This window comes from Bos indicus x Bos taurus, chromosome 28 (assembly GCF_003369695.1).
Source record: "Bos indicus x Bos taurus breed Angus x Brahman F1 hybrid chromosome 28, Bos_hybrid_MaternalHap_v2.0, whole genome shotgun sequence".
NCBI lineage: Eukaryota > Metazoa > Chordata > Mammalia > Artiodactyla > Bovidae > Bos > Bos indicus x Bos taurus.
Window position 1 is genome coordinate 11,799,280 of NC_040103.1, and position 72,089 is coordinate 11,871,368.

Below are 72,089 nucleotides of genomic sequence, written 5' to 3' on the forward strand. Positions count from 1 at the left end.
TTTGTGTTTAACCACTCAGTCATGTCTGACTCTTTGCAACACCGTGGACTGTAGCCTGCCAGGCTCCTCTGTCCATGGCATTCTCCAGGTAAGAATACTGGAGTGGGTAGCTATTCCCTCCTTGAGGGGATCTTCTTGATTCAGAGATCAAACATGGATCTCCTGCATTGCAAGAGGATTCTTTACCATCTGAACCACTAGGGAAGCCCCAAATGTTGCCATAACAGTCATTAATTTAGTCACTGTAGTCTTCCTACCGGAGAAGGCAATGGCACCCCACTCCAGTACTCTTGCCTGGAAAATCCCATGGACAGAGGAGCCTGGTAGGCTGCAGTCCATGACTGAAGTGACTTAGCAGCAGTAGCAGCAGCAGTCTTCCTACCGATCTCTCTGTGTGGTATATGTTTTCCATATATTTACTTTCGTCCTACTTTTTAATCTGGGAAGTGTTACTCTTGTAAACACTTTACATTTGCGTCTAGTTTTTAAATCCATTCTGACAAGCTCTCTCTTTTAGTTGTTGCCCAGTACATAATATAATTTTTCGTATGTTTGATTTTAGACCTATCACTTTCTTATTTCTTGTCTACATATACATTAAAAAATTTTTAATTCCTTATATCTCATTTACTGACTTATTTACTCTCTAAATTTTCATCTTAAAATTATTACATGTATCATATCCACATAGACTCAGTCAGTCAGTCATTTCAGTCACTCAGTGGTACCCAACTCTTTGTGACCCCATGGACATGGACTGCAACACTCCAGGCTTCCCTGTCCTTCACCAACTCATGGAGTTTACTCAAACTCATGTCCATTGAGTCAGTGATGCCATTCAGCCACCTCATCCTCTGTCGTCCCCTTCTCTTCCTGCCTTCAATCTTTCCCAGCATCAGGGTCTTTACCAATGAGTCAGTTTTTCTCATCAGGAAGCCAAAGTATTGGAGCTTCAGCTTCAAAATCAGTCCTTTCAATGAATATTCAGGACTGATTTCCTTCAGAATGGACTGGTTGGATCTTGCAGTGCAAGGGACTGTCAAGAATCTTCTCCAACACCACAGTTCAAAAGCATCAGTTCTTCGGTGCTCAGCTTTCTTTATAGTCCAACTCTCATATCCATAAATGACTAGTGGAAAACCACAGCTTTGACTAGATGGAACTTTGTTGGCAAAATAATGTCTCTTGTTTTTACTACGCTTTCTAGGTTGGTCATAGCTTTTCTTCCAAGGAGCAAGTGTCTATTAATTTCATGGCTGCAATCACCATCTGCAGTGATTTTGGAGCCCCCCAAAATATAGTCTGTCACTGTTTCCTCTGTTTCCCCATCTATTTACCATGAAGTGATGGGACCAGGAGCCATGATCTTAAGTTTTCTGAATATTGAGCTTTAAGCCAACTTTTTCACTCTCTTTCATTTTCATCAAGAGGCTCTTTAGTACTTCTTGGCTTTCTACCATAACGGTGGTGTCATCTGCATATCTGAGGTTATTGATATTTTTCCCGGCAATCTTGATTCCATCTTGTGCCTCCTCCAGCCCAGCTCTACATATAATTTAAATAAACAGGGTGACAATATACAGCCTTGATGTGTTCCTTTTCCTATATAGAACCAGTCTGTTGTTCCATGTCCAGTTCTAACTGCTGCTTCCTGAGTTGCATACAAATTTCTCAACAGGCAGGTTAGATGGTCTGGTATTTCCATCTCTTTCAGAATTTTCCATAGTTTGTTGTGATTCACACAGTCAAAGGCTTTAGTATAGCCAATAAAACAGAAGTAGATGTTTTCTGAAACTCTCTTGCTTTTTTGATGATCCAACAAATGTTGGCAGTTTGATCTCTGGTTCCCCATAGACTATGAACCCTATAAGAAAATGTTATAATATTAGCTTGAAATATAATAGTTATATCATTTATATAGAAATGAAGAAGGATAAAAAGCCAAAAAAATAATTTTTTTTTGCCTTGGACACTTACCAATTTTAGTATTGTACATTCTATTCTGTGGAAGTGAGTTTCTGTCTGACACTATTTCCATTCATCCTCAAGAACCTCCTTTATAGTATCGTATAAAGCAGATCTGCTGGCAAAGAATTATGTCAGTTTTCTTTTATATGAAAATGGCTTCATTTTGCCTAGTTTTTGAAGAATATTTTCACTAATCTATAGAGTCTTGGATGGATTCTTTTTCTTTTAATCTGTTCTAACCTCCATGACTTCTTATGAGAAATAAGCGATTAATTTGCTCACTGCTCTATTTGTAATATTTCATTTTTTTCCCTTGAGATTCTCAGGATTTTCCCTTTATTTTAGCTTTCAAGGGGTGAATAATAAGAAAATCTGAGAAGCGAAGCAGGTGTAGCCACTGCAGAGAGGACTGTGGGAACTGCTGCCTCTGTGAAGCTACTCCCTCTGTGGGAACACATCTAGGGGTACAGGGAAGGACCTGGGGCTGCTCTTAGTCAGTGGGATAGTAGCTGCAAAGGTGAACTGTACATGGGGCACAGAAGAGAGGCCTGATAAACACAGAAGAGCACACCTGAGGCCCGACGGACACTTTTATTTTTGTTTGTAATCATATCTGACCCACTATGACTTTGTTGAGAGCAATGAAGTCTATCCTTCAAATCGCACTCAAGATTAAGGAGAAACAATGAAGGTTTTCAAGCACATTTAAAGACATTTTTTTTTCATAGCTATTGCTCTGGCTTAATTGTGGAGAGTGCCAAAGAAGGGAGCAAGAGTGCTCTATTACAGCTCTGTAAGCAAAAGGAAATAATCACTAGGATATGAAACGCAATAATAGCATAGGTGGTATGGAGAAAATGTAGTTGAAGTATATGTTGGAGGTAGATCCAAAAGAACTTGGTGGTAGATTATACGTGAAAGAAAAATAGGAGAATTGTGTCAAAGGTGATTCAAGAATAAATAAATAGATGATGAGGGTGGAAGCATTGGAAAAAAGCTGGTTGGGAGACAGGGTAGAGGGGAAAATTGACTTGGGAGCATAAAAATGTAAGATTCTTGTGTCCCATTTACATGGAAATGTTCACTAAGCAGTGAGATGTTTGATCCAGGATCTCAGGGCACTGAACTGAGGTGAAGTTCTGCACTTGAGAGTCAACATCAAAGTGATGGAAATTGAAATGCTATAGATATGATGATATCCCAGAAGAATGAGAACAAAACTGGGAAAGAAACTATGGGATGGATAGAAGATCCCACTAATGGCCTAAGATGAAGGGTTATATTTCATTTAACAATATATGTTTATTGTTTGTCATGATAATGATTTGGAAATCAAATTTTGTTTATTGATGTGATTTAAAACATAATGCAATATTGAGGATCATCTTTCCTTGGGTTTATGCTATCTGTTCCACTTTTTATTTTGCTCTGATAAAAAGTGTGTAAAGCATCTTATTAATAAGCTATACACTGTACGTTTCACTACTCCAAATGACCCAGACAGATAACCTATCAGGATTTCTCTCTGGGCATTTCTAATTAAATATTTTCTATTACAATACAAATTGAACTTGACAGCTTTCCCCCAACTGCAATATTACTTTAAATTGCTATTATTTTATCAGTGGAAAATTGAGACAGCATAAAAAATAATACAAATGACTAACTGCTTAGACAGCTAGGGTTTTTGACTTCCACTCTCTGGTAAATTGGGTGGTAAACAGTATTAACCACCATGTCCAGTTAAATATCTACTAGACATAAATAATCTTACTTGAACATTTAAAGACTAAGTTGTTTAAATTTATACTTCATTAAAACAAAGGTGATGTCAGACTTAATGAATGTAACTGCCAGTGACCATCACTTCTCCAGTTGCTTAAGGAGATGCTCATCTGTATCTTGTAAATCGTAATTACAGTTCAAACTTTAAAGATAAGCAATTATCAGGATTCACTAAACTAAATATCAGTTGTCTCCCTACAGAATTACCCTTCAGAGACTTTCATTATACTGTGACACTCTATCTTTTCCCTTTTTAAAAGTTATTTTATTATGGAAAAAGCCTCAATTACAACCATCCAATGGTTCTGTCTTCTTAATATTCAGAGAAACAGTTTGATTCAGATACTATGTAGAATAACTACCTTTAAGTAACGCATTGTCACTGGCAAACTCATTAAAGATTTAACTGTGAACTCAGCATTTATTACAATTCAGTATGCTACTGTCATTAAAATTTGCATAAAATATACAAATCTATGTCATCTCTAGTCTCCTGTAGGAAAGACAGCAGTCTTTATGTTCTCATGAATGTTGTACCCTGAACATGCTCTTTATTTTGTTGTTTAAACCTTCTTAAGTAACATAAGTATAGAAAACAAACTGCTTTTGTTTGGCATGTTTTCCTTGATTTACATATCATTCTACTTTTTAAAAATATGTATGCTATGGGAGTTCCCTGCTGGTCTCGTGGTTGGAATTCAGTGCTTTCCCTGCTGGAACCTGGCTTCAGTCCCTGCTTCTGGCCAGGGAACTTGCCAGAGATCCCGCAAGCCAGGAGGCACAGCCAAAATAAGTAAAATAAAATTTAAAAATTAAAGATTTTTAATAATATGCTTTTAGATACACATTAGAGCACCTCTCCCAAATTTACTAGGGACCCCTCCAAAACATTCTGAATTTCTCATTTAACTGACTGGTCTTCATCCCTCTTCAGTTTTTGGATTTATAATTTTTATAATTATTTACGTATGTGGGATCTACTCAGTGGCTGCTTTAAATACAATCTTATCTTTCAAATTAGTTATTATTGTTATTATTAAGATGTCAACACACACATCCCATTAGTAGGACCTCTTTCTGAATGAATTGGTTAATATGGGGTATCCTATGCTAATGTCATGTGTGGCAAATTAGACAGGAAGAGGTTTGGCCAATTTCACATTCTTTAAGAGAAGTGTTTATTTGTTCTGCACTCTCCCAGCATAACAATTTTTATCAAAATTGTCATTTGGGTTAACCTCAACCCAATCACTTCAATCATTGTCATAAATAATTGTTATAAATAAAAGAATTCAATATTGAAAATGCCATACATGTAGATGCTGACATTGGAATGAGAAATAGATAAAGTTGATTTTATTGCCAAATATAATTTTGTACAAGTTTATAAATAATATAGAGATAGGCCTGTCTTAACAGAAAGTTTTCTGATAGTAATTGGTTGCCTGTGGCTAAAGAGGTCCTCTGCAATAATTGTACTTTATTTTGACATGAGTGCTGCTTATCCTCTTTGGGGTGCATTGTGTTGTTTGCTGCCCTCATCAGATTTGTCATTGTTCTTTCTTTATTTACTGGTTGTTTCTACTTGCTAGAAACACCTTTCTTAACTACCTACCCATCTGCAAGGGGGAATTATTCAAAGTTAAGGTGTTTCAATGTTGCTTTTTCTTGAATGATGTAATCTCAAAGCTGTGGCATTCATAAAATCCCCAAAACTATTTTCTCAGTTCCTAGAAGTGTTTCTCTGTGTGGCCTTCACCTTCTTGCCTTCAACTTCATCCACTTCACCCCTTCCTGCTGATGCTGACAGGTCTTGGCAAGGGACGAAATTTATATTTTCTCTGCTGGTAGGAAACATAAATTCAAGACTGAATTAAAAATGAAAAACCCCCTCATTGAGGAGGAATGTAGAGTCTACAGTATGTTCAAATATTCATTTGGCTATAAATATTTAGGTTTATTCATGTCTGAAAAGATGCAGAAGTCAGTTATTGTATTCAAAATACAATATTGTATTAGAACAAAGCTAGTGAAGGTATTGTATTCCAGCTAAGCTATTTCTAATTTTAAAGGATGCTGCTGCTAAAGTGCTGCATTCAATATGCCAGCAAATTTGGAAAATTCAGCAGTGGCCAGAGGACTGGAAAAGATGAGTTTTCATTCCAACCTCAAAGAAGGGCAATGCAAAAGAATGTTCAAACTACCACACAATTGCACTCATTTCACATGCTAACATAGTGATGTTCAAAAGTCTCTAATGCAGGCTTCAAAAGAATATGACCAAAAAATTCCAGATATTCAAGCTGGATTTAGAAAGGCAGAGGAATCAGAGATCAAATTGCAACATTTGTTGGATCATAGAATAAGCTAGACAATTCCAGAAAAACCTATACTTTGGCTTCATTGACTACACTAAAGCCTTTGACGCTGGAGACCAAATAAACTGTGGAAAATTCTTCAAGAGATGGAAAAAAAACAAAAAAAGAGAGAGATGGAAATACCAGACCACCTTACCTGCCTCCTGAGAAATCTGTAAGCAGGTTAAGAAGCCACAGTTAGAACCAGACCTAGAACAGTGAACTGTTCAAAATTGGCAGAAGAGTTCATCAAGGTTGTATATTGTCACCCTGCTTATTTAACTTATATGCTGAGTATATTATGCAAAATACTGGGCTGGATAAAGCACAAACTGGAATCAAGAACTCCAGGAGAAATATCAATAACCTAAGATATGCAGATGATACCAACCTGATGGCAGAAAGTGAAGAGGAACTAAAGAACCTCTTGATGGAGATGAACGAGAAGAGTGAAAAAGCTGGCTTAAAACCCAACATTCAAAAAACTAAGATCATGGCATCCAGTCCAATCAGTTCAGTTCAGTTCAGTTCAGTTGCTCAGCCGTGTCCGACTCTTCATGACCCCACAAATCACAGCATGCCAGGCATCCCTGTCCATCACCAACTCCCGAGTTCACTCAAACTCATGTCCATCAAGTCGGTGATGCCATCCAGCCATCTCATCCTCTGTCATCCCCTTCTCCTCCTGCCCCTAATCCCTTCCAGCATCAGGGTCTTTTCCAATGAGTCAACTCTTCGCATGAGGTGGCCAAAGTATTGGAGTTTCAGCTTCAGCATCTGTCCTCCAATGAACACCCAGGACTGATCTCCTTTAGGATGGACTGGTTGGATCTCCTTGCAGTCCAAGGGACTCTCAAGAGTCATCTCCAACACCACAGTTCAAAAGCATCAATTCTTTGACGCTCAGCTTTCTTCACAGTCCAGCTCTTACATCCATACATGACCACTGGAAAAACCATAGCCTTGACTAGATGGACCTTTGTTGGCAAAGTAATGTCTCTGATTTTCAATATGCTATTTAGCTTGGTCATAACTTTTCTTCCAAGGAGTGTATTTTAATTTCATGGTTGTAATCACCATCTGCGGTGATTTTGGAGACCAAAAAAATAAAGTCTGACACTGTTTCCACTGTTTCCCCATCTATCTGCTATGAAGTGATGGTACCAGATGCCATGATCTTAGTTTTATTAATGTTGAGTTTTAAGCCAACTTTTTCACTCTCCACTTTCACTCTCATCAAGAGGCTTTTGAGTTCCTCTTCACTTTCTGCCATAAGGGTGGTGTCATCTGCATATCTGAGGTTCTTGATATTTCTCCTGGCAATCTTGATTCCAGCTTGTGCTTTTTCCAGCCCAGCATTTCTCATGATGTACTCTGCATATAAGTTAAATAAGCAGGGTGACAATATACAGCCTTGACGTACTCCTTTTCCTATTTGGAACCAGTCTATTGTTCCATTCCAGTTCTAACTATTGCTTCCTGACCTGCATACAGATTTCTCAAGAGGCAGGTCAGGTGGTCTGGTATGCCCATCTCTTTCAGAATTTTCCACAGTTGATTGTGATCCACACAGTCAAAGGCTTTGGCATAGTCAATAAAGCAGAAATTGATGTTTTTTTCTGGAACTCTCTTGCTTTTTTGATAATCCAGCAGATGTTGACAATTTGATCTCTGGTTCCCCTGCCTTTTCTAAAACCAGCTTGAACATCTGGAAGTTCAAGGTTCATGTACGGCTGAGGCCTGACTTGAAGAATTTTGAGCATCACTTTACTAGCATGTGAGATGAGTGCAATTGTGCAGTAGTTTGAGCATTCTTTGGCATTGCCTTTCTTTGGGATTGGAATGAAAACTGACTTTTTCCAGTCCTGTGGCCACTGCTGAGTTTTCCAAATTTGCTGGCATATTGAGTGCAGCACTTTCACAGCATCATCTTTCAGGATTTGGAATAGCTCAACTGGAATTCCATCACCTCCACTAGCTTTGTTCATAGTGATGCTTTCTAAGGCCCACTTGACTTCACATTCCAGGATGTCTGGCTCTAGGTGAGTGATCACACCATTGTGATTATCTTGGTCGTGAAGATCTTTTTTGTACAGTTCTGTGTCTTCTTGCCACCTCTTCTTAATATCTTCTGCTTCTGTTAGATTCATACCATTTCTGCCCTTTATTGACCTATCTTTGTATGAAGTGTTCCCTTGGTAACTCAAATTTTCTTGAAGAGATCTCTAGTCTTTCCCATTCTGTTGTTTTCCTCTATTTCTTTTCATTGACCACTGAGGAAGGCTTTCTTATCTCTCCTTGCTATTCTTTGGAACTCTGCATTCAGATGCTTATATCTTTCCTTTCCTCCTTTGCTTTTGGCTTCTCTTCTTTTCACAGCTATTTGTAAGGCCTCCTCAGACAGCCATTTTGCTTTTTTGCATTTCTTTTCCATGGGGATCCTCTTGATCCCTGTCTCCTGTACAATGTCACGAACCTCCATCCATAGTTCATTAGGCACTCTGTCTATCAGATCTAGTCCCTTAAATCTTTATCTCACTTCCACTGTATAATCATAAGGGATTTGATTTAGGTCATACCTGAATAGTGGTTTGCCCCACTTTCTTCAATTTCAGTCTGAATTTGGCAATAAGGAGTTCATGATCTGAGACACAATCAGCTCCTTGTCTTGTTTTTACTGACTGTATAGAGCTTCTCCATCTTTGGCTGCAAAGAAAATAATCAATCTGATTTCAGTGTTGACCATCTGGTGATGTCCATGTGTAGAGTCTTCTCTTGTGTTGTTGGAAGAGGTTATTTGCTACGACCAGTGTGTTCCCTTGGCAAAACTCTATTAGCCTTTGCCCTGCTTCATTCTGTACTCCAAGGCCAAATTTGCCTGTTACTCCAGGGGTTTCTTGACTTCCTACTTTTGCATTCCAGTCCCCTATAATGAAAAGGACATCTTTTTTGGGTGTTAGTTCTAAAAGGTCATGTAGGTCTTCATAGAACCGTTCAACTTCAGCCTCTTCAGTGTTACTGGTTAGGGCAAAGGCTTAGATTACCGTGATGTTGGATGTTTTGCCTTGGAAATGAACAGAGATCATTCTGTCGTTTTTGAGATTGCATCCAAGTACTGCATTTCGGACTCTTTTGCCAACCATGATGGCTACTCCATTCTTCTAAGGGATCCCTGCCCACAGTAGTAGATATAATGGTCATCTGAGTTAAATTCACCCATTTCAGTCCATTTTAGTTCGCTGATTCCTAGACTGTCAACATTCACTTGTGCCATTTCCTGTTTGACCAATTCCAATTTGCCTTGATTCATGGACCTCACATTCCAAGTTCCTATGCAATATTGCTCTTTACAGCATCGGACCTTGCTTCTATCACCAGTCACATCCACAACTGGGTATTGTTTTTGCTTTGGCTCCATCCCTTCATTCTTTCTGAAGTTATTTCTCCACTGATCTCCAGTAGCATATCGGGCACCTACCGACCTGGGGAGTTTCCCTTTCAGTATCCTATCACTTTGCCTTTACATACTGTTCATGGGGTTCTCAAGGCAAGAAAACTGACATTGTTTGCCATTCCCTTCTCCAGTGGACCACATTCTGTCAGACCTCTCCACCATGACCCTCCCATCTTGGGTGGCCCCACATGGCATGGCTTAGTTTCATTGAGTTAGACAAGGCTGTGGTCCATGCGATCAGATTGGCTAGTTTTCTGTGATTATGGTTTCAGTGCATCTACCCTCTGATGCCCTCTCACAATACCTACCATCTTACTTGGTTACTTCATGGCAAATAGATGGGGAAACAATGGAAACAGTGACAGATTTTCTTTTCTTGGGCTCCAAAATCACTACAGATGGTGATGGCAGTCATAAAATTAAGACACTTGCTCCTTGGAAGAAAAGCTATGACCAACCTAGGCAATGTATTAAAAACCAGAGACATTATTTTGCTGATAAAGGTCTGTATAGTCAAAGCTATGGGTTTTCCAGTAGTCATGTACAGATGTGAGAGTTGAACCATAAAGATGACTGAGTGCTGAAGAACTGATGCTTTTGAACTATGGTGTTGGAGAAGACTCTTGCAAGGGACTGCAAGATCAAACCAGTCAACTCTAAAGGAAATCAGTCCTGAATATTCGTTGGAAGGACTGATGCTAAAGTTGAAGCTCCAATATTTTGGCCACCTGATTGGAAGAGCTGACTCATAAAATACCCTGATGCTGGGAAAGATTGAAAGCGGCAGGAGAAGGGGATGACAGAGAATGAGACAGTTGGATGGCACCACCGACTCACTGGACATGAGTTTGAGCAAGCTCTGGGAGATGGTGAAGGACAGGGAAGGCTGGCATGCTGCAATCCATGGGGTCACAAAGAGGCAGACATGACTGTGCGACTGAACATCAACAACAATTTGAGGTAACTTTAAACAAGTCTCTACAGGACTTCCCTGGTGGTCCAGTGGTTAGGATTCTGCCTACCAATGCATGGTGTGTGGTTTCCATCGCTGGTCTGAGAGCCAAGATCCCAGGGCTAATAAAAATCCCAAGGCTAATATATATGTATATATATATGTGTGTGTGTGTGTGTGTGTGAAACAATACTGTAACAAATTCAATAAAGACAAAAACAGATGGTCCACATCAAAAAATCTCTTTAAAAAATGTTAAGAAAAACTCTTGTTATATATTAATTAACAATTTCATTTAAAATGGCAGTCATTCACTCCATCAAGTAGGACTTATTTAGTGATAAAAAGCAATCTTTACACTCAAACAAATATAACTCACTTAGATATAACACATAGTAGGTCTGAAAGGCAAGTGATACAGATTAAATTGAATTTGGCAAGCCACACTTAATTATCAAGTTGAGTTCAGATTTGACAAGCCAGGGTAGGTCAGTGAGTTCCTGGGTGAATGAGACAGAAGAGTCACGCGTAGTCTCAAAGGAGGAAGGTGTCCAGTTGCCATCTGGCTGTCAGTTGCTGCCTTTGAAGCTTGTAGTTTCACATTTCCCAAAATAACCACAAACACACCTGACTTGAAAAGAGAACTATCTGATTTTCCCAGATTCTTGATCACATTTTCATTCATCAGGTGTTCTCATGAGAGTCTCCCCAGGTTCTCCTTTCATGGATGGGTAGAGGGGGAGTCTGCTGGCACAGAGTTGTGGTTAAGGTAGCTTTGGGGCATGAGAAGTTCTGTAGCAAATGTACACTTACTCTTTTTGAACAGCCAACTAGTTAGTTACCTTAGTAACTATGTAATACAACAAATTACATTACAAAAATAACAAAACTGTGGAGTCAGACATGGAAATTCAAACGGTGTTTCTTCCACACACTGCTGTCTGACTTAAGGCAGGTTAACTATTTTAAGTCTTAAAATTATTTTCTATGGGAGAATTTTCCATATCATCTAACCCAGATTAGGTGATCTTTTTAAAAAATATTTATTCATTTATTTGTTTGTTTGTTTTTGGCTGTATTGGGTCTTAGTTGCAGCATACAGGATCTTACTTGAGGTGCAAGGGCTCCAGAGCATCTGGGCTCTGTAGTTTGGGGCACACAAGCTCTCCAATTGCAGTATACAGGCTCAGTTGTTGCACCATGGGTTTACTGGCTCTGTGACATGTGGGATCTTAGTTCCCTGAAGGGGGATCGAACCCATATCCTCTGCATTGGAAGGTAGATTCTTAACCACTGGATGATGAAGGAAATTGCAAACCCAATTAGGTGGTCTTTATGTCTGCTTTTGTAGTATTGCTTAACTATCTCTTCTGGACATTTTCAAAACATACAAAGCTTGTAAAAACAATGAACAAATGTAAAACAATACTAATTTGTACAAAATATTTATTCACTGACATTTGTAAACTCCATGAGGCCAAGAGACTGCTTTCATGTTATTTACAATAGGATGTTAGAAATTAGCACCATACCAGTACACAGAACTTATCTTCCTGACAGATTGAATAAATAATGACAATTTCCTTATCTTTGAATTGGAGAGAGTATAAAATACTGAAAAGGTTTGTGAAGAGAATCAAGTAACAGATATGTGAAGCACCTAACATAGTTCAGGGTTCTCAATAAGATGTTCAATATAAGCTCATCATCTTCCTTTCTCTGAACAAAATGTACATATAAGAGGAAAACAGCTTTTACTGCATTTATAAAATTTCTGAAATGCAGTTATTTGTCCTATAGAAGTATTTAGAGATGTGTTTTCTAAAATATCTAGTTTCATTCTTTTACAAGTGGTTGACCAGTTTTCCCAGCACCACTTGTTAAAGAGATTGTCTTTAATCCATTGTATATTCTTGCCTCTTTTGTCAAAGATAAGGTGTCCATATGTGCGTGGAAAGATGCTCAACATCACTCATTATCAGAGAAATGCAAATCAAAACCACTATGAGGTACCATTTCACGCCAGTCAGAATGGCTGCTATTCAAAAGTCTACAAGCAATAAATGCTGGAGAGGGTGTGGAGAAAAGGGAACCCTCTTACACCGTTGGTGGGAATGCAAACTAGTACAGCCACTATGGAGAAGAGTGTGGAGATTCCTTAAAAAACTGGAAATAGAACTGCCTTATTATCCAGCAATCCCACTGCTGGGCATACACACTGAGGAAACCAGAATTGAAAGAGACACGTGTACCCCAATGTTCATCGCAGCACTGTTTATAATAGCCAGGACATGGAAGCAAGCTAGATGTCCATCAGCAGATGAATGGATAAGAAAGCAGTGGTACATATACACAATGGAGTATTACTCAGCCATTAAAAAGAATACATTTGAATCAGTTCTAATGAGGTGGATGAAACTGGAGCCTAGTATACAGAGTGAAGTAAGCCAGAAAGAAAAACACCAATACAGTATACTGATGCATATATATGGAATTTAGAAAGATGGTAATAATAACCGTGTATACAAGACAGCAAAAGAGACACTGATGTATAGAACAGTCTTTTGGACTCTGTGGGAGAGGAAGAGGGTGGGATGATTTGGGAGAATGGCATTGAAATATGTATAATATCATATATGGAATGAGTCTCCAGTCCAGGTTCGATGTACTGGATGCTTGGGGCTGGTGCACTGGGACGACCCAGAGGGATGGTATGGGGAGGGAGGAGGGAGGAGGATTCAGGATGGGGAACACATGTATACCTGTGGTGGATTCATTTCGATATTTGGCAAAACCAATACAATATTGTAAAGTCTAAAAATAAAAAAAAAATACAAAGAAATCCAAGCAACTCTTAAGAGTCTTCTCCAACACCACAGTTCAAAAGTATCAAAACTTCTGGGCTCAGATTTCTTTATAGTCCAACTCTCGCATCCATACACTACTGCCGGAAAAACCATAACTTTAACTAGATGAACCTTTGTCAATAAAGTAATGTCTCTGAATTTTAATGTGCTGTCTAGTTTGGTCATAGCTTTTCTTCCAAGGAGCAAGTGTATTTTAATTTCATGACTGCAGTCACCATCTACAGGAATTTTGGAGCCCAAGAAAAGAAAATCTGTCACCATTTCCATTGTTTCCCCATCTATTTGCCATGAAGTGATGGGACTGAATACCATGATCTTAGGTGTTTGAATGTTGAGTTCTAGGCCAGCTTTTTCACGTTCCTCTTCCACTTTCATCAACAGGCTCTTTAGTTCTTCACTATCTACCATCAGGGTTGTGTCATCTGCATATCTTAGGTTATTGATATTTCTCCTGGAAATCTTGATTCTAGCTTGTGCTTGATCCAGCCCAGCATTTTGCATGATGTACTCTGCATACAAGTTAAATAAGCAGGGTGACAATATGCAGCCTTGACGTACTCCTTTCCCAATTTTGAAGCAGTCTGTTGTTTCATGTCTGGTTCTTACTGTTGCTTCTTCTTGACCTGCTTACAGGATTCTCAGGAAGCTGGTGAGATGGTCTAGTATTCCAATCTCTTTAAGAAATTTCCACAGTTTGTTGTGATCCACACAAAGTATTTAGCATAGGCAATGAAGCAGAAATAGATATTTTTTCTGGAATTCTCTAGCTTTTTCTATGATCCAACAACTGTTGACAATTTGATCTCTGGTTGCTCTGTCTTTTCTAAGTCCAGTTTGAACATTTGGAAATTCTCAGTTCACTGTCTGTTGAAGCTTCACTTGGAGAATTTTGATCATTACTCTGCTGGAATGAGATGAGTGCAATTGGGCAGTAGTTTAAACTTTCATTGGCATTGCCTTTCTTTAGGATTGGAATGAAAACTGACCTTTTTCAGCCCTGTGGCCACTGCTAAGTTTTCCAAATTTGCTGGCATATTGAGTGCAGCACTTTCACAGCATCATCTTTTAGGATTTGAAATAGCTCAGCTAGAATTCCATCACCTCCACTAGCTTTGTTTGTAGTGATGCTTCCACTTGACTTCACATTCCAGGATGTCTGGCTCTAGGTGAGTGATCACACACTCATGGTTATCTGGGTCATTAAGATCTTTTTTGTATAGTTCTTCTGTGTATTCTTGCCATGTCTTCTTAATATCTGTGCCTTCTGTTAAGTCTGCACTATTTCTGTCCTTTCTTGTGCCTGTCTTTGCATTAAATGTTTCCTTGGTATCTCTAATTTTCTTGCAGAGACCTCTAGTATTTCCTATTCTATTGTTTTCCTCTACTTCTTTGCAATGACCACTTAGGAAAGCTTTCTTATCTCTCCTTGCTATTCTTTGGAACTCTGAATTCATGGATATATCTTTCTTTTTCTCCTTTGCCTTTTGCTTCTCTTCTTTTCTCAAATATTTGTAAGGCCTCCTCAGACAACCATTTTGACTTTTTGCAATGCTTTTTCTTGGGGATGGTTTTGATCACAGCTTCCTATACAATGTTACATACCTCTTTCCATTGCTCTTAAGGCATTGTGTCTATTAAAGCTAATCCCTTGAATCTCTTTGTCACTTCCACTGTATATTCAAAGGGATTTGATTTAGGTTATACCTGAATGGTCTAGTAGTTTTCCGTACTTTCTTCCATTTAAGTCTGAATTTTGCAGTAAGGAATTCATGGTCAGAGCCACAGTCAGCTCCCGGTTGTGTTTTTGCTGACTGTATAGAGCTTCTCCATTTTTGGCTGCAAAGAATATAATCAATCTGATTTTGGTCCTGAGCATCTGGTGCTGTCTATGTGTAGAGTCGTCTCTTGTGTTGTTGGAAGAGGGTGTTTGCTATGACAAGTGTGTTCTGTTGGCGAAACTCTGTTAGTCTTTGCCCTGCTTCATACTGTACTCCAAGACCAAACTTGCCTGTTACTCCAAGTATATCTTGACTTTCTGCTCTTTCATTCTAGTCTCCTATGATGGAAATGACATCTTTTCTTTTGGTGTTAGTTCTAGAAGTTCTTGTAAGTCTTCACAGAACTGTTCAACTTCAGCTTCTATGGCATTAGTGATTAGGTCATAGACTTGGATTACTGTGATATGGAATGGTTTGCCTTGGAAACAAACGGAGATCATTCTGCCATTTTTGAGATTGCACTCAAGAACTGCATTTTGGACTCTTTTGTTGACCACAAGGGCTGCTCCATTTCTTCTAAGGGGTTCTTGCCCACAGTATTAGATGTAATGGTCATTTGAATTCAGTTCACCCATTCTGGTCCATTTTAGTTCATTGATTACTAAAATGTCAATGTTCACTCTTGCCATCTCCTGCTTGACCACTTCCAATTTACCTTGATTCATGGACCTAACATTCCAGGTTCCTATGCAATATTGTTCTTTACAGCATCAGACTTTACTTCCATCACCAGTCACATTCACAACTGGGTGTTGTTTTTGCATTGGCTCAGCCTCTTTATTTTTTCCTGAACTATTTCTCCACTCCAGTAGTATATTCAGCACCTACCAAGTGGAGGAGTTCATCTTTCAATGTCATAACTTTTTGCCTTTTCATACTGTTCATGGGGTTCTCAAGGCAATAATACTGAAGTGGTTTGCCATTCCCTTCTCCAGTGGACCACATTTTGTCAGAACTCTCCACCATGACCCGTCCATCTTAGGTGGCCCTGCATGGTGTAACTCATAGCTTCATTGAGTTAGACAAGGCAGTGATCCATGTGATCAATTTGGTTAGTTTTCTTTGATTGTGGTTTTCATCTGTCTGCCTTCTGATGGATAAGAATAAGAGACTGTGGAAGTTTCCTGATTGGAGGGTCTGGTTATGGCAGGGAGGAGGGAATCTGTGTGTCTTGCTCTGATGGGTGGGGCCATGCTCAGTAAATATTTAATCCAACTTTCTGTTGATGTAGCAGACTCTATTCTCTCCCTTTGGTTTTGCTTGAGGCAACCTCCTTCAAAAAGATTTATGCCAGCACCACCCTGCAGCCCCCAGGACTTTTGCATTCAGTGCCCTAACCTCAAAGCAGGTCACTGTCGACCCATACCCACACCAGAGACTCCTGGACACTCACAGGCAAGTCTGGCTCAGTCTCTAGTGCAGTCACTGCTCCTTTCTTCTGGGTCCTAGTGTGCGCAAAGTTTTGTTTATGCCCTCCAAGAGTCTGTTTCCCCAATCTTGTGGAAGTTCTGGAATCAAATCTCACTGGCCTTCAAAGTCAAATTCCTTGGGGGTTCTCAGTCTCTTTGCTGGATCCCCAGGTTTGGGAATCTATTGTGGACCATAGAACTTTTGCAACAGTGCAAGAACTTCTTTGATGCAATTGTTCTCCAGTTTGTGAGTCATTTGCTCGGGGGCTCTAGGGTGGGCGTAATGGTGACATCCTCCAAGAGGATTTAGGACAGGCGCAGCACCTCCCAGGTCTATTGCAGCCAGAGCCCCTGTCCCCATGGTGGCCACTGCTGATCCGTAACTCCTGAGCAGACACTCAAACACTCCAAGGCAGGTCTGACTCAGTCTTTTGTGGGGTATCTGGATCCTGGTGCACACGAGGTTTTGTTTGAACCTTCCTTCCAGGCATCTCTGCCTGGTATGGGGCTTGCAATAAACACAGTTTCGTTCCTCCTACCATCTTGTTGGCTCTTCTCCTTTGCCTTTGGATGTGGGGTATCTTTTTGGTGAGATCCAACATTCTCCTGTCGATGGTTGTTCAGCAGCAAGTTGCAATTTTGGAGTTCTCAGAGTGGAAGATGAGCTCAGGTCCTACTCTGCCATCTTCTAGTTGAATTTAACAACAAATTATTTGTTTCCTACTAATACTGTGTTCACTGAACTAGTTTAGATGTTTGCAATATACACTTGGAAAATGTATATTCTCTTTATAACAGAATCTAGGTTTTATCTGTCAGCTTCTATCCCCCTGATATATTTTCCTATCACAGAAGCAGAATGGCTTCCCTGGTGGCTCAGACTGGGAATCTGCCTGCAGAGCAGAAGACCTGGGTTTGATCTCTGGGTTGGGAAAATCCCCTGGAGGAGGGCATGTCAACCCATTCCAGTATTCTTGCCTGGAGAATTCCCATGGACAAAAGAGCCTGGGGGATCGCAAAGATTCAGACATGACTGAATGACTAAGCGCATCAGGCAGAATACCCTTCAGTGCAAGGCTAGTTCACATCCTGAACAGGCACAAGCCATGAAAGGACAAACACACTCCTTTCCTCCCTCATTTAAATGCAGTGCTTAATCCATGACACCATTTTTCATTTTAACAGAAAAGTGTTAATAGTTTATAGAAATGATTGTGCCATATGGGCAAAAGTCCACCAAAGAAATGGTATTATGAACAGTGTTTACAATGCCAAAGAAATATAGAGATGTTTAGATATTTGGGGACTATTTTGAATCATGAGATGATCCAGGTAAACTGTATGTAAAAGGTCTGGAATATTATATATATATATATATATATATTTTTTTTTTCCCCCCTCAAGGTCAGCCAGAATTAAGTGATCACAAAATGAGAGAGAATGAGAGAGCAAGTGTTGGTTTTGATTTTAGTAAGCATGATGGACTTAATATTTCAGCTATGTAAAATGCTGGAAAGAGAAAGACTCCCACTCTCCAGACAAGATAAAAGCTGGGTAAATGGCAAATATAAGTGGCTTTTCTTGAGCTCTTCAGAGAACAGAGGTTGCAAAGCAAACAATCTGGGGAGAGAGAGATGCTTAAGGGGACGTACAGGATCCTAGCATTTATGTACCTAGAATGGATAAGCATTGTCAAATACAGTTAAAGCTTCTAAAAAGTTTTATCTAGAACCATTTAATACAGTGCTAAAGGCAAGATGTAGATGACAGTGTGAAACTCTTTGGGAAGCAGACATAAAAGCGTTCCCACCTGCTTGCAGACTTTTCCTCCAGTATTTCCACCATTTACTCACAGGGAGGATCCAGAGAAAACTTCCAGATACTGGTTGGCTGAGGAGCAACCAGTATCAGTACCAAAATCTACCCAAACTCATGTCTTCCATCTCCCCTATGAAACTGATCTCAGGGAGACAGCAATGAGTGGTGGCTTGAAGTGGGATCTTGGTTCCCTGCCCAGGAATTGGACTTGGGTAGCCTGGATGAAAATCAGGAATCCTAGCCACTTGTCCACTAGAGGCTAGAGGCTAGGAGAAAAGTTGCTCTGGTTTTTACCCCTATCACAAAGTGAATTTCTCAAAGTAACAAAACCTGTAAAAACAGTTACAAAATTTATTATTACAGAGACAGCACAACAAGTGGCAGAGCACACAGAGGAACATTTTGTTTAAGACAGAAGCAAGACAGATACACACCTAGAGAGAAAGGGTGTGGGAATCCTCCCTAATGATGTGGTGCTCACCAGAGAGGTGACTCAAATCACTTATTTAGGGCAGTTCCCCTGAGTCTTGTTTACCTTTGGCCAATTACTTCATTTATTTTCCACACCTGACCTGTCCTAGAGTCCTACCCAACATGTATGTACATTTTTTGCCAAGATGGCTTCCAGTGCAGAGGCTTATGGGAAGGCTGACACCACCTATTATGGGATGGTGTCCCCTCCCTTTGTGACCCCCATGAATAGTCAGGGAGATCTTGACCTCAAGTATGAGAAATATGTGGTCCTTTTATCTTTTATCCAACAGGGCCTTGCTCCTCCTTGCCCCTGCCATTGTCTTTATCTTGAAGCATCTGTCCACAGGGGACAGGTTCCAGCTGAGATAAATGGGGGCCATTTATCTCCTGCCTCAGAATAAAAGCTTATTTAGACTCAAGCTCCTCTTCTGTATAGAACAAAAACCTTAAACTCTGTGCTTTGGCCTGGAAACTTGATCCAGAAAGTAAACTAAGGCAATCAGAGGGCTCACCTTATTTGTTTCTTTTATCTCAGGGATCACTGTCATTCATTGCCTGATGTTCTATGTCTTAAAAACTATTGACATATATAATTTCTAGTTGTTTAGCGAGGAGGGTCAATCAGTCTCTGAGCAACTGAACTGAACTGAACTGACTGATTCCATCTTGGAACACAAATTCCCAACCAAAGGAGTTTAGTGCCTTATTTATGAAAGCATTTCTCCAGAGCTTTTTGTATTTTGTGCTGTCCTCAGTCACATCTGACTCTTTGTGACCCCATGGACTATAGCCCTTCAGGCTCCTCTGTCCATAGGGATTCTCCAGGTAAGAATACTGAAATGGGTTGCCATGCCATCCTCCAGGGCACCTTATCAACCCAATGATCAAATCCAGGTCTCCTACATTGCAGGTGGATTCTTTACCATCTGAGCCACCAGGGAATCTCAAGAATACTGGAGTGGGTAGCCTATCCCTTCTCCAGGGAATCTTTGAACTGGGTCTCCAGCATTGGTATGGAGGAACCAGTTGGTAAAAATTGGTATCAGTTGAGCTACCAGAGAAGCCCTTTTGTATTTTGGGATTGTGAATAAAGTATTAGGGATCCCTATAGTATTCTTTTGAGCTAAGACACAGACTACAAGTTCCTGAGATGCACAATCAATTCTCATGCTAAAGAATAAATATGTTCTGATATGTTTATTTCTTATAATCACAAGTTCATAAGATCACTACAAATTATGTTTATTATTATTTCTACTCTAAGAAAATATTCTATTTATTTTATTAAATATATATACTTCTTTCACTGATCGTGTTCATAAAAGTTGACATTTTCACAAACATCTTCCAATCCTATTTTATAATCCTATTATATATTTTAATAAAAGATATATTTTAAATTGTTTTTAAATCTGCTTTTGATAATGTAGGGAATCTTTTAAGATTCTTCGAGTCAGTTCTTATGAGGTGGATAAGTCTATTACATAAAGTGAAGCAATTCAGAAAGGGAAAACCAAATATTGTATAATTACACATATATATGGAATCCAGATAGGAAAAGGAGTACGTCAAGGCTGTATATTGTCACCCTGCTTATTTAACTTATATGCAGAGTACATCATGAGAAATGCTGGGCTGGAAGAAGCACAAGCTGAAATCAAGATTGCTGGGAGAAATATCAATCACCTCAGATATGGAGATGACACCACCCTTATGGCAGAAAGTGAAGAGGAACTAAAAAGCCTGTTGATGAAAGTGAAAGTGGAGAGTGAAAAAGTTGGCGTAAAGCTCAACATTCAGAAAACTAACATTATGGCATCTGGTTCCATCACTTCATGGGAAATAGATGGGGAAACAGTGGAAACAGTGTCAGACTTTATTTTGGGGGCTCCAAAATCAGTACAGATGGTGATTGCAGCCATGAAATTAATAGACGCTTACTCCTTGGAAGGAAAGTTATGACCAACCTAGATAGCATATTAAAAGGCAGAGATATTACTTTTCCAACAAAGTTCCGTCTAGTCAAGGCTATGGTTTTTCCAGTGGTCATGTATGGATGTGAGAGTTGGACTGTGAAGAAAGCTGAGCACTGAAGAATAGATGCTTTTGAATTGTGGTGTTGGAGATGACTTGTGAGTCCCTTGGACTGCAAGGAGATCCATCCAGTCCATCCTAAAGGAGATCAGTCCTGGGTGTTCTTTGGAAGGACTGATGCTAAAGCTGAAACTCCAGTACTTTGGCCAGCTGATGCAAAGAGTTGACTCATTGGAAAAGACCCTGATGCTGGGGGGGATTGGGGACAGGAGGAGAAGGGGATGACAGAGGATGAGATGGCTGGATGGCATCACCGACTCGATACACGTGAGTCTGGGTGAACTCCAGGAGTTGGTGATGAACAGGGAGGCCTGGTGTGCTGCGATTCATGGGGTCGCAAAGAGTCAGACACGACTGAGTGACTGAACTGCACTGAACTGATGGAATCTAGAAAGATGGTACTGATTAACTTATTTTCAGTTATTTTTATTATTTTATTTTCATTGATAAAATGACAACCTGTATGACAGAATGCCGTGGGGCATCGTTGCAAACTCACATTGTACCATGAAATATTTTTACGTTATTAACAAATACATTGACATTATGCTGAACACAGTTATGTTAGATTCAGATTCATTAACAATGTGAAGATTTGAGCATATTTTTTGTATAATAGGGCTATTTATTATAAGCATTATTTCTAAAGCATACTGTAAAACTGTAATGTTAAAATCATTTCAAGATTGAGAAAACTGAGGTTCCCTTTCTCTTAACCACATACTTATTAAATGACACACAATTGTAAGTTTTAAATGTAACAGTGTCCAGAAAAGATGAAGATATTTTACTCTGCTTTTCTGGTTAAAAAAACACCTTAATAATAACATGTGATATTATCACTTAGAGTCATTACTCAATCTCATTATTTAGAGATATCTAGATCTGATTTTAAGTTTAGTTTCTTTCTTCTTCTTCTTCTACTTTTTTTTTTAAAGAAACTTTATGTCCAATTTAAAAGTGAAAAGAATATGGAAAGGAAAGTATTTTCAAGGACTTGGGATCTATAGTTCATAGGTCCCTCTTCATTTCACTTCAAATTCCAACATCTTCTGTCTTCTTAAATTTGATATAGCCTCTACTTTTTATTCAACCTCATAATTTGTATCAGATTTTATAAGAAACAGCATATGAAAAAGCATTATTTTTAATACCAGTGCCTACTTATTTATATCTATGTCTGAAAAAAAAAGTTTAAGGCAGTGATACACAGTAGAAATTAAAAAGTATTCATTATGCCAATAGAAAAACACTATCTTGATAATTTAAACCATGGAATTTATGCAATAATCTGAATTAAAGGAGAACAGAAATACAGATTTAATTTAAGGAAATTTACTTTAATTACATTTAAATACATTGATCAGCTTATAATAAACTATTATAACGTTAGCAAGCAAAGATGCTTTGTTTCCTAAGTTGAACTGATGATTTTGTGAAACATATTAACTATAAACATGTGTCCAACTTAGTTTTTATCAAATGAGAAAAAAAAAGATCCCCTAATCATGAGATTATTCAAGGCTGCTTTGATTTACTCTGCTGTGTTCCAACCTCATTGTTTTAATAATTAAAGAAAGTGATTATGAAACAAACAAAAAAAAATAGTTCATGGTTCATTAAATTTTATTTTCTTAAGAAGAAATTGACAAAATATGCACAAATGTCCATTTATTTGGGGGCTAAAAATGAAAATACAAAGCAGAAAATGTAAAGTTATTAAGTATATAATTTGATGAGTTGGACAAATAATTATACTTGTTTTACCCACGCTCCAATCAAGATATAGAACACTGCTATCACCACAGAAATCCTCTGTGCTTCATTCTAAATAATCCCATATGGTTATTCCAGTTTCTACTTATGTAAACTTCTTTTGCCATCAAGTGACTCAGCCAATATGAAAGAAGCTACATGCCTTTTCCACCCCAATTTCAGAAGCCATGCTACATCACAGTCACCATATTCTGTTTAATGTGAGTGACAAGCCCACTAAGATTCAAGCAGAGAGAACATAGATTCTCTCATCCATAGATTCTCCCTCTGGATAAGAAGATGTATAAGATCATATTGCAGAAAATTATTATGGTGAATATTACTGTGGGATGAATCATTTATGGTTTGATTTAGTCATTTTCTTTTATATTTTTTCTCTTTCCAATATATTTATATTTTGGCATATTTCATCATATTTGATAGTATACCATACTTTTTGTATAGAAAACCAGAAGCAATGTAAAACTACTCTTCTGCTTTTATTTTCTGCAAAGAATGTGATTTTTATTTGATGTCTGGAAGATAAAGTGAGGTAGTGACTCTTTAGAGTTTACCAAGTTTTAAGTTTAGTGGGGCCTATGCTGCTGCTTGCTCTACAGCCTCAAGATACTTGCTTTTATTCTCTGCAAAACTCAGAGGTGGAAGGATGGGAAAATAAGCATAATGCTATACAAACAAACAAACAAAAAACAATTACTATATTTAGGAAGACTTTAGACTCTAATCCATTTCTGTCTGTCTCTGCCATTGTCAATGGCTCAGTTGGTCTCTGCCTTTAGCAAGTCTTCTCCTTTACCTGACATTTCCCAACATAAGTTAAAACAATTTGCTGCTAAACTCTGAATGCCACTTCTTTGTGGAAATCAGTTTAATAAGGATTTTTGTATGTGTGTCCACTATTCTTTGATACCATCAATAAGGTAGCATAGATAAGGATCCATTTTTAATTTATTGGATTTTTCTTGGTGTTACCATATGAGTGAAGTTCATTTAGTGCCTTGTACATCCTAATCAGAAGAAAAACCTGTTTACTTAATTTTAACACGACAACATTTTAAGCAGAGATAAATGCAAACATGCAGGGAAAAAAAAAAAATATATATATATATACATTTTTTTTTCTTTTCAAGCCCATTCCCATATCCTGAATCTCCAGAATTTGTTTTGTTTTGTTTTTTGTTTTTAGTGTGTGCATGCTTAGTTGCTTCAGTCATGTCCGATTCTTTGCAAGTCTATGAACTGTAGGCCACCAGGCTCCTCTGTCCATGAGATTCTCTAGACAAGAATACTGAAGTAAATTGACATGCCATCCTTCAGGGTATCTTCCCCACCCACAGCATGAACCTGCATCTCCTGCAAGTGGATTCTTTACCCACTGAGCCACCTGGGAAGCCCCCTTATTGTTTTAGATAGTAAATAATAGTCTATGTTTATTTGCTTTCCCCACAAATAAACAATTGAATATTTTAAGCACTTACCATATAATATGCTTACACATACACACATGCACAAATTATACATGCAAAATAATCTCCACTTGATTATGGTATTCAAGATTACAATTTACTTCACAATGTGCCTTACAAGAACAAAAATAAAATAATGTGTGAGCGGTTGAGTTGGGTTGATGTTATGTAATTATAGGAGCGCCTGGAAAATACTCTCTCAATATTAAAAAAAGATTTTAAAAAGACTGGGTAGCTTCCAAAATAGACTCACCATGTAGGACGTCTCATTTATTTGATTACAAACCCAATTTTGTAGTTTTGGGAAGCTAGTGTTCTCAGAAAACACTTTAAAAAAATATTCTGTATGAACTCTGAGCTTAGAAAAATACTTTTGAGCTGGAGTCGTCAGCAGAAATTCCTCAAGGAATTAGAATTTCAGGTAAACGTTATGAATGTAGATAGTTTGGAAGAAATGAAACAGAAAGGTTTTGAAAATTTCAGACAAGTTGTATGGAAGACATAGCAGCTGAATAAATGGAGCAGCGTGTAAGGGGTGGGGTCACCACAAGCGAGTGGGCTTTGGAAGTGGGTACATATGGCTTGAAAGCAAATTCTGTCACTTAACTAGTTTGACCACCCTATGCAATTTAAATTCACCTGAGACTTAGTTTTTGTTCTGTGTAGTGCTAGGGGCAGTGCCACTCTTCCCCAGGCAGTCATGTGGATTATGTTTACACTGAGCCACCTGTGAAGTAGATCTAAGTGTAAACCTACAGAAAGTATTAGTATATAGGGACACTCAATAAAGGTTAGTTTCCTTCTTGCCCCAGTGAAGCAAAGGACATGGAATATGGGAAAATGGAAATTAAATAGCAGATGACATTAGTTTAAGTATTTTGCTTTTTGTTTTTTTTTTCCTTTGGAATTGTTTTTTGCTGTTACCCATGCCAAGTCCTTATGACCATACACATACTGCAATAAGAACAATCTATTCATTTTTTTTCTCAGGTCTACAACATTAATTATGTCACTTCTCTGCCTAGAATTTTTCCAGAACAAACATCAGTAGTGCTTAAACTCAAATGTCTTGAATTGAACTCTGCTCATTCCATTGGGAACAAATTCCTCAAACCTAACCTAGTTCTTTGATTAATTCCTGAACACCTCCACTTACCCTATACTTCTCCCATTATTTGATCTCCTCTGGACATACACTTATTACTTCATTCCCTCTTATTCTCTTTCTACCCTCAAATTCTGTGCTTACCTTGATTGATCCCTTTACCATTCCTGGATGACTTCACCCATTTCTCTGGCTTCAGCTCTACACAGATCTCTCTAAAATGTATTTTTCGGGTTGGCAGTTATACCTATATCTCTGATTTATATCAGAAATCTCCAGCTGCAGAACTGAGGGGCACTTCAAATGTACATATTTTGAATTTATGATCTACCTTCTTCCTTTTCCTCTGTATCCAAGCCAGGACCTGTCCTGTTCCACCTTCACGAATAGCAATATGATCCACCAGTAGCTCAAGATAGGATGCTGGATATCATTCGTAACTTGCCTTTTTTATTCCAATCCTTGCAGTCCACACACACTCCAATTAAGTATGAAGCTCCTTTGATTCTACTTTCTCAACATTTCATGAATGTATTCATGTGAAGAAGGAAGTGGAACTCCATGAAGGAAAAAGTTTGGGTAGTATCTCAAGTTCATCACCACATTGAAGATCCTAGTCTTGCATTTTGAAACCAGAGAGACACTATCCTCTCACTGTCCAAAGTGAGCTGACAAATTGATTTAGTTAGACAGATGAAATAGTGAAAGTGTTAATCAATCAGTCCTGTCCAACTCCTTGCAACCCCATTAACTGTAGCCCACCAAGCTCCTTTGTCCATGGGATTTCCCAGGGAAGAATACTGGAGTGAATAGCCATTCTCATCTTCAGCAGATTTTCCTGACCCAGGGATTGAACCCCAGGCTCCTGCATTGCAGGCAGATTCTTTATTGTCTGAGCCACCAGGGAAGCCCTAGTTAGACAGCAAGTAGAGCTAAATAGTGGAATGACTGTTGATAAATTTGAAATAAGAAAATATTTATCTCAAGAGCTAGAATGCCCTCTTTTCCCTTTGATTCTTTGGATTTCTTCTTATTTATTTATTTTTCCCTTTTTGGCTATTTGTAACACCATTTATAATAATATATTCATGACAAAGCTTACCAGGCTAGTAAAGACAGGCTGCCTAGAGCTACATCCTATTGACAGACTCAGATGTAATTACTTTGTCACATTCAAATTACTATTTAGGCTAGTGGGTTTAGAACTGACCAAATTCTTCCACTGTGTGTTACTTTCATAATTTAAATATCGGAGCACAATCTATTTTTTCCTCATTTAATAATATCTGTGGGAAAACATGCCATGTGTTCACATATCACAAGAATTTACACAGCACTGCTGCTTTATGACATCCACACTGGTCTAGCTGGTCTCCCTATGAAAAACTTTTAACTCTCCAATATTTCTCCTCTATCACCAGAGTGAACTTTCTAAAATTCTTTAGAAAGCATTCTAGATTATAGAAACCTTCTTGATATGTCCCTGTGACTATCCAGCTGCAGCCTCTTCAGTTGCTTCACAATAAAGCCTGCCCAGTTTAGAATGTCACAGGGGCCCTTTCTGAATCAACCCTTTATCTTTTCCATCCAACACTCACAGATGTGTGGTTTTTCTTCACACACACAAAAAAGTTTTCTCTTTTTCTCTGGTTCTTTCTACAGAATAACACTTTCTGGTTTTGATGGCCTCATCCCTTAAGAAGGATAGTGCTGCTCATCCTTCAGGATTCCCTTTACAGGTTTCTCCTAATGAAAACTTCCTGAGCCCTGATTCCCTGATACCTACTGGACCTCAGCTAGATGGGTATCCTAGTTCCCATGTGATATTGCATATATGTCTGTCAGTTTATCTCTCTCTCTCTCTCTCTCTCATGCAGTTAGTTCTGACATTAGTGTCTGACTTCCTGCCTAGATTCTTGAGAACACAGACTTGGTCTTAACCCCTGTGGTCACCCTCTGTTTATATAATAAGCATGTGATAAATGTTTGCTAAATAAGTACCTGCTTAATCATTCAATATATAAATAAATCACATGTATCTTTATCCTTCTACGTAGGAATTTGTTTACCCTAACTATGATTCTGTATCTAGAATATGTCTTATATTCCTTTTATATCTTTGACAATACCTAGCATAGTGTTGTTTATATATAGTAAGTGCTCAATAAATAATTTCCAATGGCTAGATTAATATGTCACATTTTTTATTTTGTAGTTGTGTATATGTTTTTAATTTCTATTATTATTCTAAGACTAGTAATAAAAACGTAAATATACCCAAAATGAATCTAAGCCCAAAAGATTGTTGTTAAATAAGCAGTGAGTATTTCATACAAGAAATTCCTGAATTATATCAAGTGTTCTGCAACCCTTTTTCATACATACTCTCTTTGCTCAACATGGAAGAACAACTACCAAATCCGTAAATAATTTTACTTATAATAAAATTTCCTAGGTAAATATTAGGTTAAGTCATGCTTTATACTTAAATGAAAGGCAAGAAATTACTCAATAGTTGTGTGAAATGGAGACTGGGAACTGAAAATGTGCTTGAGAAATTCAAATATAATATATTTTTTAAGTAAATTCTAATAGACTATTATTAAAAATAAAATTCTTAGAAAGCAAGATGTAAATTGTAGATAGTTGTTTTCATACTGCAGTAAAAATAAAATAGGACAAGATAAAAACCTGCTTGCTGGGAAAGACTTCCCTTTGATAATTTACATTAGTTTTCTATTCATGCTATAACAAATTATCACAAATTTACCTTCTGAGAACAACATAAATTTATTGACTCACAGTTTGTGTAAGTCAGGAATCTGGGTAGATTGGACTGGGTTCCCTATTTAGGCTCTCCAAAAGCTGAAACCAAAGCCCTGTCAGGCTGCATTCCTTACTGAGGGTTCTAGAGAAGAATTTGGTCCCAAGCTGATTCCAGTTGTTGGCCAAATTCAGTTCCCAGAGGTTGTAAGACTGAGGTTCTTTTTCCTTGGTGGTAGCAGCCAGAGTGGGCTCTGCTTCTAGATGCTGCCCATATTCCCTCTCATGCTTCCTCTAAGCATTGTCCCATCTAGAAAGGATGGGTTAATTCCTGTTCATATTTTGAAACTTTTGACTTCCCTTCATTGTGAGCATTTCTCTTGTCTCCAGCTGGGGAAAGTTCTCTGCTTTTAAGAGATCATGTTATTCGATTTGGTCCATCTGGATAATCCAAGATAATCTATCTATTTTAAAATCCAATAATTATGTTTGTGACTCCCTTTTTGTACTGTAATTGAACAATCTAAAGCTTCCAAAAATTAAGGTATGGACACCTACAAGGGGCAATTTTTCTTACCAAATAACTTGTGATAGCAGAATGGAACAGAAATTCTCACTGCAACTTTTAGGGTTAGGGACAGTTGGTAGATAGATTCAGTGGATTATTCCAATTGTTGTGTGACTTTTTTTTTTTAAGAAAGATGTATTTAAATCATCATTTTTATTAACATCTCCAATTAAATAGTTAGATTTGTAGACTTTTAATGTTGAAAGGAAAAATTTCAATGTTATATCCAAAGATAATTTAAATAACAAAATTTAAATACTAATATTACAAATATTGATCAAGCAAGATATATTGAAAAAGACTGAAATATTTTTTACTGAGACTCACTTCGTGTGTCAATACAGAGCCTCACTTCTGAGAAATGCAAGTTAATATTGAAATGGCCAAAGCAAGGAAGTAGCACAAAACAAGTAAAGAGATGGGCATCCAAAGATCCTATGATTCTATAGAAGGTGCCCAAATCATTGAAAGCTGATTCAAATTCTTCAAAGAAACTTGTGAGGTTTGAAGAGAAGGTATTGGATTGTACAGAGAAATCTTTTTTAGAGATAAATTTTACTAATAAAACAAAGCCTTAAAGAAAATCTCTGCAGGAAACAATCTTCTTGATTCCCCTTTTATATAAGCTATACCATTAAAAACTAGGTTGCATTTAAACATAGAGAACTGATATTAAAATTTTATGGATTTTTGCAATGTTCAGTCTCAAAGTAATTAAAGATATAAATGTGATAAATTTATATCCTCGTTTAAAGGGAATGCTGAAAACAACCAGAGAAAATCATAAAGTAGAAACAGGAAAAATCTTGTTCTTATCATTTCTCTATCCTTCTGAATAAAATTTTGCCCTGACATAGCAGATAGAGAAGCATGGCCTTGATGTGCTACACTTAGTCCTCCCATTGTCATGTTTTAACCTACAAGCAACTCTGCCACTTAACATGTCATTGTGAGAGTTTCAGAATCACCCAGGCTATAAATCAGTGAAATCAACTTGACTGGGGTGATTCTGGCTATTAAAGTTTAATTCGAGGTTTGTATCTGAAATGTGTATCAGACATTTCACATCAAGCTACCACTAACTTATGCTTAAGTGGGACAATATCCACTGGTAACTAGTTGGTAGTAGTTTCCAAATATTTCAAACAATTTCTAGGTGTGAATGCAACATTTTTACTTAAGAAAGATCAAACTGAAATTATATAAATTGTTTTAAAATACTATAAAGAGTATAATCAGCATACTCCCCAGCAGCACCAGGAAAGGGCACGAAATACAAGCAGTTCAGTTGCTCAGTGGTGTCCAACTCTTTGCAACCCCATGGACTGTAGCACACCAGGCTTCCCTGTCCATCGCCGACTCCTGGAGCTTGCTAAAACTCATGTCCATCAAGTTGGTGATGTCATCCGACCATCTCATCCTCTGTCATCCCCTTCTCCTCCTGCCTTCAATCTTTCCCAGCATCAGGGTCTTTTCCAATAAGTCAGGTGGCCAAAGTATTGGAGCTTCAGCTTCAGCATTAGTTCTTCCAATGAATATTCAGAACTGATTTCCTTTAGGATGGACTGGTTGGATCACCTTGCAGCCCAAGGGATTCTCGAGAGTCTTCTCCAATATCACATTTCAAAAGCATCAATTCTTCAGTGCTCAGCTTTCTTTATGATGCAACTCTCACATCCATACATGACTACTGGGAAAACAATAGCTTTGACTAGACAGACTTTTATTGGCAAAGTAATGTCCCTGCTTTTTAATATGCTGTCTAGGTTGGTCAGAGCTTTTCTTCCAAGGAGAAAGTCTCTTAATTTCATAACTGCAGTCACAATCTGCAGTGATTTTGGAGCCGAAGAAAATAAAGTGTGTCCCTGTTTGCATTGTTTTCCCATCTATTGGCCATGAAGTGAGAGGAACCAGAGATCAAATTGCCAACATCTGCTGGATCAACGAAAAAGAGAAAGTTCCAGAAAAACATCTATTTCTGCTTTATTGACTATGCCAAAGCCTTTGACTGTGTGGATCACAATAAACTGTGGAAAATTCTGAAAGAGATGGGAATACCAGACTACCTGACCTGCCTCTTGAGAAACCTATATGCAGGTCAGGAAACAACAGTTAGAACTGGACATGGAACAACAGACTGGTTCCAAATAGGTAAAGGAGTACGTCAAGGCTGTATATTGTCACCCTGCTTATTTAACTTACATGCAGAGTACATCATGAGAAACGCTGGGCTGGAAGAAACACAAGCTGGAATCAAGATTGCCGGGAGAAATAACAATAACCTCAGATATGCAGATGACACCACCCTTATGGCAGAAAGTGAAGAAGAACTAAAGAGCCTCTTGATGAAAGTGAAAGAGGAGAGTGCAAAAGTTGGCTTAAAGCTCAACATTCAGAAATCGAAGACCATGGCATCTGGTCCCATCACTTCATGGGAAATAGATAGGGAAACAGTGTCAGACTTTATTTTTGGGGGCTCCAAAATCACTGCAGATGGTGATTGCAGCCATGAAATTAAAAGACACTTACTCCTTGCAAGGAAAGTTATGACCAGCCTAGACAACATATTCAAAAGCAGAGACATTATTTTGCCAACAAAGGACTGTCTAATCAAGGCTATGGTTTTTCCAGTGGTCATGTATGGATGTGAAAGTTGGACTATTAAGAAAGCTGAGTGCTGAAGAATTGATGTTATTGAACTGAGGTGTTGGAGAAGACTCTTGCGAGTCCCTTGGACTGCAAGGAAATCCAACCAGTCCATCCTAAAGGAGATCAGTCCTGGGTGTTCATTGGGAGGTTGATGTTGAAACTGAAACTCCAATACTTTGGCCACCTGATGCAAAGAGCTGACTCATTGAAAAGACCTTGATGCTGGGAAAGATTGAGGGCAGAGAAGAAGGGGACAACAGAGGATGAGATGGTTGGTTGGCATCACCGAGTCAATGGACATTGTTTTGGGTGGACTCCAGGAGTTGGAGATGGATAGGGAGGCCTGGTGTGCTGCGGTTCATGGGGTCACAAAGAGTCGGACACAACTGAGTGACTGAACTGAACTGAACTGATGGGACCAGATGCCATGATCTTAATTTTCTGAATGTTGAATTTTAAGCCAACTTTTTCACTTTCCTCTTTCGCTTTCATCAAGAGGCTCTTTAGTTCTTTGATTTCTTCTATAACAGTGGTGTCATCTGCATATCTTCCAGAAATCTTGATTCCAGCTTGTGCTTCAACCAGCCTGGCATTTCTCATGATGTACTCTGCATATAAGTTAAATAAACAGGGTGACAATACACAGCCTTGACACATTCCTTTCCCAATTTTGAACCAGTCCATTGTTCCAAGTCCAGTTCTAACTGTTGCTTCTTGACCTGCAGGTAAGGTGGCAGGTATTTCTCAGGAACCCAGTAAGGTGGTCTGGTATTCCCATCAGTTTAAGAATTTTCCATAGTTTATTGTGATCCACGCAGTCAAAGGCTTTGGCATAGTCAATAAAACAGAAATAGATGTTTTTCTAGAACTTTCTTTCTTTTTCTATGATCCAACAGATGTTGGCAATTTGATCTCTGGTTCCTCTGCCTCTTGTAAAACCAGCTTGAACACCTTGAAATGCTCAATTCAGGTATTGTTGAACCCTGGCTTGGAGAATTTTGAGCATTACTTTGGTAGCATCTGAGATGAGTGCAATTGTGTGGTAGCTTGAACATTCTTTGGTATCGCTTTTCTTTGGGATTGGAATGAAAACTGACCTTTTCCAGTTCTGTGGAAACTGCTGAGTTTTCCAAATTTTCTGGCAATTGAGTGCAACACTTTCACAGCATCATCTTTTAGGATTTGAAATAGCTCAGCTGGAATTCCATCACCTCCATTAACTTTGTTCATAGTAATATTTCAAGTGACAAAGCCACTTGACTTCAATCTCCAGGATTTCTTGCTCTAGGTGAGTGAGCACACGATCATAGCTATCTGGGTAATTACGTTCTTTTTTGTATAGTTCTTTTGTGTATTGTTGCCACTTTTTCTTAATATCTTCTACTTCTGTTAGGTCCATACCATTTCTGTCCTTTGCTGTGCCCATCTTGGCATGAAATGTTCCCTTGCTATCTCTAATTTTCTTGAAGAGATTTCTAGTTTCCCATTCTATTTTTTCCCTCTATTTCTTTGTACTGATCCCTGAGGACGTTTTTCTTATCTTTCCTTGCTATTCTTTAGGACTCTGAATTCAGATGGGTATATCTTTCCTTTTTTCCTTTGCCTTTACTTCTCTTCTTTTCTCAGTTATTTGGAAGGCCTTATCAGACAATCATTTTTTCTTTTTCCATTTGTTTTTCTTGGGGATGGTCTTGATCACTGCCTCCTTTACAATGTCATGGACCTCTTTTCATAGTTCTTCACATAGTTCTTCACTGTCTATGAGATCTAATCCCTAGAATCTGTTTGTCACTTGCACTGTATAATCATAAGGGATTTGATTTAGGTCATACCTGAATGGTCTAGTGATTTTCCCTACTTCCTTCAATTTAAGTCTGAATTGTTCAATAAGAAGTTCATGATCTGAGTCACAGTCAGGTCCCTGTTTTGTTTTGCTGGCTATATAGACCTTCTCCATCTCTGGCTGCAAAGATGATAATCAATCTGATTTCGGTATTGACCATCTGGAGATGTTCATGTGTAGAGTCATCTCTTGTGTTGTTGGAAGAGAGTGTTTGCTATGATCAATGTGTTCTCTTGGCAAAACTTTGTTAACCTTTGCCCTGCTTCATTTTGTACTCCAAGGCCAGACTTGCCTGTTATTCCAGCTATCTCTTGACATCCCGCTTTTGCATTCCAGTCCCCTATGATGAAAAGGACATCTTTTTTTGGTGTGAGTTCTAGAAGTTCTTGTAGGTCTTCACAGAACCGTTCAACTCAGCTTCTTCAGCATTAGTGGTTGGGGCATAAACTTGGGTTGATGTAATATTGAATGGTTTGCCTTGGAAACGAACAGAGATCATTGTCATTTCTAAGACTGCACCCAAGTACTTACTGCATTTTGGACTCTTTTGTTGACTATGAGGAAACACGATCACAAATGGCAAATATTCATTTGATGTCTTCTTGGATAGCTTGTTCACTAATATTGACTATTTTACAACTTTTTTACATAGAAAATTTGAATTTACATGTTTAATTTTTGTTAAGTGTTCCAAAACCTGAGGAACATGGGAAAATAAAGTAAGCCAAAAAGAGAAAGAAGCAACATGAAATGTCAATCCCAAGAACAACACCATTAATAAATTATATTTTGCTCATTCATGTATATACAATTCCAATTCTATGTATTATGATTATTTTCAATTTATATTAACATGAAAGTTGAAAATAGTACCTCATTCCCCAAATAAGATTCATTGCAGTCCACTTTTATGGATATATCTTTTTATGTATATTGGGTATTTCATTTTCTTCTTTTGTGGCATATTTATATAATTGCCTATTTTCCTATCATGCACTTGGTCTTTCCTTACAGATTTGAACTGCCTCTTGATTTATTGAAGTTATTAGATTTTATGTACAACATATGCTTTTTACCAGCACTTTAACTGTCTTCAGTTTGATTTATGGGACTTTATAAATTTAATGTTTTTATTTATTCAGGATTACTAAATATTTTTGTCATTCCTATGCTCAGAAAGACCTTTTATCACTATATTTTAAAATTTACATATACAGATTTCTGCTTTTATGCATTCATGTTTTACATATAAATTTTCAATCTATCTGTAGATTGTTTTGGTGTTGCTGGTGATGTATATTTCCAAAATAGCCTAGCTAAACAATGTTAGTTAAGTATATTGACAGAAATATCAATTTCTTGTTATTTAAAATGACTGCTGTATATTAAAATTTATATATGCTTGAATCTGCTTCTTGACTTTATCTATTGATTTGTTTGCCTGTTATGATGCTGATTAATTACTTCTACTTTAAACGATTGATAGAGCTTATCCACCTTTATTTAAGCTAAAATTTCAGAAATTTCCTGTCTTTCATATTTAGTCACATAAATTTAAGTTGTATTTTTAAATATCTATCAAAATTAGATGGAGAATTTAACTGGGATTATCTTAAAGTTTTAGATTTATTTTGAGGATAATTGAGCCCCTACCTTCAGTAGCCCCATCTTCCCAGAAGCACTCTAATTTCTACTGGGATAATTTTTGCATACATATTATTTCTAGATTATAAGTCTGTCCTAGTCATATTCATTTGATTTAAGATAGACTAGGTGGTGCAGTGGTAAAGAATCCACCTGCCAATGCAGGAGACACATGAGATATGGGTTTGATCCCTGGGTCCAGAAGATCCCCTGGAGAAGGAAAAGACAAACTACTCCAGTGTTCTTGCCTAGAGAATCCTACAAACAGAGGAGCCTGGCAGGCTACAGTCCATGGGGTCGCAAAGAGTCGAACACAACTGAGCACGCATGCACTGATATTTACGTTTATGAAGTCTTACAATATTTTACTGTTTCTGAGCTCTGCATTTAACAAATGTTTCTCTTTACCTCAATAATTCTATTCATTCTTAACATTAAGTACTTTAGTAATTATTTTATTTTTCATTGAAGTGTAGTTGATTTACAATATTATAATAGTTTCAGGTGTGCAACACAATGATTCAATGTCTTATTATAGATTATACTCCCTTTAAAGTTGTTATAAAATATTGACCATATTTCCTGTGCTGTGCAATATATGCCAGCTGCTTATTTATCTTGTACAAAGTAGGTTGAATCTCTTAATCCCCTACCACTACCTTCCACTCTCCAATTCCCTTTTCCACTGGTCACCACTAGTTTGTTCTATGTATCTGTGAGTCTGTTTCTCTTTTGTTATATTTATTTTATCTTTTAGACTCAACATGTAAGTGATGGCACACAATGTTTGTCTTTCTTTGTCTGACATTACTTTAGTGACTATTAAATTATAAGCTATATGCTACCTGCTAATAACTAATTTTATGTGATGAACTCCTTCCATCTTATAATTTAGGAAGGTTTTTATATTGTTAATTTCACAATTGATCTTCCTTATGTTACAAGGAAATGTTTTCTCTATATGTTAACTTTTATTATTCATTAACATCTTCTTCATAACAACTTCCATATCTTTCTCACTTTCTTCTCTTTTGTATGTAATTTTCTTAGTGTCATTTCCCCACATCATTGACCCAAGTTTCTTTTTTGTTGATTCTACTCTTTACTTCTTATATGCCATTTTCTTCCATTATACTTTTCTATTTTAAAAACTATTTCATATGTCCCTAAGTTCAGTTTTAATAGGATTCATACCAACTCCACATAAATTTCTATATAAGATAGAAAAATTAATTTGGATTTCCCTCTTTAATTATGTTTTAAATATTTTAATAAATTCTTTCTTACTTCTTTATGCAAAGATTACCTGGATAAATACATTTTCTATAACCATGAAGTAAAATTAATGATATATTCTAAATGAATGGAAAAACATGATATTTCATTATAATGTGTATGGATAAGGCAATTATGGCCAATTAAATATAAAGATATAAGCAATTCAAAACTTTTTAAACATATCACCCTTTTCTCCTATGCATCTATCAAAATGTCAATTAAAATTAAGAATCTATATTTAGTTCACAGAGAAGAATATATATAATTATATCTGGCATAATTCATTCACCCACATAAACTATTTTACCAAATTGGCAGAACTGATCACATCCCTGGATTGTTACATTGACATCATGCCTCAGACAGACTCTGTCATAAAAAATTTTATAAAGTACTTTCATATCTTAATAAAGGTAAATAATCTTTTCATAAAGTTTTACATACAAAATAATTTATCCTGCATTATGATAATTATCAGTTATCTCTTGAAATTCCAATTCTTGAAATGGAAGTGAAGCAAAAGTCACGTCATGTCTGACTCTTTGCAACTCTATACAGTCCATGGAATTTTCCCAGCCAGAATATTGGAGTGGGTAGCCTTTCTCTTCTCCAGGGGATCTTCCCAACCCAGGGATTGAACCTAGGTCTCCTGCAATGCAGGAAGATTTTTTACCAGCTGAGCAACAAGGGAAGCATGGATACATATAAATCCCTATTTTTTCTGCCTCTCTGAATAACCATCACTAATACACCATTTTTCAGACGGTTAAACACTGGCTCAATTTTTTATTTATTCTAGATAACCCAGCTAGTTTTGAGATAGGATTAATGCTAACACAAATGTCTTTAGACTCTGAAATAATGACCCCTTCCACTATAATATAATACTTTTCATTAATGGTGCTCCCAGTTTTCATAAGTCACAGAAAATTATGTTTTTATAGATGAGAAGAGAATATATTTGAGCAAATACACCAACACTCTGTCCCTTATGACTAAATTTTCCATTTTTTCAGTAGGCAGCTGATATTGGAGACTATAGCAAAGTAGAAAAATAACCAGGTCCCATAAGAACTTTAACCTTAGCTTCATCAGTCTAATGCTTTAACTTGCTGAATAAGTAGCAGCCAGTAGTATCTGGCCATTTTGAGTCAGTAGAAAGTGAGGAATAAAATGATTATTGCCTGGTCAGGTTTTAAAATTATGTTTGCTATCATATAATTTTTGTTTTATGTCATTTAGACTTCCTCACTTCAAAATATAAATCCTTGTAGGAGAAGTACTGTCAGAAGCTAAAATTTAGAGCTCACAGAGCTAAAACAAGAGTTACTACTCTGCTAAACTCTTCGGTAAAACTTCCTATATAAGCTCAACCTTAAAAAAAAAAAAAAAGTAAATATTTTTTAGAGTTAAATTCCAATTTCTGACCTAAATGCAGTTTGCAGAACTTACTGAGGATTTTGTTCTTAAAGACTCAAGGGTCAGATGACAGGGGAAGTGATTCAACAGAAAGCTAAAAATGATTGTGTTAAAGCTGTCAGGAGGCCACAGTGAAAACAAACCAGAAACCTTGAAATGCTTCAACTCATCCACTGCCCAGTGATTGTAGCCATCTGAGAACTTTTCTAAGAGTGAATCACATTCAACTCTTCAAGGACAATGAAAAATGAACTATTTATGTAATGTTTCAGACTTTGTTTTCTGAAATTATTTTTTACAAAGTTGTATTCTGAAGTGGAATATTTAGACAACCAGATGGAAAACTTAGTCATCCAAACATAAACTGCTAAGATACAGCAGGAACTGAGGTAATTTAGTTTGACTTAATCGGTAAAAATCAGCATTAATTTTCCTTCCTAAGTTAATGCCATCGGTTAAAGGATGTAATGCAATTTCTTAGAATAGCCTGAGGAAATAGGATTCTAAGGAGAAATCGCACATATCAAGCAGTTTGGAATGGTTTTCTTGAAGTTGTTGACTTTTTAGTGCCTACTATTCTAGAATTTCCTTGTTGATTTCCAAAATTTAAAAAGTAAACTTTCTCCAGTTAAAATCGAGTTCTAAATGAAGAATTGCTAGACTCCTAGTGGCAAAAAGAAAACCATGGCTTATGGCCACATGATTTTATCTCTCTATTGATCATCATATATCTATATACATACTATAAAGATAGATATTAACATATTAATGTTTACATATAAATGTTAATAAATAAACATGTAAGTAAAATTTTATATAAATGTTAAAATATTTATATCTATATCCTATAATATACAAGTATACATGTTTTAATAGGTATGGGCATCCTGGGTGGCTCAGTGATAAAAAATCTGCCTGCTAATGTAGGAGACACAGGTTTGATCCCCAAGTCAGGAATATCCGTTGGAGAAGGAATTGGGAAACCCACTCTGGTATTCTTGCCTGGGAAAACTCATGGACAGAGGAGCCTGGCAGGCTACAGTCCGTGGGATCACAGAGAGTTATACAACTAAGTCAGACAACTAACAATACTAAGTCACAACTTGGTGACTAAACAACAACAACAGCAACAACAATATATGTAGGTATGTGCATTGTGTATAATCTCCATGGTAAGACATTTAAAATGCTTTCCCATGTATTACCAAAAAGAGCAAATGATTGACCATCATAGTACTTTTGTGCATTGATTTTATATTGGTGAGTTAATTTCTTGTAACTATCCTCTAAGGCATGCTCCCCAATTTTTCTTCATGAGGTCCCTCAAAATACATCCTAGGAGCTCATTACCTGTACTATTACCTCAGACAATAGTGATTAATATACAACAAACTAGGCAATAAATTTTATTTTGGAAGAACACATTGTAAATAGAAAGCATGTGCATTAAATTAAAGAAATGACTATTTTTAATGATAAAATGTATCTACTTTCCCAATCTATTTTTGTTTTATCTCACTTTATTGTACCTAGATATTGCAAATTTTCCATTTTATTTTTCAATAATAATTGGAGTATTATCAATTTATAATGTTGTACTAGTTTCTACTGTACAGCAATATGAATGAGCTATATGTGTATCCCCTCCTCTTGAACCTCTTTCCTACCCTCCCATCCCACCCCTCCTCATCTATTTTTTTAAAGAGATATGTACATTACTAAAGCTTAAGAAGACCACTCAACAACACACTCAAGGTCTTTGGAATCTGCTAGTTTTAATCATAGCTCCATGGAACGTTGTCTCATCTGAAGCAAAAACAAAATGCCCAATACAAAAAAAAGGTGTAATTTTATTTTTAATTTCCATGGCTTCTTTTCCATGTAAACTTTTTTCTTTTATAGTTTTTTTAACTGGAAAAGTAAACACAAGTAATTTCCAGAAGTCAAACTTTATATGCATAAAGAATAATAGCAATTACACTTGCCTCTTGAACAGTGTAGTGTTAGGGGCACAACCTGGTGCAGAAGAAAATCCACATATTGTTATCTCTACCTCAAAAACAGAAGAACTGATAAATGACTTACCCAAAGGAAGGAAACTGAAGCAGTTTGGATATAATCAGAACTCAAACATCAGATTTTTTAATTCCAATTTTGTGATCTTTATGTGAACATTGACATTCCCCTGAACTTTGATCTGTAAAGTGAAAATTATTGAAAAAAATCCACATATAAAAATCCACATTACATGCAGTACTTGGGTCTAACATCAAAATTACAGAATGACCTTGGTTCATTTCCAAGGCAAATCAAACAGCATCACAGTAATCCAAGTCTATGCCCCATCCACTAATGCCAAAGAAGCTGAAATTGGCTGGTTCCATGAAGACCTACTATGCCATCTAGAACTAACACCAAAAACAAAACACCCCTATTCTTTTCATCATAGAGGATTTGAATGCAAAACTAAGAAGTCTAAAGATGCCCAGAATAACATGCAAGTTTAGCCTTGAAGTGAAAAATGAAGCAGAGCAAAGGCTAATAGAGTTCTGTCAAGAGAACATGCTGATCATAGCAAACACCTTTTTCCAACAACTCCAAGAGACGACTGTACACATGGACGTCACCAGATGGTCAATACTGAAATCAGATCGATTCTGTTTTTTGCAGCCAAGGAGGGAGAAGCACTGTACAGTCAGGAAAAAAAAAAAAAAAGACTTGGAGCTACTATGGCTCAGATCATAAACCTCTTATTGTAAAATTTAGTCTTAAATTGAAAAACGTAAGAAAAACCACAGAGCCATTCAGGTATGACTTAAATCAAATCCCTTATGATTATACATAGGAGATGACAGATTCAAGGCATTACATCTGATAGACAGAGTTTCTGAATAACTATGAACTGAGGTTTATAACATTCTACAGGAGGCAGTGACCAAAACCATCCCAAAGAAAAAGAAATGCAAGAAATCAAAGTGTTTGTCTGATGAGTCCCTACAAATAGCTGAGGAAAGAAGACAAGCAAAAGACAAGGGAAGAGGGGGAAGATATACCAAATGAATGAAGTTACAAAGAATAGCAAGGAGAGATAAGAAGGCCTTCTTAAATGAGCAATGAAAAGAAGTAGAGGAACACAATAGAATGAGAAAGACTAGAGATCTTTTTAAGAAAATTAGAGATATCAAGAGAACATTTCATGCAAGGATTGGCACAATAAAGAATAGAAATGAAAAAAAAAAAAAAAAAAGAATAGAAATGATAACAACCTAACAGTAGCAGAAGAGATTAAGAAGAGGTGGCAAGAATACACAGAAGAACTATACCAGAAAAGTCTTAATGACTCAAATGACTATGAAGCTGTGGTTACTCACCTAGAGTCAGACTTCCTGGAGTATAAAGTCAAGTGGGCCTTAGGAAACATTTCTACAAACAAAGCTAGTGGCTGTGGTAGAATTCCAGCTGAGCTATTTCAAGTCTTAAAGATGATGCTATTAAAGTGCTGCACTCAATATGTCAGCAAATTTGGAAAACTCAGCCATGGCCACAGGACTGGAAAAAGTCAGTTTTTATTCCAATCCCAAAGAAAGGCAATGCCAAAGAATGTTCAAACTATCGTATCATTGTACTCATTTCACATGCTAGCAAGGTTATGCTCAAAGTCCTTCAAGCTAGGCTTCAGCAGTACATGAACTGAGAACTTTCAGATATACAAGTTAGGTTTAGAAAAAGCAGAGGAACCAGAAATCAAATGCCAACATTTGCTGGAGAAAGCAAGGGAGTTCCAGAAAAACATCTACTTCTGCCTCATTGACTATGCTAAAGCCTTTCACCGTGTGAATTACAACCGTGGAAAATTCTTAAAGTGATGGGAGTACCAGAACATCTTACCTATCTCCTGAGAAACCTGTATTAGGTAAAGACACAACAACTAGAACCAGATATGGAACAACAGACTGGTTCAAAATTGGGAAAGAAGTTTGACATGATTATGTATCGTCACCCTGCTTATTTAACTTTTACAAAGAAGAGTACATCATTTGAAATGCCAGGCTGGATGAAGCACAAGCTGGAATCAAGATTTCTGGCAGAAATATCAACAACCTCATATATGCAGATGATATCACATATATGCATATAGTGAAGAGGAAATAAAAAGCCTCTTGATGAGGGTAAAAGAGGAGAGTGAAAAAGTTGATTTGAAACTCAACATCCAAAAATGAAGATCATGGCGTCCAGTCCCATCATTTCATGGCATATAGAAGGGGAGAAAGTGAAGCAGTGGCAGATTTTATTTTCTTGGGCTGTAAAATCACTGAGGATGGTGAATGCAGCCATGAAATTAAAAGACACATGCTCCTTGGAAGGAAAACTATGACAAAACTAGACAACATACTGAAAAGCAGAGACATCACTTTGCCAATGAAGATCCACATAGTCAAAGCAATGTTTTTTTTTTTGTTTGTTTGTTTTTTTTAATGTGAATGTGAGAGTTGGACCATAAAGAAGACTGACATCCAAAGAATCAATGCTTTGAAATTGTGGTGCTGGAGAAGACTCTTGAGAGTCCCTTGGACTGCAGGGAGATCAAACTAGTCAATCTTAAAGAAAACCAACTCTAAATATTCATCAGAAGGACTGATGCTGAAGCCGAAGCTCCAATACTTTGGCCACCTGATGGGAAGTGTGGGCTCACTAGAAAAGACCCAGTGATGCTGGGAAATATTGAGGGTAGGAGGAGGAGGGGGCAACAGAGGATGAGGTGGTTAGCATCACCAACTCAATGGGTGTGAATTTGGACAAACTCTAGGAGATAGTGGAGGACAGAGGAGCCTGGTGTGCTGCGGTTCATGGAGACTTAGAATGGGACATGACTTAGCAACTGAACAACAACCACATCAATTCCTAACCCTAGGTAATCTTTAACATTAGCAGTTTCATTCCACACAATATGTTTTCCAAATATATACAAATATGTATTTATCTATACATTCTATATATTTATGTTTTGCTTTTAGTATTTTATGTATTATCAAATATGTAGAATACATATTATATATATTTGTGTCTTAATCAACTCACATGCAAACAAATATAGTTGGAAATTTGTTAACAGTAGCTATAGCTTACAACGCTGACCACTGCCTTGAAATACAGATGAAAGTTTAGAGGAAGAATAGTAGGAAACGGCAAAAAAAAAAAAAAAAAAAAAGTCCTTCTATCAAAAAATGATACCATATATGCAGCCAAAAATTACACTGCTGCTAATGCAATATATAACTGTGGGTTACAAAGAGAAAACTAATACAGAACACTGTTTTAAAACAGTTTGCCACAAAACAAACAATATCACTTAGTAGAACATTTTATTTTTTTGCACTTTTTGAAATTCTGTTGTGTGGCGAACCTCTCCTTGTCTCAGGTTTTGAGTATTTGAATGGTAAGGAATGTAGGAAATCATTCCCAACGAAGTCAAATAGGCACAACCTTCCAAGAAGTAGGGGGTGGGGGATATTTAAAACCACTTGAATCAACTCTTGACCAAGGGAAACAGGAGCTAAGATAAATGCTGCGTTCTTTCTCTTCAGGGAAACCTGATCTAAGAGATATTTCATGTTATCAGGCAATCAGTTACCTATTGTAACTCTAATATTGATTTAATCTCTAATATTGATACATACCTTCCTTTTTCCCTGCTTCCATCCCTTTGTTTCTTAGCCCAGACACTGAATGTCATTTGCAAATAAGCTGGTTCCAAATAAACCTTTTTCTCAAGCTCTATGTTGGGAGAAATTAAGGTTAAAACATAAAATATACTTAGAGTTTGAATCAATATGAAGATAAAACATAAATTCATTTATAACATGAATGTTTTCCTTTTTGCCTCATAAATTCTCTAAATTTTTCATTACCTTTTACCATAGAAAACCTAGAAATATGTTACTCCTTTCTGGTAAAAAAAAACCAACATAGAAATAGGAATGAAAACAAGATCACTGAAAGTCTGGATCTTTGCAATGTTAGCAGTCAATAAAAAGCTCACCCCCAGACATAAAATACTAAGTTACAAACATCTGATTTCCTAGATGAATGGAAAATTATAATTGAACTGAATTGTTGTTCACAAAAGAATTTTATACAAACAAATAAAAACTAGTTACAATGGAAAGAAACATAGGAAGCAAATGCAAGTATTCACCTACTAACCGGTATTGGGCATCTCCTATATGCAATACATAGGATCCTGGGGTAACAAAGGAATCATGTTAACCTGAAAACATTTCCATTATAAAATACCATGAAATGTTGGATAAAATACGGTAACCAACATTTACATACATATCCTAACTCACAGGCAGCACATACCAACAACAAAGGAAAACCTTAAAACTAGAGCAGTCAATAGAAGCTTCAGCACATCACTGAATGAATCCTAGCTACAGAGTGCACGCATGCTCAATCAGCTCAGTCATGTCCGACTTTTCATGATCACATGGTCTGTAGCCTGTCAGACTCCTCTGTCCATTGAATTTCCCAGGCTAAAATATTGGAATGGCTAGCCATTCCCTTGTCTAGGGGATCTTCCTGACCCAGGGATCCAACTCAAGTCTCCTGCATTGCAGACAGATTCTTTACCATCTGAGCCACAGGGAAGCTTGAGTAGCATGTATAATTAAAAAAATAAAAATAAAAAAACTGCTGGCTAAACTAAGGCACATCTTAATTACTTGCCAAGTTCACAGCCTCACACTGACAAAAGTGATCATCACTTCACCTGCATGATTAAGACAATCTAATGGGTCTGTCTTCATGCCTGCTTTCTTGCCTTATTTTTATTGGTCCACACAAGACCACCAGTCATATTTTAAAAATACAAATGTCATCATGTTTTTTGGTGTAAAACCTTTCCCTGATTTTCAATTTAGAAAATGATTGTTTAAAATAATTTCACCATGGTCTACAATACTTTGCATGACCTTCCTGGCTTCTGAGTTCCCTGAAATGTATGTCTCAGCTGTATGGCCTTAAATGTGTTATACATGCCATGTTGCTGCTGTTGTTGCTAACTGGTGTTTGACTCCTGGCAACCACATGGAGCCCTCCAGGCTCCTCTGTCCATAGAATTCTCCAGACAAGAATATTGGAATGTCTTCCAACCCAGGGATTGAACCCATGTCTCCTGTGACTCCGCATTGACAGGCAGATTCTTTTACCACTGAACCACCAGGGAAGCCCCATACCTGCCATACATTTTATCACATGTATAGATTACACTCTTGTCTTCTCTATACAACCTCCCTAATTACTACAATGACTCTTGTTAAAATAACTGTGGATGGTGACTGCAGCCATGAAATTAGATGATTGCTTTTTGGAAGGAAAGCTATGACAAACCTAGACAGTGTACTAAAAGGCAAAGGCATCACTTTGCCAACAAATATCCATATAGTCAAAGCTATACTCTTTCCACTAGTCATGCATGGATGTGAGAGCTGGACCACAGGAAAGGCAGAGCACTGAAGAATTTATGTCTTTGAAATGTGGTGCTGGAAAAGACTCTTGAGAGTCCCTTGGGCAGTAAGGAGCTCAAACCAGTCAATCCTAAAGGAAATCAACCCCAAATATTCATTAGAAGGACTGATACTGAAGCTGAAGCTCCAATACTTTGTCCACCTGATGCTAAGATCTGACTCATTGAAAAAGACCTTTATGATGGGAAAGATTGAAGGCAAAAGGGGAAGAGGGTGACAGAGGATGAGATGGTTGGGTGGCACCACCAACTTAATGGACATGAATTTGAGCAAACTCCAGGAGATCGTGAGGGACAGAGAGCTGCAGTCAATGGGGTCACAAAAAGTCAGACACAACCTGGTGACTGAACAACTCTTATTAACCTTTAAGGATTCAGTCTTCTCTAACCTTCAGACAAGGTAAATTTCCCTTGCTTCAGATGTAACCTCTTTCACCCTTGTCATGAAACTTCTAGAGCTACATAAAAGTATCACTGTAGTTGCTGAATCATTGGATGGTGTGTATAATTAAATTTAAACTTGCATTGTAGCACACATACAAATTAAAAACAAGAAACAAAGCATTAATGTACAGTTAAAAGGAAAACCATAAAAATAAACACATATAATCACCACCATCAAGAAAGAGAACATTACGGACAGACTGAGCATCCATGCAGCATGCCTTATCTCAACAGATAACCTCTCCATCAACCTCATGTTTTTCCTTTTAAAACATAGTTTAGGTATGAGTGTTTTAAACTTTTCAACCATACATTTATTTTATTATTGCTTATTTTTGCATTTCTCATTCTATATGTGTAATTCTTCTGTGCAGTTGTGTAATTAGGTATTTCTTATTAATATAAACATTGAATCTTCTATCTTTAATATTTTTAGTTTTTATCGCCTATAATGGTGCTATGACATATTTGTACTTATCTCTTAGTGTATATTTCACACATTTATTTTGGTAGAAAGTAACAATGGATTTTTCATTGTCATAAAGTAGACATTTAGTCTGGATTAATTATTTTTCAATGTGGTTGTAATGATTTAAATTTCACAGCAATATATAGGAGTTTCCATTGTCCCAAAGCCTTGCCAATATTTTTATATTTTAGGCATTCTTCTAGGGTATGGAGTGATATTTCATTGTGCTTCTAAAATTATATATATACATATATATATATACACACATACATATATTATTTTGGCAGTGGACCTTAAGGGGAGGTCCCCAATGTGTTTTTAATTTGCTTTTTCTTGATGACTAATCAATTTGATCATATTTTATTATCTGTCATAAAATTGACCATATGGATACATTTTTTGAAGTATTTGTGCAAGTTTTTTTTTTTTTTTTCCATTTACTTCTTGGGATGTTCAAACTTTGCTTATTATTTAAGTATGAGATATTTTTAAATTTCATTTATTCTGTAGTTTATCTATTTGTTGTTTTAACAATATTTGTTGATAAAAATGAGACCTTAATTGTAATGCACATTGCCTTACGAAATTGAATTTTCTGTTGTCAAAAATGGTGAAAAGGTGGCAATTTCATACGATTCTACACAATAGTTCAATTTTTCAAACATCCTCTTTGAGGATAGTACTTTTCATATCTTTTAAAGAAATATTCACTCTCACAAATCATGATATTCACATATTTGAGGAAATTCTTTATCCTTCCATTTTCATTTTGTGCTATAATTCATCTGAAATTCATTTTCTTGATATTATCATATACATTCCAGAATCACCCCAGCAATAAATGATTCATCAATGTATATAGATCTCTTTCTGGACTTTTTATTTTGTGTCACTGGCCTATTTGTCTAACATTGCTTTAATAGAGCACTCTTAAATACTGTATTTTATTTTTTGTTTAAAAAATTCCATTGCATTTTTATTAAAGTATAGTCAACATACAGTATTATGTTAGTTTCAAGTGTACAACATAATGATTTAATATTTATATAATTTATGAATTTATTACCACAATCAGTGTCATAAGCCAGCTGTCACCATACACATTCAGTTATTACAATATTATTGATGACATTCTAAATGCTGTATGTTACTCTCCATGACATTTATCTTATGATTGGAAGGTTATATCTGACCCCAAAGACTGTAGCCCGGCAGGCTCCTCTGTCCATGGAATTTTCCAGGCAAGAATACTGGAGTGGGGTACCATTTCCTCTCCAGGAGATCTGCCTCACCCAGGGATCGAACACACATCTCATGTGTCTCCTGCACTGGCGGGCAGATTCTTTACTTTACCACCTGGGAAGCCCCAGTCTCAAACTTTTTTGGTTTGAGAAGGATTGCAGTGATTCAATCTTTTAAGTTCATTGAACTGTTTTCTGTCTTCCCTAGAGAATGTTTCATGTGTGTTTGAAAAGATTGTGCTTTTTGCTGTTTTGGGAATGGAATGTCCTCTATACATCTATTTTAAGTGTATGTGAGCTAATGCTTCCTTAATGCCAATGCTTCATTTTAATTTTCTGTCTGGATAATCTTATCCATGTAAATGGAGTGTTAAAGCCCTCCACTGTTATTATATTACTGTCAATTTCTCCATTTATATCTGTTAATATTTTATGTATTTAGGTACTCTGATAATAGGTTCATATTTATTTACAATTATTAGAGATTCTTTTTTATTTTATCATTTTATACTTATATAATTGTCTTTGTTTTAAAGTCTATTTTTCTGTCCTAAGTATTGCTACCTCAGCTTTCTTTTCATTTTCATTTACATGGAATACCATTTCCAACCTCTCACTTTTACTCTGTGCATGTCTTTAGATATGATATGAGTCTCTTGGTGGCAACATATGTATATGGGTATTGTTTTTCAAAATTTCAAAAATTCATTCAGTCACCGTCTGTCTTTTATTTGTAGTATGCAGTCTATTAACATTTAATTAGTGATAAGTGTGCACTTATTTTCATTTTGTTGTTTTCTAATTGTTTTTTGTAGTTCTTCCCTGTTCCTTTCTTCTTTCTCTTATTTTATTCCCTTGTAATCCAATGACCTTATTTAGTGTTATATTTGTATTCCCATCTCTTTTTGCATGTATCTGTTGCAGGTTTTTGTTTGTGGTTACCACCATTTCATAAATAACAGCTTATATATATAGTAGTCTATATTAAGTTAATGGTTACTTTAATTTAAGAGTATTCTAAAACCACTACATTTTTACCATGCCTAAACATTTTATGATTTTGACATGATTTGTTGCTGTTCAGTTGTTAAGTTGTGTCCAACTCTTTGCAACACCATGGACTGCAGCATGCCAGGCTTTCCTGTCCTTCACTATCTCCTGGAGTTTTCTCAAACTCATGTCCATTGAATCGATGATGCCATCCAACCATCTCATCCTCTGTCACCCCCTTTTCCTCCTGTCCTCAATCTTTCCCAGCATCAGGGTCTTTTCCAATGAGTCAGCCCTTGGCATCAAATGGCGAGAATATTGGAGCTTCAACTTCAACATCAGTCCTTCCGATGAATATTCAGGGTTGAGTTCCTTTAAGATTGACTGGTTTGATCTCCTTGAAGTCCAAGGGACTCTCAAGAGTCTTCTCTAGCATCACAGTTTGAAGGCATCAATGCTTTGGTGCTCATACTTCATATCTTTTTGTGTGTATGTCATTTAGCTACTTAGTTTAGACAAAGATGATTGTACTACTTTTGTCTTTTAACCTTCATATTAGCTTTATAGATGGTTCATTGCTACATTTACATTGTTTACCTTTACCAGTGAGGTTTTTTCTTCTTCTTCTTCTTTTTTCTTTCTAGTTATGACCTTTTCTATTTAAAGAAGTCCCTTTAATGTTTATTTTAAGGGCAGTTTAGTGGTGATGTACTCCATACGAAATAGTTGCTAGTAGTGTGTTCTTGGTTGTAAGGGGTTTTTTTGTTTGATTTTTATTTTGTTTTGTTTCCCCAGTACCTGGAATATGTGGTGTCAATTCCTTCTGGCCTATAGAGTTTCTGCTGAAAAACCAGCTTATAATCTTATGGGCATGGGGGATATCTACATATGTAACTAGTTATTTTTCTCTTGCATTTTTAGATTCTCTCTTTATTTTTAACTTTTAACACTTTAATTATATTTTGTTTTGGTGTGGGTCTCTTTGGATTCATTTTGGGGGAGACTATGTTTCCTGGACTTGAATGTCTGTTTTCTTTGCCAGGTTAGGGATGTTTTCAGCCATTATTTCTACAATTTATTTTTTCTTTCTCTTTCTCCCTGACTGAACCAACTTAGCATGCATGTACACACTCTCTCTCCCTGCCTTTGGGATTCCTAAATGTGAATATTAGTATGACTGACATCATCCCAGAGGTCCCTCAATCTCTCCTCATTTTTTCCTTCCTTTTTTCTTTAGGATGTTCCAACTAGGTTACTTCTATTGCACTGTGTTACAGATAGCTCATCATTCCCTTGTATCTGCAATGTACTGTTATATCTGTCTAATGTATTTTTCATTCAAGTTGTTATAGTCTTCAGTTTTGACTGAATCTATTTTATACTGTTAATCTCTTTGTTGAAGTTCTTACTGAGTTCACTCCTTCTTCTGAGTCAGTGAGCATTTTTATGATTATTACTTTGAACTCTTTATTCGGTAAATTTCCCATAACTATTTCATGTTGTTCTTTTTCTGATTTTTTATCTTGTTCTTTTGTTTGGAATGTATTTCTTTGTCTCTTTATTTTGCCTAACTCTCTGTTTATATGTATTATGCATATCAACTATGTATCCCAGTCTTGAAAGAGTGGCTTTGGTAGAAATTGTCCTTTGCAGAGCAGTGATTCAATCTCCTCTAGTCACCAGGGCTATCCCCTCTGTGGGCTGCATTTATCTTCCTATTGTGGTTGAGCTGCAATTGCTACAGGCATGCTGCTGATTGGGGTTGGTATCCAGGCCAGCTGGCTTCAAGGACCAGCTGCAAGTACTATATGCATGCTGGTTTGTCAGGCCAGCCCATTGGAGCTTCAGCCACTAGTGGGCATTAGTGTTGGTTGTAGTGACCCACTGGGTAGAGTGGGACTGGAGTAGCTTTGGAGAACCCAGGGAGGGTGGGCATGTTGTACAAGTGGATCCTCATGGAAACACCAGGGAGGAGTGTATGGTGTTAGCTAGGTTGGTGGAGACTGACAGAAATGGTACTCACCAGTGCTGGGCTGGCTAAGCAGATTTTTTTTTTTTAAGTTCCCACTAGTGCTTCCACTTCTGGAGAAGGTTTCATCAGATCTCTGTCCCTCCAGCACATACTCTTCAATTAGTCGATAAATCTCATATAACCCAGAATGCTTTATCTGCTGCTTTTATGCAAGAATTTGGGTCAAGTGGGTTTATGTGCAAGCCCTTCAAGTATGGAGTCTTGATTTCCCACAGTTCTCTGGCTCTCCTGGACATAAGCCCTGCTGGTTTTCAAAGTCAGATGTTATGGTGGCTCATCTTGGTACAGGTGTCCTGGGATAGGGAGACCACTAGGGGCTCAGAGTCCTCCTCAGGCTTAGAGGGGATCTCCTCAGTTGTGATGTCCCTCTTGCTTGTGGGTTGTCACACTGGGGGTGGGGTATTCCAACTAGATTGCCTCTCTACCCCCTGCTACACATCTTGATGCGATCTTTTCTTATATCCTGAGTTGTATAAAATCTGTTCTCCTAGTCTTTAGGTTGTTTGCAGAGATCATTGCTCTATGTGCAGTTGCCATTTTGATGTGCAGTGGCCATGGGAGGAGGTGAGCTCAGGATCTTTCTACTCTATCATCTTGATCTGGACTCTAGCCAATACTTGATTATAAACATAACATTTAGTAGGGACTTCCTTGGAGGTACAGTGTTTAAGACTCTGTGCTTCCAGTGCAGGGGGTGTGGGTTGATCCCTGGTCTGGGAACTAAGATCTCACCTGCCATGCAGTATGGCCAAAAAAATAAAAATATTTAGTAGAGAATGTGTCCTCCCTTATACTTCTTTTTCAGAAGTCTTTTTTCTCTCTTTGGTCTTTTACATTTCTACACAAATTTTAAACTGAATTCATCATGTTCTAAAAAAAAAGTTGAGATTTTTGTGGAATTGTTTTCTTTCTTATTTTATCTTCTGGTGGGACTGTGTTTTTCTTTCAGTTGACTGTGAGGTATTATATGAAAAAAAACTAGAAATAATTTGAGGTCAAGGTATTATTATCTTCCATTTGTCATGATTTAGGACTGATCTTTAAAGATAGCCAGGTATGTGAGAAATCCATTCTTACTTTAATTCTATTATTTAAAAATAATATAATTTGAAGTTAAGTTCTATTTTCTTTTCAGCCTGGTATATTTCTGGTTCACCTCTTCTTTGTGGCCAAACTCACACTACAGATATTGTGAAATCTGACCAGCTGCTTGTTTGTGTAAATAAGATTTTATTGAAACACAGTGATGTCTGTCTATTTGTGTATAGTCAGTTATGGCTTTTCTGCTAGAAAAGCAGAACTAAGTAGTTGGTACAGATAGTATGTCTCACAAAACCTAAAATGCTTCCTACCTTGCACTTCACAGAAAATGCTTACTGACCTCTCTTTTAAGATACAGTACTTTCATGATCTCAACACAAAATATAAGGTGTTAGTAAAGATTTCCCTCATTGGAAAACCTGGATTCCAGAGTGTCTTTCAGCCCCAGGAGCCTGCCACAATCGCACTCAGTATCTCAGCCTCGCATCTGCCTCTTCAGGATACGGCAGATGTCCCTTGCAGAAAAGATGTTCCAAATGCTAAGTTAAACAATGCTATTTTTGTTTCTTTCTCTTGCTTCAATGCTTTATAGTTTTCATCACACTGCCACATTTCTGTGTCTTCAAATATATTTTAAAAACATATTTTCCAATATTTCTCACCATTCTCAGTAAAAAGTTTGGTGCACATTACATAATACACCATTAGTATGAGTGGAATGTTCTGTATTAAACATATATATATATATATATATATATATATATATATATGTCTGCTTGACTAGAATATCAGCTCTATGAAGTTCAGAGTTGTATCTAGAAATGTATCTCTAGATTATTCTGCAGACTTTGCATTGAGTTAAATAAATGGAATCATAATAAACATGTAGAACTCAGGTACATTTGGGATGCAGGATTCTTGTTATACAGAGAATAACTTTCCTATATTAAATTTTCTTCAATTAGTGGAAACAAGAACAGACAAGAACATGATAAATGATACTCATATTATAAAATATTAATAATCCCAAACTGAAACAAAATGGTGCTTTGTCTTATAATAATGTAAAGATGAAATTTATTAGTTAAATAGTTGAATTTATTGAGGTGCTTGTGGTTGTTAAAACCTAAGAAGAACTTGCTTTAACTTTGGAAAAGTGCCTTCTTCTCCTTCTGGGAATAGACCTTTCATATAAATAACAAGTAAGCTTAATACTTCCCCTCAGAGAGAAGACCCAAATGTCTGTAGGACAGAGCTTTAGTTCCAAATAAGTTTCATTTTTCAGAAGGCGTATAATTGTAATTCAGAAGCTTTTGATTCCTCACTGGAATACAGAGAGGGTCTTTAAAATAGAGGGGTTTTTTTTTAAGATTTTAATTTATACAAACAGATCATTCATGTTTTAGGGACAGCAACCAATTTTTATGATGTAGAAGAAATAACATCATGTGTGCCATCACATCTTCAGGAAAGTTCTAAATAGTTTGGACTTGATTATGATGACATGCTGACATGAGTCATTCAGTTATGCATATTAAAGAAAGTAGCTGGGGTGGTCTTAAGAGCACGGAGGAATAGGACGAGGAGACCACTTTCTCCCCCACAAATTCATCAAAAGAACATTCAAACGCTGAGTAAATTCCACAAAACAACCTCTGAATGCCGGCACAGGACATCAGGAACCCAGAAAAGCAGCCCATTGTCTTCGAAAGGAGGTAGGAAAAAATATAAAAGACAAAAAGAGAGACAAAAGAGGTAGGGATGGAGCTCCGTTCCGGGAAGGGAGTCTTAAAAAAAGAAAAGTTTCCAAACACCAGGAAACACTCTCACTGCCAAGTCTGTGGTGAGCCTTGGAACCACGGAGGGCAACGTAACTGGGAGGAAAAATAAATAAATAATTAAAACCCACAGATTACGTGCCCAACTGTAACTCCCCCAGCAGAGAAGCAGTGGAGCTGCCTGCACCTGCCACTAGCAAGCGGGGCTGGGCAGGGAGGCGTGGGCTGCATTGCTTAGAGTAAGGACCAGGCCTGAATGCCCCGAGGGCAATCTGAGGGAACTGACTTTGGCTAGCAAACCAGACTATAGGATAGCTACCATGTGAAAAGCCTTAACCTAAGACACTGCCAGGCCTGCTCACAGAACAAAGGACTGAACAGAGCTAGCCTGCTGCAGACCATCCCCCTCTGGTGACAGGCAGCCAAAGCCGGAAGGGGGCAATCGCAGCCCTAGAGAGGCATTATCTACCAAACTGCAAGCAGGCTTCTTTGCTAACTAAGACTTCTTGGGGTCCTGGATGGTCAACATCCGCCTGAGAAGGTGCGCTGGTTATACACCCAGAAAACTGAGCGGCAGGGATGGGGAAGGCGATAAGTCACAGCGACCATGCTCACCAAACACCTCATCACCTGAGCCGCTCGGACCTGGGAAGGGCACAAAACGCAGGCCCAACGGAGTCTGCACCTCTGAGGACTACCCAAGTGCCTGAACCTGAGCGGTTTAGACCTGGGAGGTGCATGAAGCCCAGGGCCAGCCTCGGATGGTTCCCCGCCGAGCAACCTAGAGCCTGAGCAGTGTGGGCAGGGAGGGCACACGCGCCATGAGAGGGGGCAGGCCTAGTGTGGCTGAGATACTGCAAGCACACGCCAGTGTTATTTGTTTGCAGAGTCCCTCCCTCCCCACAGTGCAACTGAACAAGTGAGCCTAAAAAAGTGTCCACCACTGCCCCCTTGTGTCAGGGCAAAATCAGACACTGAAGAGACCAGCAAACAGAAGAAGCTAAAACAGAGGGAACTGCCTTGGAAGTGACAGGTGCAATAGATTAAAACCCTGTAGTTAGTACCAACTACATAGGAAGGGGCCTATAGATCTTGAGAAATATAAGCTGGACAAAGGAACTATCTGAAAATGAACTGACCCCATACTGCCCACAACAATACTAGAGAAAGTCCTAGATATATTTTTACTATTTTTATTATCATTCTTTTATTTTTAATTTAAAAAAAAATTTTAAGTCCTCTATTACTCCTTTAATTTTCATTTTTATAACCTACTATTACTTTGCAGAAAAAAGACCCAATTTTTTAAAGCAAACTTCATATATATATATATATATTTTATAATTTTTCTGACTTTTTTTTCTTTAATATTGTATTTTTGAAAATCCAACCTCTACTCTAGATTTTTAATTTATGCTTTTGTGTATTTGTTATCAATTTTGTACCTTTAAGAACCCAATCTTTGGTACCCCTTTTTACTTGGGAGCGAGATTACTGACTTGACTGCTCTCTCCCCCTTTGGACCCTCCTTTTTCTCCACCAGGTCACCTCTATCTCCACCCTCCCCCTTCTCTTCTCGACCCACGTCTGTGAATCTCTTTGTGTGTTCCAGATGGTGGGGAACACTTAGGGAACTGATTACTGGCTGGATCTGTCTCTCTCCTTTTGATTCCCCGCTTTATCTTCCTGGCCACCTCTGTCTCCTTCCTCCCTCTTCTCTTCTCTGTATAACTCCGTGAACATCTCTGAATGGTCCAGACTGTGGAGTGCACATAAGGAAGTGATTACTGGCTACCTTGCTCTCTCCTCTTTTGATTCTACCTCATCTCATTTGGGTCACCTCTAACTCCCCCCTCCCTCTTCTCTTCTCTCTGTGAACCTCTCTCAGTGTCCTTCACTGTGGAGAAACTTTTCATCTTTAACCTAGATGTTTTATCAATGGTGCTATATAGATGGAGAAGTCTTGAGACTACTGTAAAAATAAGACTGAAAACCAGAGGCAGGAGGCTTAAGTCCAAATCCTGAGAACACCAGAGAACTCCTGACTCCAGGGAACATTAATTGACAGGAGCTTATCAAACACCTCCATACCTACACTGAAATCAAGCACCACCCAAGGACCAACAAGTTCCAGGGCAAGACATACCACACAAATTCTCCAGCAACACAGGAACATAGCCCTGAGCTTCAATATACAGGCTGCCCAAAGTCACTCCAAACCCATTGACATCTCATAACTCATTACTGGACACTTCATTGCACTCCAGAGAGAAGAAATCCAGCTCTACCCACCAGAACACTGACACAAGCTTCCCTAACCAGGAAACCTTGACAAGCCACCTGTACAACCCCACCCACAGTGAGGAAACTCCACAATAAAGAAAACTCCACAAACTGCCAGAATACAGAAAGGCCACCCCAAACTCAGCAATATAAACAAGATGAAGAGACAGAGGAATATCCAGCAGGTAAAGGAACAGGATAAATGCCCACCAAACCAAACAAAAGAGGAAGAGATAGGAAATCTACCTGATAAAGAATTCCAAATAATGATAGTGAAAATGATCCAAAATCTTGAAATCAAAATGGAATCACAGATAAATAGCCTGGAGACAAGGATTGAGAAGATGCAAGAAAGGTTTAAAAAAGACCTAGAAGAAATAAAAAAGAGTCAATATACAATGAATAAAGCAATAAGTGAGATCAAAAACACTCTGGAAGCAACAAATAGTAGAATAACAGAGGCAGAAGATAGATTTAGTGAAGTAGAAGATAGAATGGTAGAAATAAATGAATCAGAGAGGAAAAAAGAAAAACAAATTAAAAGAAACGAGGACAATCTCAGAGACCTCCAGGACATTATTAAATGCCCCAACATTCGAATCATAGAAGTCCCAGAAGAAGACAAAAAGAAAGACCATGAGAAAATACTTGAAGAGATAATAGTTGAAAACTTCCCTAAAATGGGGAAGGAAATAATCACCCAAGTCCAAGAAACCCAGAGAGTCCCAAATAGGATAAACCCAAGACAAAACACCCCAAGACACATATTAATCAAATTAACAAAGATCAAACACAAAGAACAATATTAAAAGCAGCAAGGGAAAAACAACAAATAACACACAAGGGGATTCCCATAAGGATAATAGCTGACCTTTCAATAGAAACTCTTCAGGCCAGGAGGGAATGGCAAGACAAACTTAAAGTGATGGAAGAAAATAACCTACAGCCCAGATTACTGTACCCATCAAGGATCTCATTCAAATATGGAGAAGAAATCAAAAGCTTTACAGACAAGCAAAAGCTGAGAGAATTCAGCACCACCAAACCAGCTCTCCAACAAATTAAACTGAGATTCTCTAGACAGGAAACACAAAAAAGGGTATATAAACTTGAACCCAAAACAATAAAGTAAATGGCAACGGGATCATACTTATCAATAATTATGTTAAACATAAATGGGTTGAATGGCCCAACCAAAAAACAAAGACTGGCTGAATGGATACAAAAAAAAAAAAGAGTCCTATATATGTTGTCTACAAGAAACCCACCTCAAAACAGGGGACACAAACAGGCTGAAAGTGAAGGGCTGGAAAAAGATATTCCACACAAATAGAGACCAAAAGAAAGCAGGAGTAGCAATACTCATATCAGATAAAATAGACTTTAAAACAAAGGCTGTGAAAAGAGACAAAGAAGGACACAACATAATGATCAAAGGATCAATCAATGCAAGAAGAAGATATAACAATTATAAATATATATAAATATATATGCACCCAACATAGGAGCACCACAATATGTAAGACAAATGCTAACAAGTATGAAAGGGGACATTAACAATAGCACAATAATAGTGGGAGACTTTAATACCCCACTCACACCTAAACAGAAAATTAACAAGGAAAAACAAACTTTAAATGATACAATAGACCAGTTAGACCTAATTGATACTTATAGGAAAATTCACCCCAAAACAATGAACTTCACCTTTTTCTCAAGCGCACACGGAACCTTCTCCAGGATAGATCACATCCTGGGCCATAAATCTAGCCTTGGGAAATTCAAAAAAATTGAAATCATTCCAAGCATCTTTTCTGACCACAATGCAGTAAGATTAGATCTCAATTACAGGAGAAAAACTATTAAAAATTCTAACATATTGAGGATGAACAACACACTGCTGAATAACCAATAAATCACAGGAGAAATCAAAAAAGAAAACAAAATATGCATAGAAATGAAGGAAAATGAAAACACAACAACCCAAAACCTCTGGGACACTGTAAAAGCAGTGCTAAGGGGAAAGTTCATAACAGTACAGGCATACCTCAAGAAACAAGAAAAAAGTCAAATAAATAACCTAACCCTACACCTAAAGCAACTAGAAAAGGAAGAAATGAAGAACCCCAGGGTTAGTAGAAGGAAAGAAATCTTAAAAATTAGGGCAGAAATAAATGCAAAAGAAACAAAAGAGACAACAACAAAAATCAACAAAGCCAAAAGCTGGTTCTTTGAAAGGATAAATAAAATTGACAAACCATTAGCCAGACTCATCAAGAAACAAAGGGGGAAAAATCAAATCAACAAAATTGGAAATGAAAATGGAGAGATCACAACAGACAACACACAAGTACAAAGGATCATAAGAGACTACTATCAACAACAATATGCCAATAAAATGGACAACGTGGAAGAAATGGACAAAGTCTTAGAAAAGTACAACTTTCCAAAACAGAACCAGGAAGAAATGGAAAATCTTAACAGATCCATCACAAGCACAGAAATTGAAACCGTAATCAGAAATCTTCCAGCAAACAAAAGCCCAGGTCCAGACAGCTTTGCAACTGAATTCTACAAAAAATTTAGAGAAGAGCTAACACCTATCCTACTCAAAATCTTCCAGAAAACTGCAGAGGAAGGTAAACTTCCAAACTCATTTATGAGGCCACCATCACCCTAATACCAAAACCTGACAAAGATCCCACACACAAAAAAGAAAACTACAGGGCAATATCACTGATGAATATAGACGCAAAAATCCTTAACAAAATTCTATAAATCAGTATCCAAGAACACATTAAAAAGATCATACACCATGACCAAGTGGGCTTTATCCCAGGGATGTAAGGATTCTTCAATATCCACAAATCAATCAATGAAATACATCACATTAACAAATTGAAAAATAAAAGCCATATGATTATCTCAATAGATGCAGAGAAAGCCTTTGACAAAATTCAACATCCATTTATGATAAAAACTCTCCAGAAAGCAGGAATAGAAGGAACATACCTCAACATAATAAAAGCTATATATGACAAACTCACAGCAAACATTATCCTCAATGGTGAAAAATTGAAAGCATTTCCCCTAAAGTCAGGAACAAGACAAGGATGCCACTTTCACCACTACCATTCAACATAGTTTTGGAAGTTTTGGCCACAGCAATCAGAGCAGGAAAAGAAATAAAAGGAATCCAAATTGGAAAAGAAGAAGTAAAACTCTCACTATTTGCAGATGACATGATCCTATGCATAGAAAACCCTAAAGACTCCACCAGAAAATTACTAGAGTTAATCAATGAATATAGTAAAGTTGCAGGATATAAAATCAACACACAGAAATCCCTTGCATTCCTATACACTAATAATGAGAAAATAAAAAGAGAAATTAAGGAAACAATTCCGTTCACCATTGCAACGAAAAGAATAAAATACTTAGGAATATATCTACCTAAAGAAACAAAAGACCTATATATAGAAAACTATAAAACACTGGTGAAAGAAATCAAAGAGGACACTAATAGATGGAGAAATATACTATGGTCATGGATCAGAAGAATCAATATAGTGAAAATGAGTATACTACCCAAAGCAATCTATAGATTCAATGCAATCCCTATGAAACTACCAACAGTATTTTTCACAGAGCTAGAACAAATAATTTCACAATTTGTATGGAAATACAAAAAACCTCGAATAGCCAAAGCAATCTTGAGAAAGAAGAATGGAACTGGAGGAATCAACCTGCCTGACTTCAGGCTCTACTACAAAGCCACAGTCATCAAGTATGGTACTGGCACAAAGACAGAAACATAGATCAATGGCACAAAATAGAAAGCCCAGAGATAAATCCATGCATCTATGGACACCTTATCTTTTTAAAGGACTCAAGAGTACACAATGGAGAAAAGACAATGTCTTTAACAAGTGGTGCTGGAAAAACTGGTCAACCACTTGTAAAAGAATGAAACTAGAACACTTTACAACACCATACAAAAAATAAACTCAAAATGATTAAAGATCTAAACGTAAGACCAGAAACTATAAAACTCCTAGAGGGGAACATAGGCAAAACACTCTCCGACATAAATCACAGCACATAAATCTATGACCCACCTCCCAGAATATTGGAAATAAAAGCAAAAATAAACAAATGGGACCTAATTAAAAGCTTCTGCACAACAAAGGGAACTATAAGCAAGGTGAAAAGACAGCCTTCAGAATGGGAGAAAATAATAGCAATTAAGCAACTGACAAACAACTAATCTCAAAAATATACAAGCAACTCCTACAGCTCAATTCCAGAAAAATAAATGACCCAATCAAAAAATGGGACAAAGAATTAAACAGACATTTCTCCAAAGAAGACATACAGATGGCTAACAAACACAAGAAAAGATGCTCAACATCACTCATTATCAGAGAAATGCAAATCAAAACCACAGTGAGGTACCATTTCACACCAGTCAGAATGGCTGTGATCCAAAAGTCTACAAGCAATAAATGCTGGAGAGGGTGTGGAGAAAAGGGAACCCTCTTACACTGTTGGTGGGAATGCAAACTAGTACAGCCACTATGGAGAACAGTGTGGAGATTCCTTTAAAAAGTGGAAATAGAACTGCCTTATGACCCAGCAATCCCACTGCTGAGCATACACACTGAGGAAACCAGAATTGAAAGAGACACATGTACTCCAATGTTTATCACAGCACTGTTTATAATAACCAGGACATGGAAGCAAGCTAGATGTCCATCAGCAGATGAATGGATAAGAATGCTGTGGTACATATACACAATGGAGTATTACTAAGCCATTGAAAATAATTTATTTGAATCAGTTCTAATGAGGTGGATGAAACTGGAGCCTATTATACTGAGTGAAGTAATGCAGAAAGCAAAACACCAATACAGTATACTAACACATATATATGGAATTTAGAAAGATGGTAACAATAACCCTGTATACAAAACAGCAAAAGAGACACAGATGTATAGAACAGTCTTTTGGACTCTGTGGGAGAGGGAGAGGGTGGGGTGATTTGGGAGAATGGCATTGAAACATGTATAATATCATGTATGAAACGAATTGCCAGTCCAGGTTCGATGCAGGATACAGGATGCTTGGGGCTGGTGCACTGGGATGATCCAGAGGGATGGTACTGGGGTGGAGGTGGGACGGGGGTTCAGGATGGGGAACACGTGTACACCCATGGTGGATTCATGTTGATGTATGGCAAAACCAATACAATATTGTAAAGTAATTAGCCTCCAATTAAAATAAATTTAAATTAAAAAATAATGATAAAGTAGCATGGATAACTCATATAGTTATCCACTACAAAATTATATCAGTTCAAAATGATATGATCAGTACAATCAACGGTGTTGGGAAATAAAACCTTACAAAAATAATTTAGTCTACTTTTGTCATCATACTTTGACTTTTTAAGAGACTTTCTAGGTATCTTGGAGAGTGTCTTAAAGAGACTTACTCTCTGTTCTGCTATGTTTGAGGGACAGTTTTTCAGACCTCTTCTTTCCCCTTCTCTTATTACCTTACAGGGTGTCTGCATATAATAGAGAAGGATATAGCTTACATGATCTGATGGCAGCTGAAAAAAAAAGAATAGATCCTAATATCACTGCAAAGTTCACTAGGTATTCCTGGGACTGCTATGGAGCTAGGCTGATCTATCCCTTGACCTTTTGAACAAGGAGGAGTAATATCTTTGGCTACCTGGTTTAGTTATACTGGTTCTAATACTGTAAATGAGATTTAGCCCCTGATCCAAAACTCTTGCCCTCTACAAGTTTTCAGATGTGCTGCCACTTAACATCCTACTTCAGTGTCACCCTGTTGGGTACGCTGCAACTTGAGGTACTCTGCACCCAGTGCAAGGCCTTGGAGAACCAGGGGTTCTTCCTGAAGTCACTTACGTACTTTCCCTCTGATAACACTTTCACATCACCCTTACAAGTGTCATCAATGGTTTATTTATACCTTCTTTGTCTCCTGTGTACAAGTTGTTGTTATATGCATACATACGTATACCAAAACACCTAGAAACATGTATTTTAAAAGTTAATAGTGTTTAGTTTATTTTACTTTAATATTTTGCAGTTTTTAAAAATTCTGTTCAATAATTTATGTTCAATGAAAAGAGAAATAAATGAAAATCAAATAAAAGAGTAAAGTGCTTTATTAGAAAACGAAAGGCACGGCCTGTTTGATAAATGGATAAAAATGGTAACTTCATTAGAAAATAAATTAATGATATTTTTTTAATTTGCCTGTTTTCAACTAATAAGAAAATATTATGGCAACTATTTTTCTGCTACAGAGATAAGTTTTGAGGTTTGGGTCAAGACAGATGTAATGAGAAACAAGGCAGGAAGAATCATTTTGATTTCCTCAGTACTCATTAGGAAACTATCCAATACAAAATAATTTATTCCATTACAGAACAGATTAAAAGTTATCTTTAAGGTGGTCATTAACAACCTCATCAGTATCATAATGTCAGCATCACATTAGTGATACTCTCAAAAGAAAAATCTCCAAGTCTTTAAAAGTGAAAGAAAAATTAATCTTTTAGGACTAAAACAAATAAGCATCTTGAGGAGGAAATTGATGTGAAAGCACAAAAGAGGTTTGTGTTTTAATTAACACTTTGGTTGAAATTCAGCCTGTCTTGTAACCCTTATGGTATTTATTTAAACTAATTTTCAAAGTCTTTTTTTTTTTTTTTTTTCTTTTAGGATCATGATTGCTGGTGTTAATAGAAAGTTCCTTCTTAGTGTAATATTCTGGTTATTAATTTAAGATTTAAAGACAACTAAGCCAAAGGTCTGTCTAGTCAATGCTATGGTTTTTCGAGTGGTCATGTATGGATGTGAGAGTTGGACTGTGAAGAAAGCTGAGTGCTGAAGAATTGATGCTTTTGAACTGTGATGTTGGAGAAGACTCTTGAGAGTCCCTTGGACTGCAAGGAGATCCAACCAGTCCATTCTAAAGGAGAGCAGGCCTGGGTGTTCTTTGGAGGGACTGATGCTAAAGCTGAAACTCCAATACTTTGGCCACCTCATGAGAAGAGTTGACTCATTGGAGAAGACTCTGATGCTGGGATGGGTTGGGGGCAGGAGGAGAAGGGGATGACAGAGGATGAGATGGCTGGATGGCATCACCGACTTGATGGACATGAGTTTGAGTGAACTCCGGGAGTTGGTGATGGACAGGGAAGCCTGACGTGCTGCACTTCATGGGGTTGCAAAGAGTCAGACATAACTTGCAACTGAACTGAACTGAACTGAAGCTGTGTATTTAGTTTGTGAACACCCCATGTGGCTATTGAGATTAGTAAACCTTTTAGATCTCTTAGAACACTATATTACTTAAGGCATATTGCATGATGAGTATACTTGTTAAATTAGAAACACTGTAAATAGAGTTCAAAATTTCAAATATGCATAATTTATTAGATTGGTCAGAATTCTTTATGAATTTATTGCTATCAATGCAGTCAAGATTTGTGTAGTGATTTATGGTTTGGAATTTTCTAACACAGTATCTCATTTGTTCCTTACAATAATTCATTGTTGTAGAGTTGTTACTCCAATTTCGTAAATGCGGAAACCAAGGCCAAAAGAGGTAAATGCTTCCTTTAAGATTACATAAGTAGCTTGAAATAACAAACATTGAAAACTTACATTCAGGTCTTTCAATTCCATCTTATTTTGTCATTTCCTTTAGTAAAAGAACACAGAGAAGGTTCCACTTTGCCTCTTATGTTCTGGGACTTGGCTCCAAATGCAAATGCTTATCAAAATTAGATATAAGAAATGAATGAATGAAGCAAGGGGGTGGAAAATATGATTAACTGGAAAGCACAGGCATAACCAAAGGGGAAATTGTTTTTCAACTACTGGTTTTTCTCTTGTGAATTGTGGACCTAGCGTTTCCAACTTTCCAGTATTCAAGAAGAGCTTGAAATTGTTTTTACATATGAACTTTTATAATTGTAAATGATCGAAATGAATTTTATATTATTTTATTCTATATACACCAGAAGCAAAACTAAACTACACTAGACTAACTGAAAAGCATTTCTGCAAGCTAAAAGCCCTGTTGACTCCCTCTTTATGAGCTCTGTTCTAGAGTAAATAATTAATTATATTGCTACAACTCCAGAATCCTCAAAACAAAATAGGAAAGAAAATATTTTGTAAGTTTACATTTTTGAAATGTTTTCAAACTTCAGGAAATTTGCAAAAACAGTGAAAAGAATTGCTCTTTTCCAAGATTCCCATGTTTTCAATATTTACTTGTATTTGTTTTACAGTGCTTTCTCTGCATATACAGACACATATACATACATTAATATAGTGTGTATATATATATATATATATATATATATATATATATATGGAGAAGGCAATGGCACCCCACTCCAGTACTCTTGCCTAGAATCCCATGGATGGAGGAGCCTGGTAGGCTGCAATCCATGGGGTCGCTAGGAGTCAGACATGACCGAGCGACTTCACTTTCACTTTTCACTTTCATGCACTGGAGAAGGAAATGGCAACCCACTCCAGTGTTCTTGCCTGGAGAATCCCAGGGACGGGGAACCTGGTGGGCTGCCATCTATGGGGTCGCACAGAGTCAGACACAACTGATGTGACTTAGCATAGCATAGCATATATATATATTTGTACCATTTGAGAATAAGTTGAAACCTGAGGATATAGTGCTCCCCTATATATGTAAATGTTGTATGTTTCCTTGGAATAGTGACATTCTTTTATTTAACTTCAAATTCAAATCAAGAAATTAAACAATTCATACTATAATATAATCTACGGCTTTTATTCAGATTTCACAAATTGTCCTTAAAATTTCCATTATAAAAACAGAAAATCTCAAATCATGTGTTGCATTAAGTGGTCACATCTTTTTAGCTCAATTTGGAAGTTTTTGAATCTTACTTTGTGTTGCATGACCTTGAGATTTGAGAAGACTACTGGTTAGGTAATTTTTAAAGTGTTCTTCACTTTTGGGTTTGTTTGATGTTTTCTCATGATTTTATTGGGTTTTCACATTTTTGGCAGAAATATACCAAAAGTGATTTTATCCTTAGTTCATCGTATCAAGAATCACATGTGGTTGGCTTGTTCCATTACTAATGACATTAACTTTGGTCATTCATTTAACTAAGATCCTGTCTTAGAGTTTTTTCCACTGTAAATTTATTATTCTTTTCCCTTTGTAATTAATATTGCAGGAGAACATTTGAGAATATATCTGTTTCTAAATATATCAGGATTATCTGATTCGTCATTAGTTATACTGCTTCTAAGTCACTTCAGTCATGTCCGACTCTGTGCGACCCCATAGACGGCAGCCCACCAGGCTCCCCTGTCCCTGGGATTCTCCAGGCAAGAACACTGGAGTGGATTGCCATTTCCTTCTCCAATGCATGAAAGTGAAAAGTGAAAGTGAAGTCGCTCAGTCGTGTCAGACCCTCAGCGACCCCATGGACTGCAGCCTTCCAGGCCCCTCCATCCATGGGATTTTCTAGGCAAGAGTTACTGGAGTGGGGTGCCACTGCCTTCTCCATTAGTTATACTAGATATGTGTCAAATAGTGATTTTCTAACTGCATTGTTGTTACTGCACTTATCGGTTGGTATTTTACTACAAGAAAGAATATGTCTTTATATTCATTTATTTATATTAACAAATACTCATAAATTCTTATTTTATTCAATGAATCCCAATCAATGTGTTATAATCTTTTTATATAATTACTTATTTTTCACTGAAATTATCTCAGACTTGGTAGCCAAGAGCTTCTTCAGGCTGACTTCTGTGTACCGATTTCTGTCATTCTTTGAGTCCCTCTTCATTTTCTGGCACAAAAAGCTGTTCCAAGTTCATTGTGTAGTTTCCTGCTCCAGGATTGAAATCACTTTTCTGAGAAGCCAGGCTTACTTTTACTTTAAGTGAATGGTATGTAACAATTAATATCTGTGTGCCTAGTGTGCTAATTGCTACTGGAGTGCTATTATTTCTGGTCCCTCATAGTAAGCAGAGGTAGAAAATAAATATTTTTAACAAGTACTTCTGATGCTGAAGGACAAGAGAAAGTACTACCATGCTTGTGCCAGCAGTTTTAAACTTATCTGAAACAAAATCAATAAATACAATAACATCACAACATTGTATCATATATATAAAACATTACTTTGAAATATCCCTTAATGTCTCTACATTAAAATACATCCTATGGAATTTTCAACAGAAGAATATTAATTATTAACAGAGATAGATTATATTCCATAGACCAATCTAATATTGGAAGAAGTTCCAATAACTTTGGTGTCTTCCTGTTTATATTAAACAATTGTTCAAGTGGAATTATATTTTACAACTCCCATTTGATAGATGCTGGCATATCAGCCAAAATCCAAAAATTAATATGAAAAAATTCACATGCAAATAATTATCCTCTCTCTAGCTTTGCTGTTCTTTACAGGCAAACATGTTTCTTCCTTTTTAATGAGAAATGCTTCAGGAAGATGAATCTTGAAGAATGTATAACTTCATATAAATAAAAGGAACAGAGTTTCTGTCAAATTTGAGCTAATTTATTAATAGAGTTCTGAGAAGTTATCTTCCTGAGAGAGACATGAAAAAAAACACCTGGCCTCTTGATTTATAAGACTGTTGAAGAATCAGGGTATACTTCAGAAAGCCATTATAATTCGAGTGAAAGTTTGTAATAAAGGTTATAGTAGAGAAAACAAATATTCTGATATTCTAACAGTGTTTCAAAAAGAATGAACATTTGGGTATTGTTTGAGGAAGTATGAGAAAAATGAAACCTTGAATATGGCTCAAAAATATTTTGAGAACATAGTTACTCATAAATCTAAATAAGTTCACTTCCAGATTTTTCATCAAGGGCTAGAACTTGGTGCTTTATCTTGTTTGCTATAATACAAAACAATACAGTGAAATATGAACTAAAATAAGCTTCCTATATTTCTGAAATACTGTCTGGATCTGATCAAAGACCTTGGCAGAATGTTGGTTTCTAGGTCAAATCTCAGGTATGTACTTTCTTTAATTGAACAGATTTATGTTTGTGCTGACTGAATGGAGCACATCATTAAAAGGTAGAACATCCTAACTTAATTATTTCTGATTATGCAGCAATAATAATCTTGGTTTTTATATTAAAAAGTAACCTTTTAATACATAATTATTTAAGCAAATAGACCCTATGAATAAAATTTCTATTTTTAGGAAATAGTTTTTTCATAATTATTTTATTAGCATGTGTCTTTCTATACTTGCATAAAATAAGTAACAATTGAATCTTTTCTAATTTCAATAAACTTACATTCACTGAAATTTCTTCTCTGTAAATTATTAGTGTAAGAATGTCAGTTGGTAAGTTTGATTTTTAATGAATTACCATAATATAACATAATTATTTGAATAATATGATATGTATTTTATCATATGTAGTATATGTTTTTTTATTGACTTACATATATTGCTCAAAATGAATTAGAAAGTCCTTAGGACGTATGATTTATGAAAACCACCCCAGTTTTTATGTATCTCAATTTTCCTTCTTGTGTCAGATTTTTTTCTCATCATTAAATCCTGCTGATTTTCCTAGGTGTTCTTTCCCTTCCTCGTCTGCACTGAGATACTGCATATTCACAATTATGACCTTGACTGAGCAACAATTTCTCAGTCTGTCTGTAAAAATACTCAGTTTCTTAAACTTGAAATATCAGATTGCTTTTAAAATTGTCTTGTCAATAGTCTTTATTTCCAGATGATGCTAGTAGTAAAGAACCTGCCTACGTTTCTAGGAAATGTAAGAGAGGAGGGTTTGACCCCTGGGTCGGGAAGATCCCCTGGAGGAGGGCATGGCAACCCATTCCAATTTTCTTGCCTGGAGAATCCTATGGACAGAGGAGCTGGGTGGGCTACAGTACATAGGGTCACAAAGAGTTGGACACAAATAAAGTGACTTAACATGCACATATGCTCTATAAACCTACATGTCACTTACTTTTGATTCAACAATGCCTTCTCTTTCATTTTCACCCCGTCCATCCAGATTCTGTCCACATCTGAGTCATCATGGACATTATTTGTACCAAAATCAGAGATATGTAACAGTGGACGGTTTTTCCTTCCTTCTCAGAAAAAAAAAAGATGGAGGAATAAATTGGGAAATAGGCAACACTACTTATTTTTATTGTGAAAATAAAATCTACCATTTACTGATACATCTTAGATAATATATTGATTGGGGATTTTTTTCATCTGAGAACAACTCATTGATTACAAATCAATTTATATTGGAAATCCATTGAATTGTAACTATGACAATTCCCTCACACACCAGTATTGTTGATGAACTCTTTCAGGTCTAAAGAATTTAAAGTGTAGTTTTGACATTTGATTCTAGTAATAACAGACTAGCAGTACTAGTTTTGCTTCTTGAGTTTCATTTTCCTTAATAATAAATTTTGTTGCACCAACTCCTGAAACAGAACTTTGTCCTCCTGGTACTTAGTTAAATGAGTATTATTACTCAGTGAAGGAGTATTGAAGATGTTAGTCTGACATCTTATTGCTTTTACTTTTCAGCCTCAGTTATTGGTTGTATTAACAGTGAAAAAGAAAGTGAAGTCGCTCAGTTGTGTCCAACTCTTTGCGACCCTATAGGCTGCAGCCTGCCAGGCTCCTCTGTCCATGGGATTTTCCAGGCAAAAATACTAGAGTGGCTTGCCATTCCCTTCTCCAGGGGATCTTCCTAAGCCAGGGATTGAACCGTGATCTCCTGCGTTGCAGGCAGACTCTTTACCATCTGAGCCACCAGGGAAACCCATATACTTGATGTCAAAACCACGCTCCTCTTGCTGAGGTGCCAGTAGTATGTACGGGATCTCTGATGAAGCCTTTCATGCTAGGGTTCTAAACATAACTGGACTTCACCCTACCCAGGTACAAAGATAGTGACCTGCCAGCCAAGTGTGTTTTATTCAAGTACAATTATGACAAGAAAAGTAAAAAAGAATGCATCTATCAAACACTTTTACTGAAAAATCTCAAAATTGGAACATGTGGGAAAACAAAGAATTTTCACTAAGTAAAGAAGATGATGGTTAAATATATGATGAACCATCATCTTCTTTACTTAGTGAAAATTCTTTGTTTTCCCATATGTTCCAATTTTGAGATTTTTCAGTAAAAGAGTTACAAAATATGTATTGGAGAAGGCAATGGCACCCCATTCCAGTACTCTTGCCTGGAAAATCCCATGGACTGAGGAGCCTGGTAGGCTGCAGTCCATGGGGTCGCGAAGAGTTGGACACGACTGAATGACTTCGCTTTCACTTTTCACTTTCATGCTTTGGAGAAGAAAATGGCAACCCACTCCCGTGTTCTTTCCTGGAGAATCCCGGGTACAGGGGAGTCTGGTGGGCTGCCGTCTATGGGGTCGCACAGAGTTGGACACGACTGAAGCGACTTAGCAGCAGCAGGTAAAATATTTAATCCCAAATTGTGAAAAGAAACACCATATATTTATTAGGAATTAAAATATTGATTAAAATTTGTGGAAAATTAGTGTATATTAAAATACAGAGAGGTATAGGAATCAGATTTTAAGTATCTCAGCTTTTTTAATGGGAATATAATTGCTTTACAATGTTATGTTCGTTTCTGCTGTACAATGAAGTGAATCAGCTATATGTATACATATACCCCCTCCCTCTTGGACATCCCCCTAGCCCCTATCCCAGCCCTCTAGGTCATCACTGAGCATGGAGCTGAGCTCCCTGTGCTATACAGCAGCTTCCCACTAGCTATCTACTTTACACATGGTAGTGTATGTATGTCAGTCTTAGATATGGGTTTGCAGTGAAGTTATTCAGCTCCTCGTGTTTCTTTCTCCTTATCTGTAATATGAGGATATTGAGCATATATGCTTCAAAGAGTTTTTCAAATGTTTAAATGAGATAATGAATGCAGAGTTTATAAGGGCACACACTTTTGAGATACGTTAAGGTAAAGTGAAGTGAAGTGAAGTCGCTCAGTCGTGTCTGACTCTTTGTGACCCTGTGGACAGTAGCCTACCAGGCTCCGCTGTCCATGGGATTTTCCAGGCAAGAATACTGGAGTGGGCTGCCATTTTACATTAAGGTAACTTAACAGGAAATGTTAAGCTATGATTATTATCATCATTAGTAGTTGTGGAAGAAAATGCATGATTTTCACAACTGAGAAATGAATGATCAATTTAAATAAACTTCATGTGTATTTTGAACCCATAACTATATTCATACCCCACCTTTACTCTTGAACTTACTTCAGCCCCGTTTTGACTTTCTAGTGACCAGGTCAATGATTTCTCTGATCATATGTGTACCTTATCAAAAGTACTTCTATAGTGGTTAGTTTGGATTTATAGTTATGTTGGGTTCACAGGAAAAAAAATCTAGCCAGAATGGCTTAATTAATTCATACCACTCTACCCTCATTCTGGCTTGTTTGGAATTTTGAGAAAAATAACTCACTTCCTAGCAAAGAAAAATGAGGAAGTTTAGACCAACAGAAAAAAAAGAAAATTAAACGATCTGTTTTGCATGGCTTTCCCTTCCTATCCCTTAAACTGAAGCCTCACTTTGCACTGGTGACAAGGTCTTTAAATTTTTCATATTTTTATCACTTTAAATCACTTACTGTTTCCATAAGAGCTTTTAATACTGTTAATCTAATTTAAATATCTTGGGGAAGTGGAGTTGTTCAGGTGAGGTTAGTTTAAAGAGAGGAATGACCAAAGATACATATTTTGAGGATAAGACTGAAATTCAAAGATATTCCTCCCAACCCTAATTCATTTATTAGGTTCACTGACTCACCATTTCAGCTCCTACTAGACACCTTTATGAGCTAGTGATATGTCTTATCAACAAAAGTCCTGTGTGTTACCTCATTTTCACACACTATTCAATACATCCCATTGCATAAGATATTGGACACATAAAGGAATGTTGTTGGACTGATGATTTGTGAATTTTTTTACTCCCATCTGGGAGCCAATGTTCCCATATTTACAGGACACAATTTAGTTTTTAAAATTAAGTTTTTGCTTTCATTTAGAAAATAAGAATCATGAAATAATTTTATGCTAAAGCTCACAGAATCCAGTGAAGGTGTCCATAGATGTCATGACTTCAGCAGGGATTGTTCTTGAGCACAAAGATGAAGAAGTGTGAAGCAGTTAATGCTCCTTGATGCAGACTCCATGGGGCTGGCTTTTGGGGCAACCACAAGCTTCCAAGAAATTTTCATTAAGCAGTCTGTGTGCACTCCCAGAAAGACGAGATGGCAGTCTGCCATAGCATCTGTGCTCATTTTCCACTGAGTCACTCTGATCTCTCCTAAACTCACCCACTCTTCCCTGAATCCTTCAGTTCAAAATATGTGGTATACTTAGGAGCCCTCGCTGAGTGAAATAAATAGGAATCTGCAAACTAAAAATAATAGATAATATGGTATGGTAATTGTCAGCCTACTCAATCTTCCCAGGCTGTTCTCTACAGCTTTTAAATATATGTGTGTGTGTGTGTATGTATGTGTGTGTGTGTGTGTGTATATATATATATATATATATATATATAATTTTTTCTTTACACCATCTGCTCTAGTCCAGTGAGAGCATTTCCTGCTGTGCCTCTCATGTAAGTCCTCCCATGCCAACTTGCTGACATTCTTTCAGATCCTTTAGCATAACTTCTTTTTATTTTCTAATGCTCCTTCTCTCCTATTTAATGGTTTAGCATTCCCAGCCCACACTCCCAGCATTGCAGAGATGTCCAGTTTTCTCAGAATTTGCCGTTCAACTATGCTAACAAGCTTGTACATTGAAAATAAGATTACTGAGGAAAAATGAAAAACATTAACTGAGTTCAGAATAAAACTCAAAGTATGAAAGTAAAATTCTTTATTTTATTTGTCATGAAAGAGATAGAAAATCTTAGCTTGTATACTTTCTTTTCTGGAAAACTTCCTAGGTATTCACCATTCATAAACTCAGATAAGTGTCTTTTTCCCACTAGATTCCCTGTCCACATACCTATTTTAACATTTACCACACTGACAGAATCTAACCTCTCTCTTTTATTAGAATGACAGTTTCTTGTGAATAAAAATCCTCTTGTTCATCATTAGTGATTGGCACATGATATGTATTTAGTATATGTTTTTATAATGAAATATTAAGGAGGCTATCTAATATTTAAGAATTTCATTACTGGCATAACTATATCATTAACAAATTTATCAGATGAAAAAGTAAATAAGAATTGTTCCTCATTATATGTACTAAGCTGTAACAAGAACACAGAATCTCTACAACCTGCCCCTTATATCTTAACTGAGAACCTAATATATTCAGGTATTTTTTCTCGATACAACGTGGTTGCATAGAAATGATCATGGATGTGACTTCTCAGCTGTAATAATCTTACTGTCAAGTGATTAAACTCAGGTTTGTCCTGGCCATGATTTGAAAATTTCTTAAACTAAAAATTCACCATCTTACATTTAAAGTAGTTTCATTTTGTTCAAATAGAATTAATGTGTTTTACACAAAATTAATCCTTAGTTAATTTTAAATGACAACTATCAGTTCAGTTCAGTTCAGTCGCTAAGCCGCATCCGGCTCTTTGTGACCCCATGAACTGCAGCATGCCAGGCCTCCCTGTCCATCACCAACTCCCGGA